A 71,265-nucleotide genomic window follows, 5' to 3' on the forward strand; every position below is an offset into this window, starting at 1 on the left:
ACAGAAAAGTCATGATTCAGAGTTTGGCCCGGTTAAAAGGGACATTAGATCTCCGTGTCAAATCCATTAGTGCGGCTAAAATTCTCACTCCCATCAAGTTTGTTTGATGAAGAAAAAAAATAATTGCACCATAAATAAAGACTGAAATACCACCATGTAGAAATGTAGAAAAGCCAAATTATGTTTTCTTATTTAACAAAATAATTTCAGAATATCTGGGAACTCCCGATTGCGGAGTTAAAGCAAAGGCGATAAGGCGTGCGCTCTGTCCCGGCCATGTCAAACTCTTCCCTCCTTATTCAAAACAATTCAACCAACGTGTACAGCCGGTTGGGTTTTTATCTAAGGTGACGGGACTATTATCCATAGACCTTTTTAGTGGTTGTTATGGTCTGTACGATTAACGTTTTGTCGTTCTGTAACAATGTATATTGATTTTATTCTTCTTCAAAACAAATTCACCGTCCTTACTGTATATATGAACTACATGTCTCATACTAAGGCTGCAGTACGTATATATATATATATATGCAGTACTGATATAAGATCACCATTTAAAAACAGTCTTTTATAATAGCGTTTGGTGCAAAGATAGCGAATCACAACCAAGTTGTTACTTTGCTGCCGAATTGCATTTGGGTGGATGTAAAATTTAATAAACAAAAAGGAGCAACAACCTGTTGGAATCTAATTCAGAAGGGGTCTCCTGGGGAGAAAGGCGACACGTGACACACATTGGAATCTTTTCAGATGTTTTTCCCTCTCTAGTAGCTACTCCTAAAATGTATTCTTTAAGACGATTACAGTATGACCTTTCTGCGTTTACAAACAAGACAAACGTCAAAACATTGCGTGCAGGCCTGAAACCCTCTTCAAAAATAGGTTTACACGAAAAACTTTCTTAAAAGTTGAGTAAAGAGTTATTCTTCCTGAGTGAAACCATTAAAAAACCATTAAACCCCGAAAAGGTTCTAACGTAAATGTAAAACATGTAAAAATGTTTCCATGTTATTACATGTTCTATTATTTTATGTTTGTGCTTCCCAATCCTGGTCCTACGGACCTACGGTGTATGCTGGTTTTCATTCCAGTTTAGCTCTCACTTAGTTAGTTTTGTTAACTTACCTAGTTACAACTAACTCACTTAGCTCTTAAGCGACAACTCTTTATTTGGATATAAAACATTCAAAAGCCTAATTTCTGTACTTAGTCTCTTGAAGCATGCCACTACAGATGTTTTCCATACTAATGCAAAACAGGAAATCTGTTTGCTAAACATATTTTTATGAATATCTTCTGCTCAACCAACATGGGCACAGATGTCCTAATTGAGTATAATTAGCTACTCGATTTCTTGCTCTAGGCTTCATTGAACAATTAATTCTTTTTCAGGTAAATACTTTATATTTGTATTTTTCTTTCTCTACTTTCTACTTTTTTCTATTTTTCTTTCTATTTTTGTATTATAACTTGCAGGAAATGTATCACATGTATACTTCTGTCACAGCAAACATATACACTACCAACCCATACCTGTAACAGAGAGGTGAAAGCAGATGTTTAAGGGAAATCAAACAGAGACCAGTGCTTCAGGACCATCAAGTGCTCTCAGTTCTTTATCTGCTCAATCAAACAGAATGGAATGAAAACCAGAGAACACAGGTGGTCTCTAGGGAAGCAGTACTTTAAGTGGTTTGTGCTGTGTAATGGAGGTCATTCTGACACCATTCAGTCATGTTCATTCAATTACATGACCCACAATAGCCCAGATCAGTGATAGAATATATTAGTAGACCTTGGTCTTAGAGCAAATTAGCACCTCACAATGACCTCTCATTATCTGAACGGATTGAAGTGAAGCTGGGACTAGGCCTGTGTCATATTTAATTAATTTGCAATAAAGCACATGTAATGGAACAACGGAGCTGTGTGTGTGTGTGTGTGTGTGTGTGTGTGTGTGTGTGTGTGTGTGTGTGTAAGCACTAAAAACATATAAGGACAAAGTACATTGCAATTAAATTGAATGCAAGACACTGCCTATCAAAACTTGTATTCTCATGAATGCATCATTGTATATGTTTTTAATATATCAGTCACATGTTTGCTGAAGTAAGGCATGGAGAGTGGTGGGGTGACAACATGTTTGTCATCTGCATTTTCTTGGCTGCCCTGATTGTGACCTGGAACAGTGAAACTGTAAACTCATTGGATCCACAGGGAGACAAACTGACCAGCCCCTGAAGCATTGCTCCCCACCTGTACCCTGGGGTGACAATCTCCCCTGCAGTGCCCCTCTCTTTTTGGAAGGTTGTTGTGGTGGTGGTGGGGGGGCAATATTACTTCTTGGCCCGTTAGAGATTAACTAATTACAGAGAGGATTCTGGCTGAAGTTGCTTTTAGTCCCCTGCTTTTAATTTAAAACTAGAGGGAGGTCTACCTTAGGGCACCCTGTGCCTTTGTTACCTGGTGTGTGTTAATGTTACTACAGACAGTGACTATAACTAGGGCCTTCAATTTTCTGTGACTTAATTCTGCGGCCTGTATTTCATTTGTCCAATGCAAAGTCATCCCCATTAAACCACATGGTACACAGGAATTCAATTGTGATAATTTAATGATGTCAGTTAGTCATTTAATTGCAGTTAATGGAGAAAAAGGTCTATAGACACACGTACAAGTACATACGGTCTTCCATTTCCTCTTTTCTCTCACTACTCTGGCTCTTGTCACCCTGTCAGATTAAGCAGTTCATTCTTCTCTGGTGGCCATATGTCATCTTAATTGAAGGTGACATTTCATTTCCAGGATTGAGGATATCCAGCGCATAAGATGCAGGCATGTGAATCAGGTTCCTTAGGCCCACAATCAGAACCAGAACCAGCCCTAGCAGACTAGAGTCAGCCCAAGCCCACTGCCACTGGACCATGCTGTGTGGGTTTTATACTGAGACCACAGAATAGCCACATCACCACTAGAGCTGCAGTTTCCATCTGAACTGGAAATTCTATGCAATGGTATCCTATGCTCTATTCCATATCCAACTTTCCTCTGGAAAAAGCTTTTTTTGCCCCATATTCAGCTTTAAACTTTCCCTTCCTTGCATGTCAAACATCATTAAATCAGGAGCAGCTTTATCATCTTTTGACAATTGATGGGGGATTCTGATATTAGCTGAAATACACCTCTGGATAATACCAACAACACAGTAGCTGGACAATACACACAACCTGACCATGATTCTGTACATTTGTCATAATAGGACACAACAGTGGGGTCTTTTCATGTTATTAATAATACATTTTATTGGTATGGCACTTTTATGATACCCAGAGATGCTTTATAACGTAGATGAAACAATAGAAAAGCAACCAAAAATACGAAGAAACAAAGTAAAAAGGCTAATTTAAATAACAATGATCAAAGACTAAAACAACCGTTGGGAAATGGATAAGACATTACACATCAAATGTGAGTTTGCAAAGATGAGTTTTAAGGGTCTTTATGAATGTTTTGAGGGTGTTGCTGTCCCTGGTGTGTCTGGGAAGGGTGTTTCAGAGGGATGCAGTGCTTGGTCCTGATGACGGGTCTCCGAAGTTTGGCATCAGCTGACTTTGAGCTGTAGGCAGGTGTATAACAACAGAGGAGCAAGTGTTGCTTTTATGATTATTCAGGACAATTGTGCAGATGATAAATCATCACGCGGGGGTACAGAGAATCTCTAAGGATTTGGGAAAATGGTTCCAGGATGAATTCCAGATGAATTAACTTGTCACTGTCAAAAATGAATGGAACGCTTCCATTAATTGTAGGACATATGGGTGATTAAAGCTCATTAGCTATGAACAGTGACACGATATGCACATGATTGTTTTTAGCGAATTAAAAATGACATCGCAGTGTGATTTCCACTGCAAAAAGTATGACCATGTTTGAGTGACCTCTGCTACTCTGTAACAGATGTGAATAACAGTATATAAAAATGCAGAAAATCCTGAAATCTTCAGGAGGTCTGGTTTTTGGTGATCCTTTGACCCTTCAAGTTTGGCTCCTTCGACCAGAATATATAATAATAATTAAAATTATCAGGAAATGAACTAAATGAAATAAATGTCTAATGTTTATGTAGCACCATGGTTGATTTTACCTATAACCCAGTTAAATTAAGAAAATTAAAGCGAATAAAAGGTTTGAGTTGGAATGAAAGATAAATCATTCTTTGGTCTTACATTGACTCCACAATAATGGGTAAGTATATTTAGTCACCACCAGGGGGCACCCATGTGACAATGCAGTGTTATATGAGGAACTTCGAGGGCCCAATGAGGAAGGGGCGGCCTGGAGATATTTTGCTTAAAACACATGAGATGCATGGCGCATGGACCATGCTATACAGTCCACGCATTTAATTTATTGAGTTGACTGTTGTGGTATCAATCTTACTGAATGAGCAAGTTTCTGTAGAGTGTTACTTCAAAATATTCGTCCTGACAGAACTCTAACTCTAAGGCAATATCGTGATCGTGATCATCAGCAGCAGCAGCTACAGCATCAACCACACACATACGTACGTAAATTGATTATGGACTGTGAAGCGCGAGGACAGCAATTTTCGACTTTTCTTTATTATAGAAACACACGTGTAAACATCACAAGCTTAACCATTCAGTATGCACCCAAAACAACAGAGTTTTGATAATGCACTTTCTTGCCTTTGCCGAAAAAAAAAACTTAAAACGAAGTATACAGCAAGTGTCTAAATCAGACGTAGCATACTCCAAGGTACCCATGTGCATGGCGGCAGCTGAACCTGTAGTTTACAGCACCTAATTTTCAAAGTTTCCCTCTGCTTTCTTCGAGTTTATCGTTTATCATTTTTGATTTACCACAGTCTAGGCTGTCGTTTGAAAAATATGTAGGCTAGTTCAATGCGCCGCACAATATAGTCAGAATATTCGCTCTGTGGCAGAGGTTCACTTAAGTATTATAGTATTTTAGGAGTTTTTGGACATGATTGTTTTTACAGGGTTTGTGGATGATAGCGTTTCCTGCTGTCAAGAACTGAGATTCTGACGTGTTGGCTAAGCACCCCTTCGGAATGCAGTGCTATCCATAGCCCCGAATTGTCTTGGGGCAAAAAGAGGGACCCAAACCAGGAGAAAACACAGGTATGTTATTTTATAATGTAGCGTTCTGTTTGCCAATTCTCTGTACGTATTGTATTTCAATTGTTGCACTGAATATGAAGCACATTGGTCTACGCAAACATACACGTTTTCATCTGTTCCTTGTAACTGCCCCTATCTACGTCTCAACTGTTCAGCAGTTCAGCATTTATTCCGCTTAAACACTAACAGACGCTATCTGACATTAAATACTCATAGATCTCGGCACCCCTGTATGACAACACAAGCAAATTGAAAGAGTATGCATATATCATGTTTCCTAATGACTGTAAGTGCAAAGATGATACTAAAAATCACATACAGAACCACACATTATATATTCCACACAACTGACGAAAAATATCAAAACGATAAGAATCTATATCTTGAAGTTGTGCATGAATATAAGGCCAATGAACAGAAGCACGATCATGGACAGGAGGCCGAAGATCGCGAATACGCAGCACGTAGTGAGCGCTACCCGCTTGCAATTTTGACAGCTCTCGTAGGGTGCGGAGTCATAGGAAGCCGTGGTAGCAACGGACACAGGGACAGACTGGGTTGCCTGGTTTGGAGACGCTCCTGCTGCCGCTCCGGTCGCTTCTTCGCGGCGGAGGGCAGTTAGTGCCGGGTGAAGCGGCGGAGGGTAGGGGGGCAAGCTGTCCTGGGGAAGGGGGTCCGCTTCAATATAGAGAGGGAACGCCTGTATGACGTTGGTGTTGTTGGGAAGGTTTTGTATCCGGTATTCCGGCACTGGTGTCCGGTGACGACATAGCGGACAGCCTATGCGCCATGGTCGATCCTCCCGGAGGTGGAGAGTATTCAGGCACTCCTCGCAGAATGTGTGCAAGCATTCCAAAATCTTGGGCGCGCGGCGGTCCAGGTCATAATAATTGTAACAAATTTTGCATTCATATTCCTCATAAGGGAAAATAGCTGTCGCCACCCCATCGCCTCCGCGCGCTGCTAAATTCGCCTCTGCCATTTCATTTTCCGCTGCTTGGGCGCTCGCAGATAAGACCTCTACAGTGTAAATCTAACGGTCTCGGTCTGTAGGTTGACGAACGCCCCCGCTGTGCCATCTACATTACTGTAAAATCTCCACTTGTGGTAAAGCGCAGACCGCCGTCTTCTGTCTCCCTTCGACAATGTAATCTTACTGTTAGTAATAAGACGGTAATCCTCGGAATAGAAATATGGCGATGTAATGCCGTTGTTTTTAATGCCAAGTTTATTTTTGTCTTCTTGCGAGAGGATGACGAAGAAAGAGCCTAACTGACAGTTACACGGAGCGGAGAAACAGTCCCGTGCTGTCGTTTCCTCCGCCGAAGCCCCTTTGCTTGCCCGTGGTTGTAGTTTAAAAAACGGGGAAACGAATCCGGAAGCAAAGACGCTCAGACAATGATCTGAGGACAGGGCAGGTCGCGGAGGCGCACGTCTCAGACGCAAGTATAATAAGATTACGACCACCGTGCAACAGGAGATGAAATCTCGGTCAAAAACAACACAATATGACTTTAGGTTCTAGACATTGAAATGTAGAAAATAGCCTTATATGGCACGATTACATTTAAGTTTTTGTCCAGAACTAGTAATACTGTTTCAAATAGAAAATGCCGTCTAAATAGTTTTTAACGGGATTGCATGACTGTACCTACGCAGTCAATTTATCTGAGAATCACAGAATATCTCCGGCAGCAGCCTGGCTTGTGGTAGATGAGAAGAAGACCCACACCCAGTTGAAACTTTGTATCATAGCGTCAAGCTCTGAAATTATTCTCACCTCTGCGAAAACATTCCTCTGTTTAAACAGCTTTCTGCTCTTTCGTTAATGCAAATTTTTCCCGTTCGAGATTATGGGCGCTGTCCGGCCACAGCGGTGCTGAAATCTGAGAGACGAGACAACTAGAGTATTTTCCGGATGAATGAACGTTTCTCGCACACGATCACGAAACAGTGACTCCCATCAGACCGAATGATTCCGTGGTTTTTATTAGACGTCAACGTAATGTGTCTAAAATTTGTGGTTTGTTTTAAAAGCTGGAACTAAACAGAATCTGAATTATATGCATCTGGTTAGAAAGCGGAATTTGTCTAGAGTTAGAAAAAAGCGCGTTGTTAGTAATAGAATTGGGACACGGCCAACGCTTTATACACTTTACTTGTTACGATGTAACACGATCTCATACATTGTATTTCCATGTACCACACGAAAGATAGCAAAAGTTCTGTGGATTGGCTTGCTAGCTCAGTGTAAAACTGTACAACACAAAATACTTTACCCGCTTTCAGTATTTCTATTGTTCATGTTCGCTCACTTACAGTAAGTAAGTACATTGTTTTCACTCAATTCATCAGCTAAACTGTTAGTCTGTCGAACACTTGCAAGCTAACTTTGGCTGACGGGATTCAAGGTTTAAATACATTATACAAATGCATCAAATACATACATGGGGCAGCGGTGTGGTGTAGGGGTTACGAGCAGCGTTAGCAACTGAAAGGTTGCTGGTATGATTCCCTGTTGGGGAACTGCTGTACCCTTGGGAAACTAACAAATGCCTCAGTAGGTATACTGCTGTATGAATGGATAAAATTATAACCTATGTAAGTCACTCTGGATGACAGCACCTGCTCTATGACAGTAATGTAATAATGTAGGTCACAAAGGCTGGTTAGCCGGTTACATCACTTACAGTTGTAATCCAACAAAACACAAATCATGAGGCAGTCCTGAAAATGCCAGAATGATTACTTTCTAGCTTGAAATATGAAAGAAGGCTGCGTTTTAGATCAGATGGCAGATATGGTCAGCCTTTGCCTAGTTTCTTTTTAAATGCAGGGAAGCACACAGATCCAGTACAACAGTACATCATAAGCAATAAGTCCCAAAACATTTAGGATATTGTGATGTTTTATAGCAGGGAGTTGCAGGTTTGTATCCTGGGTCATACCCTTAGATATTATTCTTAATTGTATCACTCCAGTAAAAATAATAATAGTAATAATGAATTAACTTATAGTAGCTTGTATGATGTTTGTTTACCTGTGTAACAGTGCCTCCTGTATTCTTTGAAATGCTCTCTGATGTCAGGCACGTGAGAATGAGAGGAAGGCACATGATACAATATTATCCTGGCTAGGATGCATACCACCTATCATTCCCTCAATGAAAAATTCTGAGGAACTGTGTTCTCATTCTCTCCTTGAAATAAATCAAGGCGAGGTCAAGGCCTGGTCATTTGTATTTTCTCCTATTCAGTTTTACTACATACTACAAAAAGTCAAGTCACCCCATCTCAAGGCACATTTGAAAGCATCTCCTGGATTTTCTTAGATGTCACATGACATGAAAGAAGTAACATTATTTGATCTGAGGGCTTTTCCTTTTTATCACACAGATCAAACCCTCTAAGGCGAAACGTACTAAATGCATTTTTTCCAGTAGTTAGAGCCCACTGGCCATCAATGAGATGAGAGAGAAAAGGTTTTTTTGTCTTTGCTGTCAAATCTATCTGAAGTTGTAAAAATGTATAGGCCTCTCCCCACCAAATGATGCGCAGTTAATTTTTTTGTTTAACTTGGTGTGTTGCCCGCTTGGCCTCTGGTGTTAAAGGGTTAAAGGTCATAAGTATAACAATATGAACTCTGTCCTTTTCTGTTGTCTCTGAGTCACTGCCCTTGTCAGTACACTGTCACTATTCATGCAGGGCCCACAATGCAAGTATACTGCATCTTGTCCCCAAATGAGAGCTGTAATCCCGCACTCACAGAGTGTCCTGTCCATGCTGGTGACTCTTATTGACCTGAGCTCACTACGTCAGCCAGTACTTTTACTGTAAAGATCAGCAAACTGAATTTGCATTCAGAGCAACACAAGCACCTTCCCAGATGGGACTCCTGTGTAAGCCACCTCAGCTTACTGCTGCTGTGAAATGTTACAAAAAGCCCAAATGACAATGGTCATCACCATTATCCTCTACAGTTTCCTCTTGCTGCATCTATGAATCTAAGTGACAATCTGCAATTTAGCCACAATCTTCTGCTCTTTTCAATAACACCAATGAAGAGGGACTGAGGGTGACATCAGCACTCCTGCCCACCCCCACAGTAGGCATTAATTAAATATACCCTCCAAGCTTAAAATACCTCCTTGAAAGCTCTGGGGTTCTGGTTCACAGAGAGGCCCCAGAGAAGCTGCATGCTCAGAGACAGGTTGCAGGGCTGTAGAGGGAGAGGGATCACAGTGCAGCCTCTCTCTATGCTTATGCAACATACCTGAAGACTCTAGTTTGATGGTGACAAATATACATCTTTTGGGCCTGGCAGTGGGGCAAAAGAACTGTTTATAGGTCAGTTGTTTGAATCCTTGCTGTCAGAGCCACCGAGCGAAATACATATTTGCCCAAGTAAATAACCAGCTTTATAAAATCATAAGCTGTCAATGTCAAACAAGGTGTATGCAAAGCAAGTGAATTATTGAAGTGATGGCATATTTACAGTGCATATTGCAGAATGTGTCTTGAAAAAAAAAGGTGAATGGCATGTTACACGGTCCTTTTCCTTGCTCTGCCCCAGAGGGCGTGACACACAATCCAGCTGATAAGGAACACATTGAGGTTGCAACACTCATTGAAGTTCTCAGGTGATATGAGCACAAACATCCTCCCGCTTTCCATAGACAGTGAGAAATACCCAGTTACCTGCCGTAGTGGCACAGATAAGTGGTGATAAAAAAAAACACTTATGCTATAAAAATGGCATTAAGCTCTTAAGCGAGGTTATATTAGTGAGCCAAGAAAATGACAGAATTGTTAACACTTTGGACTGGCAGTGCACACAGGCAGACAGTTAAACATACCTGCCATACAGAGAGAGGGGAACTGAGCAGGTTTCAACACCTCTGTCTGCTTTGACTTGCCAGTCAGTTGCTGTGGATGAAGTTATGATTGACTCCCACAATGCTAAGATACTGTGTGGCACTGGTCCTGCTCTTTGTGTCTGGTGTAATACGCCACAGGGACCAGTCAAGGTCCTCCTCTTCTGTCTCTGTGGCAACTCTGTTCAGAGGCAAGGAGCGGGAGCAGGTGCAAAAGGAATCACCAGCTTAAAGGTCATATTCCTCTTAACAAGGAGGATTAATATCATTCAGTCCTCTGAACTCAATAACTTTTCACTCAGCTTTCACGCTCAACTTAATTCTCTGTGTGTCTGTTTGTTGCCTTCTGCTGTGTATAGAGTAATAAGGTCTGAACCTCTTTGTTTTTAATAAAAGACATTGCAGCTGAGACTATAATGTGGAGTACTGCTTACAGAGAATGGTTTTTAAACTGGGAGACTGCAGGTTAAAATCCTGTTTAAATCATTGCCAGTGTGCAATTGAGCCAGGTTCTCATGTAAGTGGAGCTTCATAGCTTCATACGTGGATAAGGACATCTGCTATACAAAAAAAAAAAAAAATCAAACTCTACATGATTCTGCATCTCCAGCTGTAGTAAGACTGAGAGTGTTTCATTGGTTACATGTCATGAGATGAGTGAAAATGACCATAACAGCTAAGTAGTGTATAGAGGTAGTAGTTGTGAACCTGAGAACCAGGCACTAAAGTATGGTGGTAATGGAATATTTTCCCACAAATCCATTACTTCTTGCGTTCAGTCAGAAGCTGTTCATTGCCACAGTGAAATATTCTCCTCCATGATGATGTCTTGTTCACCCATTGACCCCAGCTGCACAGAGGCTTCTGGGAATGCTGTATTTCCTGCTGAGGATCAGGTGGAGACAAACACTTACCAGAAATGGGTGTCTCTCAATAATTAACAAGCTAGTAGGGATGCATTTAATTAGACATGTATAACAAAGAGCCGTCAAAGTCAGTCTATCATGCATCATTACAAGTCAGTGATTCTGTAGTGATTTATCAGTAATTGCAGGTTGATGATGTTTTAAATGGTGCTGCATCAATATATATTTCAGGTCATCTACTCAGCAATTCATATAAGGGGTTCACAGGGTGTATCCTTTCTAAGTGTTTATTATTGATCTGAAGCCTGCCACAGAGTGCTCTATAAATATAACCTCATATAATATATTTTGCAAGGGGGAAGACTCTTGAATTTAAATTCCCAGCTGGACATTTCTGTTGTATCTTGAAGAAGGTGTAGTAACTCAATTATTTGTCAGAAACAGTAAATAGATTAGATGTGTTAGGTAGTTATATATGAAAAATTCTACATAAGGTAATATTGTTATGTGACCTGTATTTTCATTTTTTTATTGCAAAAGCATGTGTCTCTGTATTTGTTTCTGTCTGTATGTTTAGGTAATCGAGGTCATTCTTCATAATCTAATTATGTGAGAGAACAGCTAATAATGTACCTACAATGGAGGGGTTTCCTGTCCTAGAGACAGGGATTGTCAAGACGGTTGCCATGACGATACACTGCAAGGTAAACAAATTCACTGACATACGCAAGGATTTAGCAAAAACTACAGGGGACTGCAGTGAGTTCTCTAAAATGTATTTCTTTCATTGATTTTAATTTTACTTAGATGATTAGTTTCAGTAAACACTGACTATTAGACATAAAATAAATTTAAAGTTACATGTTCTATATATCCCATTTATATTTATATTCAATTATGTCGAACAGACTTTTCCATTCCATTATCAGCAGTCAGCAGTAGTTGGTTCTGTTGGATTTCTGTGGCAGTTGTGCTCATCTGAACATTGGACTGTGGTACTGGTCCACGTTGGACCAGCATGTAGGAACAGACAGGGCCAAAACAAACATGTGACAGAGGGCTATCACACAGGAAGAGCCCGATGTCATTAATCAAGTACAGAGCAGAGCAGTCCATGCTTCAACACTTTATTGGTCAGACTAAATCATTGAATCATTCCATCTGAAGATTCCACACAGTGAATCACCTCTTTGCTACTGTTTGTTCTGTGGCCCACTTCAGCATGGAAAGAGCAAGCCCAGGGAGTTAAAGCTGCCCCCATTCAAAAGATGGAGGGGACCAATCCCCCCCCCCCCCCCCCCGCCTCCGTCCCCCCTCGCAGGCGAACGCCCTCACTCGGTCACCACGGCAATAAATAAGGCCACTAAACGCCACCGCTACCGAACCAGAAACAAAGGACAAAGAGAGCGGACAGACTCCTGTGGCAGGGCAGAGACAAGGTGTCTGGAGCAGGGTTTTCATTTCAGTGGGACCGCAGGGCTTAAAGTTAAAGATTACCTTTGAAATCTGCACCCCCCTTCCCACCCCACTTCACCCGAAACAGAAAAACCTGCCGCCGCGCCACAGATGAGAAGAGGATTCTCTTTGATGACAGAGAAGGATCCTATTGTTTCCTAATCCACTCAACAGCCCCCCCCCCCCTTTTTAACACATTTCAAGCCCAACTGCACTCCAAAGCAGCCCTGTTAGAGCACATCGCTAGGCATTAGCTATCATGAGGCATTTGTTTTTCCTGTTTTTTACCTCATGTTAAGCAAAAAGGTGAATGAGCAAGACAAGATATTGTAACAGCCGAGTGTACGTTCACATGCTTCTTCATGTCACATCTATGTATGTGTCTGTGTGGTTAATTGTGTTTGTGTCTGTCCATCTACATGTTTTTGTGTGCCAGTGTATATGCTGTCTATACCTGTGTGTGTGTGTGTGTGTGTGTGTATGTGTGTGAGAGAGAGGGAATGCATCTGTGTACACATGTATTTGTGTATGCATGTGCATGTGTGTGCATGTGTGCATATCTGATTGTGGGTGCTTGTGTGGGTCCACATTTCTCCATTTATTCTTGAAAGAACATTCAGCCCTCAAACAGGGTTAAGACTCACAGCTTCCACTGAGCCCCCCAACCACTCCCACACCCCCAACCCCCAATCCTAAACCCTCATTATCATGCATTCCTAGAGGATGCGTTGCAGGAGGATTCCTGCAAGAGAATCCTTTTACTAAAGAAATCATTTCTCCAATCTTCTAAAGCTGGCCGTGGTTACCACAGCGGTACAAAAACAACGAAAGGCAAACGCCTCCTCAGGGTTGGCGCATTGCCAAAATGCTGCTCAATGCTTCATATATTTAGCCTATTTCAGAGCCAAGAGCGGCCATTATGCAATATGACTATTCAAGGCCACTGTTTGATTTGCACGGGTCACTTTGAAAAATCGCCCTCAAATGGGATTGAAACAGCTTGAGCATGCTCCCTATAATTACTGGATTGGACATAGATATTACCGCTGAGATGAAAGTGCCTCTGTCTCTCACACTGCCTGCCCCCTCAGAGACCCTGCGTCTCACAGAGATGACCCTCCTCTGAGGACGAGCCCTGAGCACCACGGGCTCACAGATTAGCGTGACCGTGTGACCACATGACCACATGAATGCAAACCAATTTCCAGTCTCCTCTCCAAATCTGCTTCCTCATCCGGTCGCTGAAAGTCAGGGTGAACTAATAGGAGAGAGGAACATGACTTTGTGCATGGACTTTGTGATGAGGTGAGGTTTGGGGGGGGGGGGTTCAAACAGGTGGGTCGGCAGAGGCCTGAGGGGTGAGATCTCTGGGGATGTGTGGGGCAGAGGCAGCTGGTCCAGTTCTGTCAGACACATGGCCCCCTTCAAAAAGCGTGCAGGCTCCCTTCTCACTGAGAGCTCTGCCGACATAATCAGGGGCTCTGGGGTCACAGCCAACGTTTTCTCTTTTGCCGCCCTGTCATTTTAGTCTTAGGTCCTCCTACACACGTGCACTCACACAAAACACACACACCCTGAGCTATGCGAGGAGTCAGCTGATGAAAGCACTGGACCTGTGCATACACACAAAACAGACATACACACGCACACATTCCTGAGGTGTGAGAAAAGGCTTCAGATGAAAGCACTGAACATGTGCATATACACAAAACACATGCACAAAACACACATACACTAACACACACACACAGAGCTGTGTGAGGAGGCCATAGATAATAACACTGAACATGTTCTGACTACCGCCCTCAGTGTGTCTGGTAGCAGTACCCATGCTGAGCCTACTGCATCCTCACTTCTATTTTGAGCTGACTGGCTGCAAAAGACATGACTCACCAACACAATCATCACCTTCCCATTACCAGCATCAGGACCAGGGTAACACTGTGCCCATGGCAACACTGTCCCCATGGCACCCTTCCAAAGAGCTGCACTGTGCTGTGGGTATCACTTTCTCTCCTCTCTCTCACACACATGTTGTCACCCCTCTCTATTTCTGCCCATAACCTTGTCTGCTCCTTTCCTTCCCCCGCCTTTTCTCCCTGTCTCCCCTTCACCTCCTTATACTCTACCTTGTTGATCCCATTTTGTTTGTTTCACTTCTCTCGTTCTGTTTCTCTAATGTCTCCTTTTCTCTCTCCTTCTCTCTCTCTCTCTCTCTCTCTCTCTCTCTCTCTGTCACACACACACACAATTATTTTCATTTTCAATTTGCTTTATTGGCAAGGCAAACACAGGCACATTTCTTTTGTAAAAGCACACACTTGTCAAACAAAGGAAAATATATATTAGCACAATATCAAAGGAAGCTAAATATCACTGGTAACTCTTGCTCCCTATCTCCATCTCCTTCTCTTCTTTCTCTCGTTCTGTTCTCTCCTCTCTCTTTCTCCCTCTCTCTCTCTCTGAGAGACACTCACTGCGGGCTCTTACTCTGCGAGAGGGGTATGCTGAGGGGAAACTCCAGCTCCTTCAGGGAATGCAGGCTCATCGATCGACCTCACTGATGAATCTGTAGCCCCAGAATCCTGCAGCTGTTTGTCCTCTCTGTGACCTTGCAGCGATTTGCCATCACACTGCAGCAGATCTGCTCTCTCCGTTACGCTCTTGGCCTGTCCTGTCAAAAGGAGCTGATCAATAGCTTGCCCGCATAGTTTTTTTTTGACATCCTCACTCTTTTACGAAGCCCAAATGAAGCTGTTGCACTGTAGGTCAAATTGTGTTTAGAATATCACACTCCACACTAATATAATATAATATAATCATAAAACAAGGCAGTGCCTTTTCAGCCATCCAAAACAATCTAATATAAATAATACAGACAACATGAGGCAACAAGCAGAACAGTTCATTACAGATTTGTTATTGTGTTCTTCTAAGTTCTAAATCCCTCCCCATCACCACCCCACTCATACCCACATATATATACAAAAATAGATGTTTACAGAAATGAACATATATGCCATAGATACATATATAAATATACACATACATTAGCATAGCCACTCACCCATATATGTCCATGTACAGTATATGCACAACCATACATCTATCTACATCCAAACAGATTTTAAAAAGGCAACTAAAGAAGCACAGCAAACAAATACAATTTCCTAAATGGCAAAATACCCCCGAAAAAGGGACAGAAAGGGGGAGAATGAGAGAGAAGGAGGGGAGGTGTACTCTCCACCCATTTTTTTCTGTTTCCTCAGGTCTATGTTGTAGTTCTATTCTAAGGCACGTCTTCCTTTCAGTACAATTTCCACCATGTCTGTCGGTAGGTAATGTAGTATGGGGGTACACATCTTTACAAAGAGACTGTCATTGGCATGCAGGAAGCTGTTAACCTTTCGAATGGCAAAATTTTAAGACCTCTTTTTACCACTGTGTGTGAGTGGGAAGCCTGTCTAATATGAATTCTTTCAATGTACATCCCCCAACCAGGAGTAGTAATTTGTCAGATAGTTTGGCTTGTGCTCTGCTCATAGTCACCTCCTTAGGGAGCGGGTTTGATATGAAAAGCCCTAGGTCTTTATCGATTTTAACACTGAAGATGCTACTCAGCTCCTGTGCTATTTTACTCCACAATCTTGAAATCAAAGGGCACTGCCGAAAACAGTGGTTGTAGGTCCCAGTATCCCCCTGGCTTTTAGTACGTAATGGTGAAGTCTGCTTAGTCATTTTATGAAGAGCAAAGGGGTTATGTGTAATCTATGCAATATTGTATGCTGACATCTCTATTCTGTTACATGTGATGTGCTATACTTCTTGGCATTGTAATCCAGTGGTCTCAGGTATGGTCCTGCAAAACCACTGTGTGTGCTGGTTTTCATTCCAGTCAACCTCTCCATGTATTAATTTTTTTTAGCTGTTAAATGAGCCCTGATCCCCAACTCTACATGAATATCTGCTGTCAGATTTGCTGCCACAGATATGGCGTTATTGGAAATACATTTGCTGTAACAGAAGTATACGTTATTTATTTTCATTTGAGTCTCGTAAACAAATTAGTAATGCAAACATATATTCACCTTACAAATAATTAGCTGCTCAATAAGCCTATGGCAAGAAATTCAACAATTAATTCTATTTAATTGGAACGGGTGTACCAGATTTGTTCAAGGGCTAGACATCGACAAAAATAAGTTGAACAAACAAGTTTCCTTTTTTCATTTTTGTACAATCCCTTGTGTGACAGCATATCTGGTTCGCAAAGAATATATGTGAGACTAAAGATATGAATATACGTATTTATTCAAATAAAGAGCAGTGTTAAGGTAAGAGGTCAATCAAACCAAAATAAATTAGAGCGCTGGCATAATCTGCTTTGGAGAAGGGTCGTGTCCTCCACCTAGTGGGGAAAGAAGGGAAGACACGCTAAATGCTTCAGTGCACACAGAGTTTTTCATTCATAAAGACGAAGGCCGCCCTCTAGGGGAGAAATCCAATACCAAAGCAATAAATTTTGTATGGGGAGAGATTTAGACGTCACTGACTTCACATGACCAGACGAAGTAAGTCGAGTCTAGTTCGATTGCACGGCCCATCGTGTCAAAATCCACTAGGCTGTACTTCAAACGTAGTTATAACCATAGTACATGACACTAAAGGGACTAGCACCACGACTGAATCAACTGAATCGAACTGGATACAGAGTCCTGACAAATAGTGTTTTGTTGTTTCATTTTGTTTATTTTACTTGGTTGTGTTATAATTATAGCAACCCCTTTTTTTCGTTGAGTGCTACAGTAATTAAATGGGGTTCGTGTGGAGGGGGACGAGAAAAAGCAGTGCGCCGCCCGGGAATCGAACCCGGGTCGCAAGAATGGGAATCTTGCATGATACCACTACACCAGCGGCGCAGTTGTTCAGTAGGGTAGATAATCCCTCATCTAACCGTTCTAACAACCACTGATTGAGGGTGGATTATTTTGCGTTGGTTGTTTTGTGTTCGTTATCTAATATCTGTCTGTTTGATCTGCTGCATGTGTGATTTTTTTTTTCGTACATAAAAAATAAGCAGAAATTGACGTCATTGAAGATGTCTGTTCATGTAGCTGCAAGATAACACGTGCACTTCCGCTAATGTATTTTAGAGTAGTACGAACCTGCCATTTGGCATCATATACGTTTTCTTTAGGTGAGATGCAACGACCTTCAAGCCATGTAAAGGTAGCAGTATGAGATGTCATCTTTTCATTTAAAGAGCAGAGGTGGAAAACTCGGTGTGTAGAAAGTGGAGGTAGCCCTGCTTCCAGTATTTGTTCCACTTACTTTGATTTTCAACACCTTTTCAGCCAGAAGGGGAAGTAATTAGTGAAATCATATGGTTCACTGCATGGGTGGAACAAATACAGTGGAGTTTTCCACCTTTGCAAATGAGACATGCCAATTGTTTTATATAATCATTTTCTTTTTGGATTCATGTCAGTTGTCAAATTAGACAGTCAACTCGTTAACAGGCACCCCAAAAGTGCACTGCAGCGTTTCCACCAATTTTTTATTGAAATTCCTACCAGCCCTACAAATAAACTGGAATCCCTGTTAGCAATTTGTTGTAGCAACTGCTCATGAATGCGATTCACATCTGAGCTGTTTTGTGGTGGAATCTCTTGTAAGCTTGGGTAGAACCTTCTGGTGACCCTTAACTGGGGTCCGTCAAAAGTTCTTTCCAGCATTAAAGATGTTCTGTTCGACACATCTGACGGTTTGCCATTGGGCTACTCTTGCCGATTCTGTGTGAAAATACCAAATCTCGCTTATTAAATCGAACGGGTCACGGTCCGGCTCGAAGAGAAGTTCGAGATCCAGTAGAGACGGTGCAAAGATGTGAATGCCTCTTATGAGTTCCTTTTTCCTTAGTCGGCGTATGTCATTCAGAACGCTTGCAGTGCGGCGGGTAGTGAAGCATTGTAAGAAAATAGGTCACAGCTCTCATCATATATCGCTGATAGTTATTGCTTTTACAAGTATGATTCGGTGGAGATCTTGCCAGGCACCACACCTACATTCTCAAACACTGCACTCCAGTTGTTTCCCACAGTCTGCCGGGTTACTACGGGTACTTAACACGTCTTCGCACAGCCTTGCCTTTGCATTGTGGTAGCCTAGTTTACGTGGTGAAAACATCGCCGACGTGCGCTGTTTTTTTCCCGCATGTAAGAAAAGGATCTGAGAATGATTTGAGAAGGAACCGGAAAGGAAAGATCGACGGGGATGTCTCTGCATTCTCTGTCATGTGACTCTTATGGTCTAGCCCTACAGTATGTGGCAATGATTGCTGCTAAAATTGTCGCACGGAAAGAGAACCGTTTTGTGTCTTAGAATATTAGCCTACATTCGATATATTTTTTAGTTTTGTTCTGTTCTGTTAGGTTCCTGTCGTGTTTCTGAATGAACAGTCAAGTTACAGGGTTTCCTGTTTTTGTAGGACGGGATGCATTTTGTGAGACTTTTGTGGGAATGGTTATGGCAGACTGGCATGGTGATGTTTGTGGTGTGGTCACGGTCACATGAAACATTCTGTCTGTGGTGACATCAACCACCTGGCACTGCCTCTACGCACAAATCTGCATTACACTCTCTCTCTGTACTTTTTAAAGCAACATTTCTTCTTTGTATTTCTAACCTGATTACGTCCCTAATAAGTAAATTGTTGAATGTGAATACAATACATTTTCATGATGCATGTGTTTTTCTCTTTATCGATATATTTAATTTCTGTTCCAAAGAAATACCTGGCGTTTAACCCACAGTGGTGCTGCCAGCATCAGTGCAACCTCGTGCACAACTAGCAGCGTAACTGCACGCAATTTCTCCGCCCTTTCCCATTCTTTCACCTCTAACTGAATTCTTCACGGTCCCCAAAGCACACCTGTTGTTAAATACCATCAGCTACCACCTACAACCTCCCAACAATTTTAAGAACACTAGCCTACTGCAAGCTCGGCTTTGACCGCGAGTAACCCCGCACTTCCACTCCGTGACATCAGTGACCAGCCCTCAGCACGCGCCACCTCGAGGAGCCCAATCACAGGCCGAAGAACCGCCCCGTTTCGATGGTGTTCCCCAGTCACTTCCGGGCTCCTAGCGATGGGTAGTATTATCAGACCAATAAGAAGACTGGAATTTTAATGCAATAGATATGTAGCGAGTTAGCTTCATTTTTAAGTTGATTTTTAAACGTACCGATAATCAGCGAGCTGCCTCTGTTTTATTTTGTATGTACATTGAAGCTGCCATTGTACGGGAGTAGCTTTACAGCAAGGTGAGTGTGCATTTTCCTGTTCTTTGCATTTGCTTGCGGTAACGTTAGCCAGTGCAGTGGTGGTCATGCAGATGTGCCGCGATGTTGTTATGGAGGCATCTTGCTTGCTGTAGTGCTACTAGCTAATTTAATTAAGATAATGGATGAGGGAGCATGCCTGCTACTATCTGTAAAGGCCCTTTATCGATGAAGTGTCTCCTTCTTATCTCGGCCATCGGCCGTACCTTTGGCAGACAATTACAACTTTGCGTTCTTACCCTCCTTTATTCTCGAGTGATAACATATTCCGATAACAATGTAGCAAGTCAGCAAACCCGGTCAGTACTGCCGTCGTCTGATTATATCGTTGACACACTGCCACATTCCCTCGGTGTAGTGTATAGCCCGCTGCCGTTTGGTGTGTTTCTTACTGCTAGCAAGGTATGAGAAAGTGTGTGGCCTATGGAGAAATATCTCGTTTTTTCCCCCTCGATGAATATAACTGCACATTGAACCGGCTAACCGCACGACCCATAAATATGCAAAGTAAATAGATTGTTAGCTATGTGCTATACAGAAATGTCAGTGACATCGGTGAGGTACTTAAGACGAACGATCAGCGTAGTGGAGTCGTGCGCATGTGTTATATATAATTTAGGAAAGAGATCGAAAGCGCCACTGCTGAGTGCTAGTGAAAGGGGGGGGGGGTCTTCTCCCCTCTTCGGTTTGATGTATGTCATCTCGGATAGTGACCAAAGTCCATGAGCATCATTATCCACAACTTGAAGTTGTGTGCGTAACAACACATTATTTCTACTGTACATCGAATATTAATGTCAAAAAAAATTCACATGCTGTGGTGTTGGTACGTAGGAGATACTATCTATAAATATATCGCGTTTTTAATTAAGCATGTGTAGGTTATCTATATACTAAATCTTAGACAGGTTGTTGTTGGTAGCCCGAACTATCAGGCACAAAATCCAGATTTTTCACTTTGTATCTTCCCTTAGCCTCTTGAAGTGGTCAAGCATTGGCAGTCTCATAAACACAGGTGTGAATTGGTGGACACCATAGAGTGCAATGGTTACAGTACCAGGCCGAGCATTCAAGGGTTTGAGACCCACGTGGCCACATCACTGCCATCCCATACCATTGATCCCCGCACTCGACAGTGTGCGGTAGACCTGAAGCTTTCTTCATTAACGGATGCACATGGTCCTCTGAGAAGGAAGCAGTGATACCTTGTGACTCACATCGTTCTCATTCAATAGGTATTTTTGGCGCCAGACTTACAGTAGGCATGCTGGTTTGACAGGTACGCCTCCCAGTTTTGGCACGGATTCAAACCCCCAATCCTGCTCGGCTGGAGTTGAAACTGTCGGGCCGGGCCAAAGCGCACTCTTTCCGGCCGAATTCCCACAGGCCTGGCAGCTCCTCGAGGAGAAGGCCTCACTGTACGGGATGCCTTTGCTCTGCTGCAATTGCTTCCCTCGTGTCAGTTTTGAATCAGCCAGCGTGTCGGCGTCTTTATTTTCTGCACTTCTTCACTTCAGTTTACTCCTGCCCTAGGGGTCAGGCCCGGGCTTCCAGAGGAGCACGCTGCCAGTCGTGTCATGAGTTCAAAGGGCAGGCCGCATAGTTTGCATACCGGGGCATGTCTGCTGTGTGCCTGGGTTCTCTAAGGTGACAGTCAATGGCAAGGAGGAAGAGTTTGTCATGTTCACTTTGGGTTAGCTTCAGACAGAGTTAGAGGCAGCAGTGGGAACTATTGTGTTACAGAAGGTATTAAGAGCTGTGAGTGTTGCAAGCTGCCTCTTAAGGACACCCACAGTAAATAAAAGTGCCGGACGTTGTGAAACATATTCTTCTCGACACAGGCCTCTCGCTGCTCTACTCTAAACAGCTTGCGTTTCCCTGGGAAATAAGAGCAGAGCCTCAAAGTCAGACAGACCCCTCAGGCATTTGAGTTTGCCCACACAGGGCTGACCTGGAGCTTTTTATCCAATGAAGAGGGCATGTCTGGGGGTGTGCACCCCGACGATGCAGATACAGATACACAAATGCAGATTTTGGCAGCTGTCTGTTCATCTTAAAATGTCTTAATCATGAAAAAAGCAAGGATTTTTTGTTGTTGTTCTCTCTCAGTGTTTAGAATGTGATGGCAGCTGGCCAAACATTCCTTTTCATTAGCCTCTGTTTTCGTCTTTGCCGTAAAAAACCACTAAACTTAACCTTTAACCTTAGACTTCAAGAAAGATCGATCTGTAACTCGTAATGTTGCATGTAAAATTGTAAGCTGTCTGTGAGGCCCTGGGGTGTCTGCTTAGCAATGCTAAAATTACTTGGATGAGTTATGGAGTTTCTCTCTTTCAGTGTATCAGAATATGCCATGATGCTGCTGTTTCTATGTCCTGTAATAATGCAGATTCAAAAATTAGTTAAATTAATTTCAGTCGCAGAGTTTCAGGTCTGTTGAAACGGTTTTGTGGCCCAACCTGTTCCACAGATCCCTGCAGCATGTTGAGCAGCAAACCGCCACACCTTTTTGCGCTGGTTTTTTATTTCCTCCACATGATTATCGGCCATGTGTTTGTTTAACTCACAAAAGAACGGCGTTAGCCATTAAGGTGTGTGTCTGGCGCAGCGCCAGGAACGACCGGTGTGTGTGGGGTGGAGGCTGAGTGAGTAACACTGGGGGAGACAGGCGGAGGGCTGGCCATGTCATTCCAATGGGGGGGTTAGAGGGAGCAAAGGTGATGACAGGGCAAAAATGCAGCGTGGAACAACAGGACACTGGGAAAGGAATGGAGGCCTTGTTTCCCTTGAGGATGGTCTGGTTTTCTTGCTGTGGCAGGGTCCTTTCTCAGGGTCCTTGGGTGATAAAATAGCCCTACACATCCCTTTGGCAGCGTGCAGTTACACGATCTGGGGGCTTTGGCTTCCCTTTTGCTGGTCCTGATACAATTCTGTCTCTTTAAATGCGTTGTCCTCCTTTATGCAACCCTGTGGTTTGTAGCTAGCGGTCGGTTATTAGGTTTGTGTCACCGCGACATCCTCTGCAGGAGCGCTGAAGCGAGACAGTTGCAATCCTCCGATACTCTCGCGTGCCTGCAGCAGCTGTTTTTCACGCCGCGGGTCACGCGGGGCATCGCCGTGAAATAGGCAGCAGTTGGAGGATAGGCGCCACTCAGCTGACGCCATCTGAGCGGCTCGCAGGTGCCTGACGAATTGCAGGGTGCCTGAGGGCAGTGAGAGGAGGAAACCCTGGCTGGCCGACCTCCCCGCCCCAGCACCGATAATGGCCGCAGGGGTCGGCCTGCACGAGGGCCTCGGCGACCGCATCGAGCACCTGAGCTGAGGATCTGTGGCCAGAGGGAAAGGGAGAAGCTGCAGGCCGGTCGGCGCAGTCACCTCTCCCACCGCGGCAGCACGCCACACAGGTCATGCAGCAGAGGAGCCAGCAATCCCTGAATCGCCTCATTCACGGAGCCCACCTCAGCCGGTCCACACTCACATCAGAGGATCGGTGGCAGCATGATGCCTTCAAGCATGGCTGAGCAGCTTGTGGGGGAAAGGGAAGGAGCTGGAAAAGGGACTGGCAAGCTGCCATCTCCACCCCTGCCTCGTCCAACATGGCCGCCGGAGCTGGCGGCTGACACAGCTGTAGGGTTTATTAATGGCTGCCGGGAGGGCGGAAATGGAAACGGACAGTTATAATTGATGCGGCTGGTCATATAGCACACCCTTTGGCTTGCAGTGTGGGTGACGAGGTTATGAGTGATCATGCAGAGCTTACTATAGTGTTGTGCAGTTCTAATGAAGGTGTGCAGCTCTAATGTTGCACAGTTCTCAGAAAGCATTGTCGGGCTAAAACTGTAAGCTGGTTAAGCGGCCCTGGCACAGTCAGGGTCCTCTGCTAAGTACAGATAAAGTGCTTGGTTGTGTGAAGGAATCTCTTCAGAGGTGCTCTGGCTTATCTCCATTAGCTCAGCTGCAGCTCCTCAACTCAGCAAATCGATCAAATCAACTCGGCAAGAATGGGTGTGTGTGTAAATATGTGCGTATGTTTGAGTGGTGTGAGTGAGTATGTGACGGTGTTTGTGTGCGGAAACGTGGAGAGAGGGAGTGCAGTAGTTGTAGTTGCAGGGGTGTTAGACTTCCTCATACGGGGCACCAGTTATGTAGGGAATATTGCTGTCCCCACAGAGGCACTGGTCATTTGGCGACGATAGTTAACATTTCTCAATGAATATAAAAATTAATAAAATGATTTCTTTTAAGCCTGTTAGAGCCTGGTTTGTTGATACAAAATGCAGACGGAGGTGATGATGTAATTAATAAGACAAGTTTATCAACACAGCGCAGACAAACACTGATAAAATGAAATAAACTAGAATAGCTAGTCAAACAGACAATGATGAACAAGAAATGAAGTAATGAATAAATGATGGAAAAGGTAATTGAAGAACAAGAATGGGGGGACTTCAGGATACATCGGTGGTCATTTCAGGATGCATCGGTGGTTGAGGAGTCTTCTCCTCCCAGAGCTAGCTGAGTAAAAAATTAGGTGGAGTAGTCCTTTAGCAGTGTAGGTGAGGTGTAAGGCCATCAGGTAAGCTATGAGGAACCAGGGAACATTGTTCTTGCCACAGTTACGTAAAGTTTGTTCACAGGTAGAAGACTCATGCATCCCAACTGCCGCACGATCTAAGTGGACAAAGAGAGCCCATGTACATGCTGTGTGACAAAGACCAGAGAATCTCCAGCAGACTCCGGCTGACCCCTGTTGGAGCTGTCCTTTGGAGCACGAGGCACCTCAGAGGGGTTGCCTACCACACATGCAGGGCTGCACCAGGATGTTTGTGTTTGTCTTAAATTGTTTTAAATCAAGAACAGAGTCACAAAGTCCATTTACAAAAGGGCACAGTGTTGTTTTATGGCCTGATAAGGGTGAGGAGTCGTGCAGAGCATAATCCTCTCCTTACCAGGTGGCCAGGGCTATATACATTTACGAGATGTTTGTTACAATTAAGCATTGTACTAAATTTGGTTTTGGTTGCAACTTATATGTCCATATCCCCTACATAGTGTTGACCGGAGATGGTCTACACCGGATCCATTCCCTGGATTTCCTCAGTAGTCTCACTTATATTTTTACTCATTACTCATTTGGTCATTGCAAGTCATCGCTGCGCCTTTGCCCTGCACTGCTGGCTCTGGGTGACGTGTTTGAAGCGCGTGTCACCCGACAGAGCCGGGGACCGTTTCATCCATCCGCACGCATCGTCTTGCACCTGCTAACGACAGTTGCAGCAGGTCCCTTTTTAATGCAAGCACATGATGTTATCTGACTCCGGCTCCAGAGCGGGAGGTGACGGACTGCTCCCTTTGGGGAAATCAGTTCCTTCCATTTGGAATGGACACCCCAGCCCTGATGGATGAAGAAAATGTCTGCTGACTCATTTTATTTGGATTGGAAATGTCTATTATAATGCAGGACACCAGAATCATGTGCTCTTTGCAGCCCCATCAGCCTGTAGAGCATAACAGAATCCTTGGAGCCCTGCTGTTGATCACACATCATTTATTGATGGAGTGATAGAGAATCAGAATCAGACATTATTAGCCAAGCATGCTTCTACACTTACAAGGAATTTGTGTGTCTTTCATACAACATCAGCAACAAATGCCAAACAACAGTAGTGTAGACCCCATACATGGAATAAGGATGGAATGAATGAGGTACATATGAGCAGCTATTGCACAGTGAATATGAGTTAAAGTGTACATGAGTGCAGGCTGTGGATCTGTACAGCTATTAGTTATATACAACTATTGCACTGTGTTATATACAGCTATTGCACAATGAGCATGAGATAAAGTCTACCTCAGTGCAGGCCATGACTATATGCACCTATTAGTTATGCAGCTGTTGCACTGTGGACAAGCAATACAGACATACAGAGGCTGGCATGAGGTGGGTGAGTTGGTTGGGGTTCAAATGTCCTGTCCCCGTTTGATAGCAGCGAGTTTGGTCAGCAGCTCTTCCTCTCGCTCCTCCCTGCCACTTACAGCGGGGCCCGGCGGGGTCAGCAGCGCACCCCTCTCACATGCTCCCTGCCGGTGACGGAGGCATTCCGCAGGAGAGAGGGCTCTGACACACGCCTGTGAACTTCACTGCGGCGGTGCTGCTTCAGCCTCAAACGGAGCTGAGGAATTTATCACTCAGGATCATTGAGTGTAAATATTCAGAAAGAAAAAAAATGCACAGACAAAACAGGCACTGTTAACATTATATGGCTTTTTGCTTGTGTTGTACTCTGCCTCACTTGCTAAGTTGCTTTGGATATAAGTGTCTGCCAGATGAATAAATGTAAATGTGAATGTAACATTAGCAACGCTGTGGCAGCCTATTCTACTGCCTCTAGTGGTGAAATGCTGTTACTGCAGGAGATATTCAGTCAGTCAGTAAGTGGGTGATTCATCAGCAGACAATTACATTTCTGCTTCTTGCAGTCAAACGGCGTGAAGAAAAGGTGTCGGCTGGCGGCAAGCCTGAAAAAGGCCTAGCCATTGTCAGCTGTTAATGTGAGAACGAGTCTGCAGGTGCCACTGTTTCATCTTCACACGGTGCGGTCTGAAACTCGAACTCCCCGGCCCTCCGGATCAACCTCTGTGCGTGTCGACCTTCAGCCAAGACGGGGTCTCCAGAAATAGCCGTGAGTGAGAAGAAGCGTATCGGAGCAGATCTAGCTGTAATCTGACATGCCTCCATTGTGAGGCAGGAATCAGTGGGGTGGACTGTTTTCAGTAACCCGACTCCTACCGGTGCGGCCGGGCTGGTGCAGTCACGCACGCCGGCACCCGCGTGAGACTCAGGTGCAGCAGCTGGTTCTGCCTGGTGTTATTTCTTGCAAGTTGATAGTTTTGTCCTTTAAAGTTGAGTTTGCAATTAAATTCCTTTTCCATGAATGAGAAACGGTTGACTGGGGTCTCTGTGGTTCAGATATGATGTAAGTGAAGGATTTCATTCCTTGTGGTCTACTTAAGTGGGTGTGGGGTGTAACTTTATTGTTGTGTGCATTTGTCTTGCCATATTGTGTATTGGCACTTAACGTGTGTATGTGTGTGTTTGGGTTGTGCTGTTTGGAGTATCAGAATGTGTGTGTGCACTCTTTGTATTTGTAAAATTTTTATTCTACTGTACATTATGTAATAGGCAATTAGCAGATGCTCTTATCCAGAGCAGCTTACATAGATTACAGTTTTTACATGTTATTCCTTTTTACAGCTGCATATTTACTGAGGCACCTGAGGCCTTGCCCGACGATACAGCAGAAATGCCCCAGTAGGAAATTGAACCAGCAACCTTTCAGTTATGAGTCCTGCTTTTTACCACTGTGCTACACTGCAGCCCCATTCAGTCACATGTCCATGTATGTGACTTGGGCGCATTTACGTATACAACACGTTTGTGATCAGTTGCATGCATGTGCATGGACGTGCGTGTTTCTGTGTCTCCTTTGCGAGCAGGTGGTGCGTGTGTGTGTGTCTGTCCTTCGTGTGTAAATCGCCATTGACGCTGACTCTTGAGAAGGGCGTGCAGAGTGCACAGGAGAGGTTGCGCCGGGAGCGATGTCTTCACGCATGGCTCTAGGACGCAGGTGCGGCAGCAGCAGCAGCGGTATCCTATCAGCAGCCTCACAGCCTGTGGAACGGGCATCTGCCCGGGCTGGAGGCGCCTGGGCAGAGCGCATGCCCGTGTGGTCGGGGAAACGTCATTCACTGAGCATTAAAGCCTTGATTCCGTCAGCGGATTAAAATACACTTTCATTCGTCCAGCTACACTCTAAATAATTATGATTTTCGTTGCTACCGATTCAAATAAAATGAACTGGAATTCAGGTTTGGCAGAAGAAGTCAACAGAAGCTACATTCCCAACAAAAGAATGCAAAAAATGCAAGGATATACACAATCAGTAATATCCATTGGTGGACTGTGAGTGTATCAGGGGATTGAATTTGCCTAGCTTCAGCACTCCTGCAGATGTTATCCTGGTGGAATGAGCCTAATATTCAATTGGCCATTCTAAACAGGTTTCTGAGGAGGGAAAGAATTAAGAAACCCCCACACGTGAAAGCGCAGTGACCTTGTACAGTGACTGTGCCGTTGGCACCGCACTGCAGCGGTGAGCGGGGGTGTGGACGGGGTGACGATCAGCACTACGGACAGCTCTGCTCCTCCCACCCAGCTGCGTTACTGCACAGGGAGCGTGGGCGTGGCCGTCACCCACTGACCCTACTGCTTGTGGTTCCTGGACGTGGTGACCTCAACCAATAGCAGCCATCCATATTGGAGACCGCAGAGCTGAGACCGAGATGCGGTCACCATGACCACAGTCATTCCACGCTGAGGAATGCTTTATGGTGCGATTAAAAATTAAACCCGGATCCCATCTTAATTAAGGTGTCTTCCACACCACCCCTGCTGCTGCTGTTGCTGCCGGGCAGGCCAGATTTTTGTTGCTTCGCTTGGCATTTCTATGCTAATATGGCTGGTGTCCAACTGCCGAGGAGCTGCCAAGAGAAGATTTGTACTGGATCTTGTGGTATTACAAGTAATATTGTGGTAATAGGTTTTGTTCACCAAAACCTCTCCTTCAGAATGTGAAGATCACTATCATCAGCAAGTTTCTAAAAGAACAGTATGTATCAGCTCCGCTGTCTGTGCTTAGAGGATGTTGTCTGTTTCGTGTGAGTTAACACTGATTCTGTCTGTCTGTCTGTCTGTCTGTCTGTTTGTCAGTCTGTATGTATGTATGTTCTTCTCTGTAAAACCATGTCTGATGTTCTGTCTTTCCCTTGTAGGAGCACCAAATTACTGTGGGCCCAATGGAGTCTGCATGAAACAGACAGATTGACTGAACTAGAGTGGGACTGAGGATTCTGGGAGAGGAACAAGGCAGGGAGCTAGAAGGCAGACATTTCCCCCTCTGCTCTGACTGTGAGAATAAAGAAACAGACAGAGAACAGAGACAGACACTAGCGGAAGGAAAGAGTGGTCGCAGTCGTCTCTCCCCTGCCCCGCCCCGCCCCGCCCCGCCCTTAGGATGAGGCTGAAGGAGGACATCAACCCCCTGCTGCTGCAGGTCCTCCGCTCCGTCGTCTGGCTCTACTCCCTGCTCACCTTCCTGCCCTGGTTCCTGCTGTCGGGCGCCAGCGCCAGGCTGCAGCGGGCCAAGCGGGTCAAGGCCCGGCCGGTGAGCGGCCAGCCGGCGGGGCCGTACCGCGCCGTCAACAGCGCCGAGCGGCTGGCGTCCACGCTCCAACCGGCCTGCGACACGCTGGACAAGGTGTTCCAGTACGCCGCGCGGCGGTTCCCCCGCCGGGACTGCCTGGGGACAAGAGAGGTCCTCAGCGAAGAGGACGAGCCGCAGCCCAATGGGAAGGTGTTTAAGAAGGTGGGCACGAGGGCCTGTTTAACACTGACAGGAAAGGGGGGCTGGGAGGGATATTTTTAAGAAGAAGAAGACTGGAGGTGTGTTTAGCACTGAGGGGGAAGGGGGTCTAGGAGAAATATTTTTAAGGAGGTTGGATTGGAGCTGGGCTTCGGACAGTAGGAACTGGTGGTAATACTGTTAAGAAAGGGGAGAGAGGGTGTGTTTAGCGCTGAGAGTAAAGGGAAGATGAAAGTGTTTGTTACTGAGGACTGGGGCAGGTTATTATTGATATCAGAACAAGGTGTTACACAGGTAACAGATGATGTGATTTGTTTCACTGAAATTGACAGGCAGGACCCTGCTTGTATAACAGGGTACATAAATGTTCCTATGATAGAGAAACATAAAAGTGTTGCCTTGATTTGTAACTGAAGCATCTTAAACTGTCTGAGCTTGGCTGCAGGAACCCTGAAAGACAGCTAGAGGGCACTGACACACAGGTCCTGGTTCCAAACTGTGAGGAGAAAGTGAGGGAGAAGTACAGGGAACGGAGGAAGTGAAATTAGTCAGCATTCACAGCAAACATTCTGGAAAATGATGGCAGTCTGGAAGGGGACCCTGCAGACTGCTCTTTGTCTCTGTCAGTCCAGTTTTCAGATTGCAAATGCTTTCTTGATGTGACATACGCAAATCCACAGTAATGCTAAAGGTTTTGCAATAACATAAATATCAACTGTATTCTCCTCTCTCTCTGTAACTGAAGATTTCCCCACAGCTCCCTCACCAGGTGATTGACTCCCTGCTCTCTGTCTCCCTCTGCAGGTGATCCTGGGGGATTACCGCTGGCTGTCATATGAGGAGGCGTACCAGGCCGCAGTGCGGTTTGGCAGTGGGCTAGCAGCCCTGGGACAAAAGCCCCAGTACAACATCGCCATCTTCTGCGAGACGCGTGCGGAATGGATCATCTCCGCACAAGCCTGCTTCATGAACAACTTCCCACGTGAGTCATCTTTATACACTCACAACAAAATGTTAATACACACACTACTGTGCTATACCCACTTAATATATTCACTGTATTTACACAGGCACACATGCTGTAACACACACACACTAAAATACTCTCAATACTAATATCCTGCTGTGTCCACACACACATATTGATATTCTCTCCCACAAGCTCATTGTACATACTCACAAACACACATAGGCACATACACACATGCCTGTACATATGCATATTTACAAACACACGCATTCACGTACCGTATTCTTGCACTCACATGCATAGATACAATCGCACACACCCTCCCTGCTATGTCGGCACTCTCTGCCGTGTGTTTGTAGCTGTGGTTGGTTGTATGCCTACTGGCTTTGCAAATCACTGATGTGATTTGGCTCATGGAGGAGAAACTGTCCACTCAGGGCACACTGATTCCACTATACATCACATTACATTATTGGCATTTAGCAGACGGTCTTATCCAGAGAGACTTACATAGGTTACAATTTTTACATGTTATCCATTTGTATTGCTGGATATTTACTGAGGCAATTTGGGTTAAGTACTTCCCCCAAGGGAAGTGCCCCAGCAGGGAAACAAACCAGCAACGTTTCTTATAGCACCACTGCCGCCCCAGTTATTTATACTATGATTTGTACAACAGAGACACAACCTGAGCTGTTCAGCTCCTCTTCCCAGAGCTCCTCCTCTACCTCCTCACTGTGAGGCAACAGGGTACAGAGGCAGCAGCAGGAGAGCCTATGAATACCACACTTTCTTTCCCAAGGGAAAATCTTCTGTACAGTGGCAGTGGCATTTTACATTTCTTTCTTTAGCGGTGTTAGCAAGGGACGGGTGTTTAGCCATTCCCGGCATGGTGGGGGTTGTGTAAAGGTCACGGCTCTGTGACCTGGAAGGTTTGGGAGAGGGGGAGCACTGCGGCGTCACTGTCCTCAGTCAGGCTTCCCAGGAAAGGCCCCCGGATTTGGCTGTGGAAGTCGTGTCAGACAGTAGCGTCAGAGCTGGTTCTGGTTAAATTCCCCAGCCGTGGAGAATGTGGGGGAGGGGAGGGGGGGGCTGTGAGAATTTTTGCCATATGGCTGTGAAGTCAGACAGTAGGGCTCCTGCTCTAATTCATTCTGAAATTCTAGGCCTCCTTGACGAGCTGAAGGTATCCCATCATCCTCTGCAGGAGAGATAATTTTGTTTAAGGCTTTTTCGCTTTTCTCTTACCACTATGCCACACTGCTGTCTACAGTCAGTCACATGTCCGTGCATGCAGCTTGGGTACATTGATATGTAATTCACATATAAACAGGGCAGCAGTGTGGTGTAGTGGTAAGGAACAGGGCTTGTAACCAGAAGGTTGCTGGTTACAATCCAGATGCATAAATGGATAAAATGGATAAAATGGTAACCTACTGTATTGACAGTAAATGACAATAACGTGATGTAATGTAATGTAAGAAGGTGCTGCTGGTAAAGGAGGGCCAGTGACTGTGCTTATCACCCAGTACTGTGGTATTACCACTCGTACGTGTTACATTGCACGTACATGCAGCGAAGCAGAATCACAGGGAATCGCTGCAGGCCACACCCCCTGTCCCTGTGTGACCGTGATGCCTCATTTGGCCACTCTGGAGTGAGAACACAGGAGAAAAGTCTTTCTGCCCAGAGAGGGAAAGCCCTGGGATAGCATGGCACACATGCAGTGCTGAGATTAGATGAGAATGTTTAGTCTGTGCAGTGATGACGTTAGATGAGAATGCTCAGTCCGGGAATGTCTGTCAGATTAGATAAGAATGTTTACTCTGGATACTAGTTTAAAGTGATGTGTACATGCATTATGTCACTGACACACACTCACAGGACAACACATACACACACACTGTGTGCTCCTGTTCAGTCTGGGTTGTTTCATCATGTCACAGTCGTCACCCTGTACTCCACGCTGGGAGGCCCGGCCATTGCCCACGGCCTGAACGAGACGGAGGTCACCCACATCATCACCAGTAAAGACCTGCTGCAGACGCGGCTCCAGGTGGGCTATGCCGAGCCATGCTGAGCCATATGCTACTGCACTGAAATACAGTGTCACTTTTTCAAATATCCTCAGTTACACTGTGGAATACAGTATAGCTACAAATGCTTAATAAAACATTAATGACTGCATTATGTAATTGAAAATGCATTGCTGGTGTTTGGTCTAACATTACTACTGTAATGTAATGTAATAAAATGAATGTTATGTACTAAATGTTAACAAGCATGTTATTCAGAATGAGGGAAATTTTGCCAGACTGAGAAAATTCTTTTTTCATTTTCCTATGTACTGTTGCAGTGTTGTAGATGACCAGTTCAACAGAGCGCACTGTAGCCTTGTGTAAAATTTCCTCTAATAGCATATTTCCATTTGCAGACAATCGCAAAAAATATTTACTACTAGACAAAACATCAACATTATGTTTGTGTACTTTATGAAGCTTTTATAACTGCGCTGTATTCTAACATTATGTATGGCTGTATTGTTCTTGTTAAAGGATAAATCTGAACAAAAGCACTTATTTTTATTGGCAGACCAATCTTTGCAAGTGTTTCTAATGATTTATAGAGAATACATACATGGGAGTAAGTTGGTTTTGTAGCTGAACTGTATGTGGAGATCATTTATTTTGTTTGTATGTTATGGGTTAGAATTATATGAATTGATGTGGTAGAACAGAGGTGAATGGTAAAATGCTGTTTACCAGTCAGGGTGTATAGTCATGGTCTAGTCACCTCATAGTCTATAAATTGTCCATTTGTGCATATCTTTGCAGGCTAGGTGAGCTTCCTCTGTGTCAGTTTCAATTCCAAGCGCTCTTAGCATGTATTTCCAAATATTAACAATTAATAACTAGCAGTCATCAGAGGCTGAAAATAAGGATTTAATCAATACAGTAATAATAATGATGAAAAACAGGAATAATAATATTTGCTGCAGTAGTATTACCAACAGCAGGAGTATTATTGAATATATTGTCTCTCTTCCTCTCCTCCTCTGTGTGGTTTCCCAGGCGATCTTGGTGGAGGTGCCCAGACTTCAGCACATCATAGTTGTGGACACTAAGGTCACCACATGGCCTGGCTGCCCCAGGGGCATCATGGTACACAACATGGCGTCTGTGCAGGAGCTGGGAGCCAAGGCCGAGAACAGTAAGGGGCACGCCCTGTAGTCTGTGTGTGTGTGTGTGTGTGTGTGTGTGTGTGTCTGTATACACCAGCTGGGAGCCAAGGATGAGAACAGTAAGGAGTGCAGCCTGTACTTACTGTGTGTTTGTGTGCATGTGTGTGTCTGTGTGCAGAACTCCATCCTGTACATGTGGTAGTTTGTTAGTGAGTGAGAGAGCGTCTGATTCTGACAGCCGGGGAAGGAGATGGAGCGTGTTCGTAGGCGTCTCCGCTGTCCTCTTTGCGGTTCTGATGAATGACAGATGTCCCGATTCTGCCCCGCAGTGTCCAGGCCCCGCATTCAGCCTGCCCCCTCGGACATCGCCGTCATCATGTACACCAGCGGCTCCACGGGCATCCCCAAGGGCGTGATGATCTCCCATAGCAACCTCATCGCCGGCATCACGGGAATGGCGGAGAGGATCCCCAACCTCGAGTACGACGCCTTGTCTGTCTCTGTCTCCCTGTCAGTCTCTGTTTGTCATTGTGTGCTGGAGCTGACGTGCCTCATGGTAAAGACTTTCAGAAGAGATGGACCTGTTTATTACCCACAGCTTCATATAAGCCTTTGGTCTGTGGAAAACTGATCATATTGCACCTTAATAAGTAAATGGCCCACTTATGTTAGGGGAATCAGAGAGGTAGTTTATACATAGACATAGATAGATAGACATAGATAGACATGTATAGATATAGACGTAGGTTATAGCCATAGTTTATACATCAGTTTTAAAAACTCAGCTCTAAGGTGTCTCAGGAGTGCTGTTGCTGTGGGCTGTTTGTGTCAGTGGAGTGACGTGCTACGCTCTCTGCTCTGCTGTGACAGCGAGACGGACACCTACATAGGCTACCTGCCGCTGGCACACGTGCTGGAGCTGAGCGCCGAGCTGGTGTGCGTGTCCCACGGCTGCCGCATCGGCTACTCCTCCCCGCAGACGCTGGCCGACCAGGTGAGGGCGCCTCTCCGGCCTTCCCTACCTCAGCTGTGGCAGACGCTTTGCAGCCGTGCCCTGAAGCCTGTGCCTGGCTCACGCTTATCCCTGCCCTTTCCCACATCCTTGTTTGCTGTGCCTGTTGAGCAAATAAACATTATACTACAGTCATTTAGCAGCTGCTCTTATCCAGAGCGCCTTGCGCAAGTTATGATTTCACATGTCGTCCATTTATATAGCTGGATAGTTACTGAGGAAATCGTGGGTTAAGTACCATGCCCAAGGGTACAGCAGCAGTGTCCCAGTGGGAAATCGAACCAGCAACCTTTCAGTTACGAGCCCTGCTACCTTACCACTATTCGACGCTGCCAGTCTATTACTGGATGATTTCTGATGGAATCTGTCACCAGTGAAGTTTACCGAGTTTTAAATTAAAGTTTCTGTTGCAGTTTTAACAACTCTCATATGAGCCGGAAGTTTTTTATTCTTGTGTTCTCCTATTTTCTTGCAAATCTCTTTGCGTGATAACCTGCCTCAGATAGGTCGACAGACATGGTCTGCACGGCTGGAATTGACAGTTGATGTGTTTCACTTTTTGTTTCTGTACAGTCCACGAAAATCAAGAAGGGCAGTAAAGGAGACACCACGGTGCTGAAGCCCACGCTGATGGCCGCAGTACCGGTAAGGCAGCCGAGATGGGGAACACACACAGCTGTGAATCACACAGGCAGGGAGCGGACGATGTGAAACTGAACCCACAATGCACTCTGCTCTTCAGCTCTAAAGCGGTGGTCTCCGTTCAAGAACGCAATCGGATGGCATTCGATATTGTGGTCTTCTGATACCAATTAGTACCAGCTTTGAGACAAACCCACTTCCCACACGGAATCATTTCAATGTGACGAAAGAGGACTTCAGCTCCTAACTATTATTTACTGATTGCATTACACTTTTAGAGACTATAAACACAAACGTAAAATGCAAAGCCTTGGCTCTCTTGGGTGTAGTCATTTCTGATAAGTCTGGGCTCAGACGTGCGGCCTCTACTCCTGGTGACTCTCCGTGGGTGGAAGAGGAGCCCTCTGTTTCCCATGATAAGCTCCTCTCCGGAGCCTCCTGTCATTTGGCCTGCCCCTCGGCACGAACTTGTTTACAGGACATGTCCGCAGGGGGCTTCCTCTTGCCAAAAGACTCGCTATGCTCCTCTGGTGTCTCACTAGCCCCTCAGAGCCAGCAGTGGACAGCAGACACTCCGCCTTTTCCTCTCTTGTTTGTGATTTTTGTTTTCACGCGAATTTGGCTGCAGTCAGTAACCCTGGCAGTAAACTCTAAGCACAAAGACCTAACAGCACATCCCAAGTAGGAATAGCTGTGTGTGTGTGTGTGTGTGTGTGTGTGTGTGTGTGTGTGTGTGAGAGAGAGAATTTTTTCCATGCCCAAATAGAGTTACATTTATTTCCCTATGGCATCCTATCTTTATCTCAGTCCAGCTGTTCTTTATTTTTATGCATTTTTTCCCTTTTATCCAACCCTGTTTGGAACTGCCATCTGCACACCAGGCTTGTCTCACCGTGACACCCTTTGCAGTTATGCAGTTATGTAGGAGCTCTGAAGCGAGACCAGGGCAGTCCTCTGATACACTTGTGCTGAGCCTGCACTCCAAAGAGTACCTTACTAGTGCAGCTGTTATTCGTACCTATTTATGTACATTTATTTGTGACCTAATCATCTGCAGATGCATTTTGTGTCCGCAGATTTCCATTAGAGAAAATTTCCATTAGAGAAATAATGCAGCCTGTTTGAGTGAAGCTACCTGATTATATAAATGTAGAATACCTATATGAATGGACTGGATCTTAGTGCTGGAATGGATGAGGAGGCTGTGTGTTTAACATGCTGTCTACTCTTTGAGTGCTCTCGATCTGTGTTATTTTGTGTTTTATTGTGTGTAGTATGTCGTGCCTTAATGTAGTTTTATGGTATGTTTTTGGAGGTGTTTTATCTGGAACGAAAGTCTGTTGGCCAGGTCATCATTGTAAATGAGAACTGGCTCTCAGCTGACCGTACCTGGTAAAATAAAGGTTGCAGTTCAGAGTGGAACCGTTGTCTCCTCTCTCCCCCATCCTGCAGGAGATCATGGACCGCATCTACAAGAACGTGATGACCAAGGTGGAAGAGATGAGCCGGCTGCAGCGGACCCTCTTCGTCCTGGCCTACAACTACAAGATGGAGCAGATCTCCAAGGGCTACAGCACGCCGCTGTGCGACAGGTACCGCCAGGGGGCGCGGGAGGACGCACTCACTAACACATGCAGCCACTGCACGCATACACACAAACACAGACATACGCTTACACGCACAAACGGAAGTATGCGCATACAGGCAGAGAGACAGACATTCACAATTCTACAGGGTGTAATCTGTTTCAGGCCCAAACCTTGCATTGTAAAGCAAGTAAAGTCCTCAGTGTCGAGTTGAATACAGCAATATCAAAAGATAATTTTGTCCACCATAACATGGACTAATTTATCTTTCTTTGTCTGTGCTTCTGGGTGTGTGTGTTACTGTTCACGGGAATCTGTCTGTGTGTGTGTGTGTGTGTGTGTGTGTGTGTTTTTTGCATGTGCACTCATTTGTCTGCTGTTCTGCCCATTCCCGCTAGCCTGGTGTTCCGGAAGGTGCGCTCCCTGCTGGGAGGAAGGACCCGGGTGCTGCTGTCGGGCGGGGCGCCACTGTCAGCCGCCACGCAGCGCTTCATGAACATCTGCTTCTGCTGCCCGGTGGGGCAGGGCTACGGCCTGACCGAGACCTGCGGGGCGGGCACCATCAGCGAGAGTGAGTGAATAACCAGCCGCTCGCTGGCTCAGGAACATGCATTACATTACATTATTGTCATTTAGCAGAAGCTCTTATCCAGAGCAACTTACGATTTTTTTTTTACATGTTATCCATTTATACAGCTGGATATTTACTAAGGCAATTCTGGGTTAGGTACCTTGCTCGAGGGTATAGCAGCAGTGGGGAATCAAACCAGCAAGTTTTTGGTTACGAGCTCCCTGCTCCTCACCACTATACTTCACTGCTGCTCCAGAGAGAGACATGCTTTACAGCTGTCTATCTGTCTGTGGAGAGGTGCTCCAATCACCCAGAGTTAGGAGATGACGAGAGTGTTGTCTGGTGTGTTTCAGTGTGGGACTACAGCACGGGACGGGTGGGGGCACCCCTGGTGTGCTCCGAAATCACCCTGAAGGACTGGGAGGAGGGTGAGTGTGTTCAGACCGGTGCAAAAGTACAGTATAGTAGGCTCCACAGGTAGTAAGAAGGTATATTACACATTACACTGTATCTGTGTATAGTTTCTCCCCCTCACTGTAAGTGATACCTCTACTATTATGGGGTTTCAAATCCTCAACGCTGTGCCTTTTCCTCCTCTCCAGGGGGTTACTACAGCACAGACAAGCCCCACCCCCGCGGGGAGATCCTGATCGGGGGCCCAAACGTGACCATGGGCTACTACAAGAACGAGACCAAGAACCGGGAGGACTTCTACGTGGACGAGAAGGGCCAGCGCTGGTTCTGCACGGGGGATATCGGAGAGTTCCACCCCGACGGCTGTCTGAAGATCATCGGTGAGAAGGGGCTTGCTTCTCCCCGAGATCGCTGTCAAACTGAGATCCAGAAGGTGCAGTTGAGGAAGTCTGAGGTCTTGGATTGCTGCATTGCTTCCGTATTACCATGTCTCTATATTACGTTACATTGTCGTCATTTAGCAGATGCTCTCATCCAGAGTGACTTGACATGTTATCCGTTTATACAGCTGGATATTTACTGAGGCAATTGTGGGTTAAGTACCTTGCCCAAGAGCACAATGGCAGTGACCCAGTGGGGAATCGAACCAGCAGCCTTTCAGTTATGAGCCCTGCTCCTTACCCGCTGTTCTACACTACCACCCAGCATTATGGTTATTTCAGTGACGGTCTCTGTGCCTGCAGTCATTACTCTGGGTTTGCTGGGTTTGTGTGGAGTGTAGTGCCCTCCATCCTGCCTGTGGCCTGTAGACCCAGAGGTTTAGACTGACGGCATGCCCTGTCCCCACAGACCGGAAGAAGGACCTGGTGAAGCTGCAGGCTGGGGAGTACGTGTCTCTGGGCAAGGTGGAGGCCGTGCTGAAGAACTGCCCCCTGATCGACAACATCTGCGCCTACGCCAACAGGTGGGTCACCCCGCCACCCGCAGACCGCCCCCTCAGGCCTCACTCGACAGCCATGTCTTTCAGGCTGCGTCATCAACCTGTGACCGCCGTGCTTAAAACGGAGATAATATATTCGCGAAGACTGACCAATTAAAAGCAGCGGGTGATTCACCTGCTCTTCAGCGTGCAGTAGGTGTTTGTCATCATAGTGAGAAGTGGATAACATGCAGTTCTCCGCCGAGCTTTTAATATAGTGCAAAGTGCCATGGCGGTTGCACTGAATACCGCAGTCTGTCTTGCACCCTCTCCCTCTGTGCTACTGTCTGGGACAAATGCCAGACAGGATGAACTCCGCTCTTGGACAACAGCTTCTGCTTAGTGTCAGATGTTTGACTCAGACAGATGACCAGGCTAGTCCAGGAACAGCAGGCAGGAAAAAAAGGAAAAACATTATTTGGAAAAAGTCATTTCGTCACTGGTGATGTTGGACCTGCGTGGATTCGTCTCCAGGCTCTAGTTTTACTGTAAGAGCGTGTATGCAGCAATGCTGTCATCGCGCTATGAAATATGGAGATTTCATCATAATGCAGGGGGTGATTTTTTTAGAGTGGCCTGCAGAACTTGCCAGATGTTGTGTCTGATTTTGATTTTTTGTCTTTCTCTACAGCGGTTCAGTGGAAGTGTGTGTGTATGTGTGTGTGTGTACAGTACCAGTCAAAAGTTTGGACACACCTGATTAAGATAAAGGGAAGCATGCATTCAAAGACATTTTGATCTAAAGACCTATGCTTAAATGCTTGAAATTTGTTTCAAGTTGATGCCTATGCATATTTTTTTCCCAAAAAATCTTTAATTAAAAATATATATATATATTTTTTGGCTATTTTGAATAAACTAAAATATAAGATGTGGTTAACACTTTTTTGGTCATTTGTGTTATTTCATAGTTTTGGCTTTACTATTATTCTGTTCTATTCTATTATTCTATAATATATATAAATAAAGAAAAACTGTAGGTGTGTCCAGACATTTGACTGGTGTATACATATATATGTTAAATATATAAAATGTCACTGTTTTGAATTCCACTAAACCCATGTTTCTTGCTCCTCCCACTCTCTGTCTGCAGTGATCAGTCCTATGTGATCAGCTTCATCGTGCCCAATCAGAAGCAGCTGCTGGCCCTGGCCGAGCAGAGAGGCGTGAGAGGCTCCTGGGAGGAGATCTGTAACAACTCCGACATGGAGAAGGAGGTTCTGCGGATCATCACCGAGGCTGCCGTGGGAGGTGAGTGACTGCCCTCTCACAGGGTACCAGCCCCGGAGGAGACTTTAATCAGCTTTAAGGCCGCTAAGCTTTTGCTGTCGTACCTGCTTATCCCCACATGGTGTTCCAGACAGTTTACAAATGATCCACATACACACCTGGAAGCAGTGGAGATGAAGTGCCTGTACTCACACCTAAGATGCAGTCCTCAAATGTCGATGCCTAACCACATCACACTTCTGCTCTACCACTCAGAATCACTCATGACACCAGCTGGCGCTGTCCTGCTATTTTTTTATATTAATCTCTTCCTGGATATGACTGGATTCATTTTATGGCTGCGATTTCCTGTTCCGGCTGTGATGTGTTTCTGCCTCTAACTGTAACGTATTACCTGTTCTTGCTGTAATGCATTTCCACTTCTGACTGTGATGTATTAAACAGCTCTGGCTGTGATGCGTTTCCTGTTCTCGCCGTGATGCGTATCCTGTCCTGGCCTGTGATGCGATCACTCACCCGTTGTCCTTCCGCAGCCAAGCTGGAGCGGTTCGAGATCCCCAGGAAGATTCGTCTGAGCTCGGAGCCCTGGACTCCGGAGACGGGCCTGGTCACCGACGCCTTCAAGCTGAAGAGGAAGGAGCTGAAAACGCACTATCAGGACGACATCGAGAGGATGTACGGGGGAAAGTAGGCAGACGGGACGGCACACCCACTTCCCCCTCCTCCTCCTCCTCCTCCTCTTCCTCCTCCTCCTCCTCTTCCCCCACCTGGATACACCAAGCTTCTGTTAAAATGGGGAAATACTTGAACCTGCTTCTTACACACGAGACCAAAATGAAATCTAGCAAAGAAGAGACATGTTGAAAAAGAGGTCACTTTTCAGTGTGCCTTGCAGTGTGACCGGCCGCATAGCGCGTGCCCTCTCCTGACTGGTCAAACAATGTATCGTCACCTGATTGGCTGCGTATCCCTTTTAACCAATCAGCAACGTCGAAGGGGTTCTCCATGCAGGGACACACGTAAGAGGAGATGTCATGGAATCCCTGTCCCTTTCCTTGCCCGTCATCCAGGCATGGGGTCCGAAATGACACCTGTGACCTAGATTAGTGGAATCTTAAGTCTGTGTCCAAATTTCAGGTTATACAGGGATACACTGTAAACTTGGTTGGTTCCTTATTTGTGTCCATTTGTTGGACGACCCTTTATGTCCTTTTCAAGCCATGCTATATTGAACACCAATATTTTCTTATTATTTCTGTTATTGTGTTTGTTTTTGTTTAGGAAAAAAACTGACAAGGTGTTTTTTGTTTGTATTTATCTGAGGTTTTTGTGTGGCTCTCTTTCCCCCCCCCCTTTACTATGTTTTAATGGTCCTCACTAGGTGTGACAGTTTAGTATCCAAGGAGACAAAGTAGAGATATTTTGTACCCATGCATGGAAGGCTTTTGTGTGCCTGCTGTGACTGTTGAATGAACTGGACGTGCATTCAGGTTATGGACGGTAGCTTAACCACTCCACTGTGTTACATAGGAACAATATGAAATCAGTAGTGACGGGTTCGCATAAATCCTTCCTCATTTCCAGGTGTGTTACTGTATTATTAAAAAAAAAGAACCAAGCTGAGAAACTGTGCACACATATCTGTGTAAGCAATGTCAGGGCCTTGCAGGGTCCTGGGGCTTCATCAAAATCAAGGTGTGTCTTCACTGGCTGATTCATTATCCTTTTACTGTATGAGCAGGTGTTGTGACTGTGACCTTTCCTACCAATACCCAATGGACCAGATCTCTGAAAGGTACCTGGAAGGGTTTTTCTTTTTTGTAATGTTGAAAACGCATAGTATCAGCCTGGTTTCATCTACCATGTGGCTCTGGCATTAGGAAAAAAATACGATCACTCCCATTTCGGTCTGCAGTGCAATGAACTCTGTTAACCGCTCAGCTGGACTCCGTGTTCCAAATGGATGAAGCCCGTCTCAGCTGTACAGCGTGCATTTGTAACGCGATGACCAGTGTAACGTAAATGTTTGTGAGGGAGCGAAGGACAGTTAGCTGAATGACGTGTTTGCCTTGTGTTAAAAAGTCCGAAGGTACTTATATTTGTGTTTTACGAGCAGCCTTTAGTGAACTGGCAGAGCGCGTCGTCAGTACGCTTTACTGTTGTTATTGTTCTTAATCACATGATCTGGTCCTTAAAAGAACAGAATGTGCAATATAGCCTACTCTGACGATTCTTCTCAGACACCAAAATGAACACAGACCGTTCCCCCCGGGGGAACGAGCGACTGTTTAGTGGGTTTTGAGGAAGAAAATGCCAAACTAACTAGAAAAGGACAGCTTTGATTGCGGAACAGTTTATTGCCGCTGTTTCCATAGTTCTTAATAACGACAACAGTGGTGTGAAATAAAATGTATATTCTGTATATTGATAATGGTTTGTAAAAAAAAACTGTTTTGCATGATTTATAAAGGACAACAACTGAAGAACACAAATAGCGCTTCAGATCAATATTTATGGAACTGAGCATTTTTTGTGGCTGTTTGGTTTGTTTTCTTTCATTGTAAATATTCTTCTCTCGTCAGTCTGCGTGTTTAGAGTCCGCCACGGCTATGACACGAAGGTTGCGTGCCCTATTAATACGCGAAATAGTTGTGAACAGATTTTAGAGGTTTTATTTCTTACATCACTTTAAAAACTCGGGTGTTGCGACATGCCAAGTGATATTAGCCGGGTACTTTTACCCTGGAAGTGTGCAAAAGCCCATCAAATAGAGAGGTATAAAGCGACGTTTTAAATCCGCAGTGAGTTTTGTGAGTTGTTAAAAATAGCAGTGAAAGTGTCCATGAATGCCCCACTAAAGAGCTTTATTCTAACCCTAGTTGAGCTGTCCTGTTTAAATCACTTTTCTCTTTCCGTGCCGTCTCTTCTAACAGCCATTCTCTCTCGAGTTACATTTGAAATCGGCCATTTTTACCATTTCAGCAGCGTGTGTTTATGTCTGCAACAGAAAGACCTTGGGAGAAAAAAAACGTCCTCAAAATGAAAAGATCTGCACCAAACAGCGCTTTCCCAAACCGTGTGAAAATATGCAAAACGTGTCTTTATACTGCTAGAGAAATTTGGATGCCTTGTTATATTGATTTAAATGGTTCATACACATATTGTACATTTGTGAGAAATTTTGTTTTTGTTTTCCAAATGCAGTGAGGGAATGAAGTGTTGTACAGGTATTTCAAAGTAGTAATATTTTTAGCTGCTGAACAAGGTCTGGCAAAATGGATTAAAAAGGCATTGATAATGTCACTCCTCATTTTCTTATTGGGGTGATCACGGTGATCAAATTCATAGGCGTTTAAATGAGATACCTTATCTCATCTCAACTTTTATTTTTTTAATTTCTGTTAAATTGACCAGATTATGGGGTTTCATCTTTGCCTTGTATCATATTGCAGGTCATTACCAGTGAGTCCTACTTTATTTATCTGTGATTTGGCCTCGGAAGTGATGTCATAAGAATAAAAGTGTTTGCTTGTTCTAAACGTTTTCTATCCTGTGTGTATGATGTTATGGTGACATCAGTAATTCTATGAAATGTAAGGTAGGGCGCCTCAGGGAAGTTTGCAAGCCTAAACAGTGGCGTTCCAGACCTACTGAATGACGGATCCGTTTTCACACGGGTGGAGGATAGGTTTGTCGACGCATACTCCCACACACAGTTAAGTATTTAAAGGAGTTACAGCGGGATACTTGGCCAGATGCGAGACAGTTGCGCAGTTAAAACGACTGCTCCAGAGACCCTGCTTTTCGTTAACCACGCTTCAGCGCCAGGGAGTAACGTTCCAGTAAGTAAACCCTTATTTGTCCTGGACTTCATACAGTAAAATGTTTAGCTGAGGCCTGTGTATTTATGAGTATTAAATGCTTCGCAGATTTCCACCATAAACTTCATGTTTCATAAAACTGTTTCTTTACTTATTTTATTAATTGGTGTGTTATTTTGAGTTTAGGTCTGCCGGGGATGGAGAGAGGGAGTGGCACCACATCGCCGGACCTGCTTGCTCTACTCAAGCTCAATACTGCCTCCCCGCCTATCAAAGGCAGCAACGAATATCTGTACATTTCGACAGTTATATTCATCTACGGCGTTTTCTTGTTCGGGATTAGTTTGGGCTACGCGCACTGCAGGAGGAAAGAGAAAAAGTGGGATGCGTTCGTGCAACTTGTGCATTTAAAGGAACTGCGGGAGCGGGAAGTGAACTGCCCGGGGCCTTCAACCTTCAGCTGCGGTCAGAGGCCCGTCGAGGTGTCGCTCCCCCTCCGTGGGGCAGTCCACTACTGCAAGGTCCAAGCGCCCCTCATTTGCGGCCTGACTGCAACTGAGCAGACCAGTCTCGGCTCGCCCCGCTCTATCTCCTACGAGCAAATCGCTATGGAGGAATTAGCCACCCGCACCACCCGAGCCCACCAAAACGATCTAATGGGAAGCACGAAGAACAAAAGCGTCTCCTTAGCAGACAGCTTGAAAGAAAACCCATGATGATGGGAAAAGTGGCACTTGACTTGTTATAGTGGGGAAAAAGCAACTCCGTCTAGTTCATGTTGGATTTTTGTATTTACTTGGAACTCGACTGTTTAAAACGTATTTGCATAATGTTGGATTGTCTTAAAAGACTAATGAACTCTTGATCGTTCCCCTTTGGGGAAAAAACTCCATTAACGTGGTTAACATTTTATGGTAAAAATGGGGAGAGGTGTGCCAGTAAAGTGCATACACTATTAGTTCTGTCATCCTTTACATAATAATGTGTGCTCTGTTCAGATGTTAATTCATTAAACGAAAACTTTTCCCTACTGTTTCTTTTTTTACAGCTAAAGTTCTGCCACTGACTACAGAACCAGTCATGTAGTACGTCGTTTATCGGTACACCATGTTCTTCACCCCTACGGTGTTTTCCCCAGTAGGGGGCAATCTTGTTGTAATATGCACAAGCAGTCTTTAACACGGATGACAGGTGATGCACTTTAGCGTATCAATGCGAAAAAATAAAATAAAACATGGGCTCTTTTCGTTGGGAAACAAAGCTATAATAGACGAATGAGACAGAAAAAAGCTTGAGGAATATTATTGTTTTCCTTTAATTTTATCTCAAGGATCGAGAACAATATTCTCGTCTCATAGATTATTTCAATAGCATCGGTACTGTAAAATGTATTGGAGTTCTGAATTCTGTTCAGACATGTAATAACTCTTTAGTCATAACCTCTTTCCATGTTTTTATTACCGATCGGCTTCTTAATTGGCCTCTGCTCGGTTTAGCTAATTCCTAGAGTAACAGCGGAGATTCAATTAGTGGATTAGCGGTGTATTTACAACCACAACCCTGTAATCCATGTAATCCTATAGAACGACAAACGTCTCGTAAAGAACGGCTCCCTACGTAAATCACATAAGTATGGCAGCAAAGTAATTGCATTACATGATGTTCACGTTTAAGTGTTTAATTATCTGTAAGTATTCTTTAAAAGGGCAGAAAATTGGGTAATTGCTGTTGCATTTGCGTAAGTGTTTTCTTGATGGTAAATGTTGTTTTGCAGCCTGTGGCACTATTTTCAGTAAAGGGTCATAAGGACTCATGGCCGCGATGTTACTGTAATGCCTCATTCCTGCGGCATATTTAACAGTAATATCATTAGAATATCCCTACGCCTTCAGTGCAAAATATAAAATACCCGAAAATAAAGGGGAAACCGAGCAACTTAGTCCCAAAAAGCACGTACTGTGCTGGCGCGAACCAACGTGCATGCGTGCATGCCTTCCACAAGGTACAAGGTGTTCCAGTTCAAGGTTGAGTCCGTCTTTGCTCAAAATTTTTCTTGTCAACGTTTCTATGACGACGGAAGCCACGAGAAGCAGCCGTCATGTGTCTTTGCTGGCTGAGAAGGCACGTGAGGAGGGGGTGATGACAAAAAGTCGGGGAAACACGGTCTCCGACAGGTCTGCCGCGGGCGGAGCCTTAATATAGTCATATATTCTCATCACCTTTGTTTTGGAATTCGACAGTAAAGAGTAGGCCTACAAAAGCAAGGAATTCATCTTAAAGGGGAAAATGACTTGCCACAAGCCACCAAAGATAACTTTGTCACAGGTCCACAAATATCAAACAAATGTTGCCAGAAACACAATCATCAGATCTTATAATAAATACACATTACAGAGATGAAAATCAACAAATACCTCTGCAACTTCAAGGACTTGTGTCCTGTTCTGTGTGCAGGGCCGTGATGGGAAAATTCACACTGAGGTCACGGTTACACCTAGGGGAATCCTGGAGGTTTTTTCCTTCCTGTCAGTATCAGCTAATTACAGAGCTCCGTCCCAATAAAGGAAATATTATTTTTCAATAAAAATAGGTTGCTCGGCTCTTTCACCGCGTCAAGCCAAGTCAAGCATGCATTCCTTGCCTATGCATTAGAGAGAGGGGAATGACACATGACACATTTTGATCGTGGACATTAATAAAACATTTCTCTGCTGTGACAATATGTATACCTACTAAGTTGTAAATTAAAGAACAATGTAACGCGTTTTAGTCCACAGCACCCCTTTAAGAGCCAGATTAGGTATACGTTTTTGGGTTTGGTCGAACCCAAAAGCACACAGTACGATCCAACGACCTGGCATCTGCTTCCCGACATGGGAGAGCAGCGGCCGGAAGTTCCGATTTGGAGTCCAGCTGCACAGGACCCGCTGTGGGATTACATTCTGAAGCTCACCAGAGCCATCGGGAGATTAATGACGGAGTCTGTTACCGAGGGACATGATCACATCGTCAGGTGTAGGAGTCTCTGCCTTCAGATGCTCGGCTTCTATTTATTACCAGCTTTCACTGGATTCAGACCAAAAAGCACAGTCGCAAACAAAACAATACTGGATGACAGTTCAGTCACTCAATCACAACTCTTTTCCTTGCCAACATAAGAAGAGGTCAGTTGCATCTTTATGAGGTATACTTATAGCATATTAGTACTGTCACGGACTGAACGCCTTGCCATTTGTGGAAGACGCCATCGATTCCGTTTCACAACACTAAAGACATTTTTGTGAACTTGTAAATTCCCGGTGCCGGCGGAACATCAGCGGGATGGGCGAGTTTAAAAATAAAGATGTCTAGCTGTAGGTCAATGGTGGTAAAGAGTAGTTGAAAAGGTGGTAGTTATGCTTTAAAAAAAACGAGGGGGGGGTAGAAACGAACTTTAAAAGTTGAAATGCTAATTAAGGTAACTACAGCGTAGAGACGCCGAGGAGTCCTGCCGGCAAATCAAACAGTTAAAAAAAACTCCATAAAATTGAAAGGGAAAGTGTGTGGAAAGCATTTTGTTTATTTTTAAATGTTTCACAGGTGGGAGAAGTAATCAATGATTCCTAATGGTAATTGTAATTGGTAAATGAGGGAAGTACTTACGCACCGGTTCGCCTTGGTGTGGCTGTAAAAGGGGGGGGAGGCGGGTGAAACCATGCACTTTAAAAGAGGTGGGTTTCTCCCGGGGCGAACCAAACAGTAAACAGCAGAGGGGGGGGGGGGGGTATATGTGAACACACAGCTTCTACGATGGTTGTAAGTGTATTACAGTACCCCTTATTGTATGCTGCTACTAGTGCTACTCTTGAATAGCAGTTGTCTTTCCTTATGTGAAGTATGTGTTGGAGTGTTTGTTGTATCCCAGGGGGAGGGGCTTCAGGTTTATAAAGCCTGGGTCGAGCACCCTCGGGTGTCTTTAGAACGCTAACTCTCCTGGGGTGTGCTATAGGGCCCAGTTGGGGCATAGCCTACTAGTACCAGTAAATTCAGGGTAATCTCATTCTTTTCTTTCTTTTGCTTTGCCAAGTTGTGTTGTTTGTTAGTATCATGTAGCTGTTGCACTGTAAATACCTCACATTAGAATTCGGGCACCTGTAAATAAACCACTGGGTTTGGAACTTCCTCGTCCCTCTGACGTTTTTATTACGCCAACTGTTGGCATCCCAACAAGTACTTACTAATTGACTAAAATCCAAGGATTTGTTCTAACTGGCTTCAGTCCTGAAGGACTGTATATAGTATATGTGTATACTTCTAAAACTGTGAGACAGCACACAAACATAATTTTTACCTTCAGAACAGTGAGGAGACACTTTTTGGGGAGTTTATTGCATTTATTGTGTTTGTATGAATCTATTATGGTCTGAGATTTCAGAGGAAATCACAATAATATCCCAAGGATCATCGTGTATAATACATCTGAGCTTTCTGTTCCAAACTTTACAGGGAGGTCAAGCACTCCCAAGAGGCCTTTCTACTTCTGTATAACACAGAACAGAATTTAGATAAGAACTTTTTCACTTTTCCAAAGAAAGAACTTCTCTAAAGAGAGTGAGAACTACTTGCTAGGACAATTTCATTATTTTCAGCATAAACATAGTGTTTGATCTGTAGATATTCAAAAAGTACTTTCATGGCAGGTGATGCTGTATCCTAAATCCTTGTCAAATTTAGTGCCTAATTAATTCTTAATTGATGCCTTTGTGATTTCAGGAGTAGGAGCATTAGAACATAGAAGTAAAAAAGATCTGACCCACCCTTTCCCTGAGGAGCATATTTATGTTCCAAATCCATTAAGAAAATCTGTTGTAAAAGAAAAAATTGAACTTCATCTCTTTTTAAAATATTAGGATATTATAATATTCTTCCTTTTGGTTACATTATTAACACTCTTCCAACTCCAAGTGCAGGTCTTCATATTAGCACTACTATAATTGTGCATTTTAAGAAAACTAAATGAAAATTGAATGAACAATAAATATTAATGCAATGGCCATTGCAGTGATATCCTGTGCAAAATTAACAAAATGTAAACAGGTGACCCTCCACACACAGAGAACATGTTCTCATCAAAGGGAGAAAATATAAAAAAAAGACATCCTGAATAACAGCTAAGTAATGTTTTAGAGGATAAAGCCACCATAATCCCTGCTGACAGACACACAGGCAAAGGGGAGAAAAACATCCTCAGGTAAAAGACTACAAGACAAAAGCAAAACATTTCTGGTAACCTCGCAGATCTTCCAATATTCATATTTTCTGAGAACAGGTGGGCCAACAGTAGGTATAGAGGTGACATACGATAACTGCAGAGAATAGATATCACCATACCTGCTAAAATCAAGAGGAGTCTGGCTCAACCTCAACCAATCCTGCCACCCCCTCATCGGACATCAACCATGTATGTTACAGTCATCAATAGTAAAAAATAGTGGAACAGTCCAATAGTGGAACAGTCCATTTATTAAAAAAAAACAGATAATATAATCAAATAAAGTCAGTCTTAGTTAGATGGCTTCCATATTAATGGTATTCATCTATTGCTAGCTAGCTGCCTGAAATGAATGCCTACAATATAAATATAATTGACCAGTGGGACCAAGTCACCAAGAGGATTAACATTGAAACTGCTGGAATAGACTACATTGTAATGTTGTATTTAATCACAGATGCTAAAGTACAATACAGTCCCAGTTTGACTTTATTGAATTGGTAGCTAGTAATGTAATTTTTCTCAAAATTATGTTGCAGTGAGGGGAAAACATTCCCATGGCATCAAGGCAAAGTTGTCCCAGTGTCACCCGTAGTCTATGGACGTGGAGCTGAAACATCTAATACAATCCCAGTCGTAATGCTAACTGAGTTTGTAAAGACTATAGAACGACATCGTATCTATGCGTGGAGTGGCTTTGATGAGGCTCCTTTTGAGGACAGATCCGTTTAGCATCTGCAGCTGGTTACTGCTGCCCGTGCAGCGTTTGACTGGATGTGCTAATGGAGGCGTTACTGCTCAGGATTGAGAGCCATGGGTTTCATTTCACTGCACCAAGAGTTGGGAGTTTGGCACACATTGCTCTTTAATTACCTGCAAACCCTCCTGGACCTGTTGCTATGGCAACCATATTGAACACAAACACAAGCGCGCACACAAACACACACACAAAAGCACTTACACACAATTCTCTTGGTCTCTCTCCACAAAAAAAAAAAAAAAAACACACACACAAAGACAAACAAAGTCTCACACTCAGACTCTTTCGCAAATGTCACACAGATTTAATTTTACATTTACATTTATTCATTTAGCAGACGCTTTTTATCCAAAGCAACTTACATAGGTTACAGTTCTTTACAATGTTATCCATTTATACAGCTGGATATTTTTACTGAGGCAATTGTGGGTTAAGTACCTTGCCCAAGGGTACAGCAGCAGTGTCCCAGCGGGGATCGAACCGGCAACCTTTCAGTTACGAGTCCTGCTCCACTATGCTACACTGCCACCCGCTAATGGATGCCTTTCTTTGCTCTTTGCACACACACAAATGCGTCTTTGTTGTTTGTGTGATTAATGCTTTTTGACTGGTCATGGAGTTCTGTCTACTCACAGCAGGGACTCCCCAAATGGCAGATCGATGAGTCGCTCGACACCGCAGAGCGACGGAGAGGAGGAGGGAACTGTGATAACTCCCCCGGTCCCCAGACGCTTGTCACACACAGTCACCAAGTTATTCACCTTTTCAGGAAGTACATATAAGGTATGTAAGATATATAAGGTGCATATAAGGTAACTGTCATAATCACAGGGATTACCAGGTGCTTGCGGTGTGTGCTCCATGCCATAGTGCCCCCTGCAGGTGACCCAGTGGAATTGTCAAGTGGCAAATCTGGACTGATGACCTATGGGAAGAGTCTACTAAATTGTTGTAGGTAGGATGGTGGAGGTTCCATGGAAGAGTTTCAGTCAATCACGGGAAGGGCTTTGCATGAGGTAGAGAAGAATGTTTACTGGAGGTCTGAATGAAAGCCCTTGTATGGACCGATAATCCGTTCAGGGTGCATTTTCAGACATTAAGCACAGGAAAACACAAAACGCCTCATAAATAATTAATGTAATTCTGGCTCATACCCCCTGTATAGAAGTACTGGGCAATGAAAGTATCCACACACATACAATTTCATGCATACGCTTACTCATCCACATGTACATATACACACGATCACACACAAAAACAAGCTTGCGTACACATATGCACACACAAACACACTCTCTCTGTCATGAACGCATACATGCACACTTGCACATTCTCCGAGTCCCTTTTTTTCATTCTATCGTTGTCTTTCTCACATAGCAAGGGAAGGACGAGGAGTCAGAGAAAGAGAGCAGCTCCTCACACGCAGGGTAAAGTCCCCTACACAATCTACAGCGTTCGATCGAAATCCGGAAAATTTATGATGCATTTGATCATTTGATGAGGGGAAGGCGGGAGGTGGCAGTGAGGGATGAGACTCGGCAAGAGCGTGATTGATACCGCCGGGCTCTGACTCATCCACAGAGAGTATTTATAGCATCAGAGTGAAGCTCCCGATGAAATGACTTTTAGAAAGTAGCGCAAGCCATCGCAGCCCCCTTGACAAACCGGCATGGAGTAAATCACTAGAGGCTTCTTCCCGATCACTCCCCGATTCTCCACTCCAGACTGCCCGTGAGGTACAGGGAAGGAGTGTGAGGGAATAAATGTGTCTCGGTGTGTTTGTGTTTGTGTGAGACAGGCGGTCGCCGGGTGTTTGATCTGCAGTGTGGGCAAACTCTCGGTGTTGATAACACCATTTAGCCGTGTGCCGACAGAGTGTGGAAGAACACTGAGAACCTGAAACGTATTACTTCAGTCACCCTGGCAACCGGCCGCGGCACCCACAGGAGGCAGGCAGCAGCAGGGCCGAGGAGACCAGGAGGAGGAGAGAGGGAACATGGGAGAACAGGAGGAGGAGAGAGGGAACATGGGAGAACAGGAGGAGGAGGAGAGGGAACATGGGAGACCAGGAGGAGGAGAGAGGGAACATGGGAGACCAGGAGGAGAGAGAGGGAACATGGGAGAACAAGAAGGAGGAGAGAAAGGGAACAGAAAATAATGGGGGAGGAGAAAAGGAACAGAAAAGAATGGAGGAGGAGGGAGGGAGGCATGAGGCGGAAGAGATGGGGAATAGAGTCAAACAGGGTGATGGGTTGGGGTGAACAGAGGAGTGAAGGGGAGGGCTGGAACAAGCCTCCTGCTCATTTTAGTGATCATCTGAAGCCTCCCGCACAGACAGGCATGCCAGGGAGGCTTTCATCAGCAGATTGCTTTTATCCTTCATTAATTTAATAAGACACACTGAGGGGTGGAGGGGAAGCACTGAATTTATTCCTACATAATGAAGTCACAGATATTACTCTTATTTATCAAACACACTGAATCACTGAATATATTAGTCACATTTTATAGAATGTATGTGTGGCTGAGGTAACAGGCATTACCAAACAACAGCTTCTAATTTTGTTGACTCCTTATGTGGCTTTTTGCTCATGTTGTACTCTGCCTCACTTGTAAGGTCCTTTGGATCAAAACGTCTGCCAAATGAACAAATGTAAATATAGATGTAAACTTACTTTTTAACATGTGTGGGTGCATGTATGCAGATATACACACACACTCAGACATTCTCAGTCGCAGACGCACACCCTCATACATTCTTAGTCACTCACTTTGGTGATCATTTTCAAATGCAGATGAAGATAATATCATCTGTTAGACAGAAGTCAGCGCCATGGCATCGCATTGAGGTGACAGAACACTGCAGACTGTCTCATGCGCATGCTTCTTTCATAAATCATATTAAGCTAAAATTAAGGTAATGCAATTGAATCTGTTCATCATTTCCTGGCAAAGGAGTCTTTTTTTTCTGCTGATAGTAGGACGCAATCCTTTGACGGCGTACACAGTCGTTACAAAGTGTAACATGGTAGCCGTTATTGTGGGATGGCATCATCTTGTCTGCTGTATAGTCTCTTATCATGGCTGCTGGCATTGGGACAACTCCCATGCTATCTGACAGATCAACTCTCAGCCTCCTTCTGATTCATGTCAGAGACAGCATTTGTTTCAGAGCCATTTGAGCAGTGTATCAGAATGACAACTATAAATAAGCTATGCCTCTTTCACAGAGTATGGTTCGCTTTTCACCGCACTCCTTCAGAAGTATCTGTTGAACTTGCTGTCTTATTTTATCTCTGCATCTCCTTCTGTCCGTTTCTCTCAGAAACTATAGACGCTGTAGCCTCGTGGCTGAATGAGTAGCATTACAGTGCATCACTCTGAAGGATATTGACACTGCACATCACACGCTTTTCAGAATGCGTGCGGTTATGTCCTGAGTGCAGTCTTTACAGACACAAACACAAACAGCGGCAGAATAATTACACTGGTAAGTATTCTGCTCGCCACGGTCTGCGCTATAGGCGATGAGTTGCTGTTATTGCTGCAGACAATGGGTTCCTGGAGGAAGCAGCTAATGGTGTGGGCTACAGACCGTCCCCCCCCCCCCTCTCCCCACTCTCCCTCTCTCTCTCCCTCTCTCTCTCCTCTGCTGAGTGAGACAGTTAAATGTACAGAATAATTACCAGGACTCTACCTCTAATTGGCTCGGCATCCTCATTAGGAGTCTATTCCAGCCAGCTGTGAAACAAAGCTCACCTGTAGGACTCACACCCACCCTTCCTCCGAGAATGAGAGAGAGAGAAAGAGAGAGAGAGAGAAAGAGAGAGAGATCCATCACCATGGATACAGTGGCTTCTAGAAGATACAGGAAAAGAAAAAAACAGCCCGCTCCGTCCCGCCCTCTGCCCACCACGCCTTGCTCCTGAGCTCCAGTGAGTCAGCACTGGCCCAGGGGTAGGTGGTAGGGGCAGCAGGCTATGAGCTAATGAGCACAGCGCTGATGGAAAACTGTTTGTTAACGAGAGCAGTGGCTCTTTGATAACCATGAGGACCACAAAGGTCACTCTCTCTCTCTCTCTCTTTCCCTCATTTGACACATGGCTCAGCCCTACAAAGTCACTCACACTGAGCAGCAGAGATGAGATGGACAGAAAAGAGGAGGAGAGAGAAAAAAGGAAAAGTTCAGCCATCTGACTTTCTTAGTCTGAATATTTCCTTAAAGCCGGCTAATGGCCCTCTGAGTGCTGGAACCTTGAGCTCATCAATTATTTACTCTTTGCGCCATTCTCACTTGGTACAAGCCAGACGCAGAGACAACATCCACACACACACACACACACACACACACACACACACACACACAGAGCAATAGCTGTGTGGCGGATTTATGTCTCCTGAGGGAAGACTGGTTCGACTGAGAAGCCATGAGAAGAGCCTCGTACGGCTGCACAGCCAGAGTGGCTCGTTGTGCACTCACAGCCAAACGCTTATCATGGCCCGACTGACTGCCCTGCCGGTAAACCCCTTTCCTCCTCAGGTTTCTCCAGCAGCTGTACAGATACGGCCACAGAGAGAGGGAAGGGAGAGAGGGAGAGGAGCCAAAGAGCTCTTCACATAATCACCTCCTTCTCCTTTCACCCACGGTGCTGACGCTTTGGACGAGTTGGTATTCTCCATCACACAGCAATTACAAACAGGGCTCAGAGTCAGCCAGGGAGATCCGTCGTAACTAACCGAATCCCTTAAACAAGCTTGTGCCTTCCTAACGGAGCCAGTCCTGACAAGAGGGAGGGAGAGTAAATCAACTCAAATTCCATGCTGTGCACCCTTTACAGACTCTCTGTTGGATAAGAAGTGTTCAACAGCCTCAGATTACTGCAGCACTTCACCGCAAGCTCCTCAGGTGTCCAATCAGACAGGGCCTGCTGGTCAAACAAGTGACCAATCCCTGACATTTGCTCCATGTGTTCGGGTGAATTGGGGACGTGAAGCCTTATTTTGGGTGACGTGGTACAGTGGTGTTAGAAGTCGATGTGTGGGCACACCTCAGCAGCACAGTGACGTGTTTCCAGCCCAAACAGGGGGTCATGGCTTCGAGTCGCGGGCGTGGCACGGCATGTCCAATGTGCTTGACGTCATTTGCCCCGATATAAATAACGAAGAGGTTGTGCTCATTACAGGCGGTGTGCATGTAAAAACTGTAAGCCACCATCGATACGGCTGTCTGGCAAGCGAAACTCCAGCGTAACAGTTATGGGTGTCAATAACTGGTTCCACTGTCTGCGATAGAAACATCGGGGCTCATTTGCACCCACGGCCGGGGATCGTAACTGCGTTGGCACCGTCTGTCTGACGCACTCAGCTGTGCCTACGCACTCCCTAACGGGCAGCTATTGATACGGACACACGGCTGAATTGTAATGTGGGAGAAAGGGCAGCAGGAAGAGCATCGATTCCTGTCTCTAAATGCCAAAGCCCCGGGGCCACGGGGCTTATTGGGAATGCTGACATCCACCTGAGCGGCGTTTGTGTCCGACACCTGTCTGCGCCGGCTCCTGCTGAGTCACAGTGGGCCAGAGGGGGGTCTCAGAGTGTGTGTGCGGGTGCAACAGCATCACCCTTTGTGGCTCTCTCTCTGTGGGGCATTATCTCTGATGCTGACTCTCTCTGTCTCCGATTTACTGGTATTATACTGTGTTGCCAAAGCAACAGCATGGCTTTTGTCTAAAGCCAATTCAGAATAAGTCTCAGTGATGTGATGAGTGAAAACGAGTATTCCAGAGCTGGGCGCTAAAAAGTGAATGATATCAAGGGGAAAGTAATGTTGCTATTCGTTTCTCTCCCATTGTGCCATTGTATCTGCTCTCTGTCATTCTTTCTCTATAACACACACACACACACACACACACACACACACACACACACATAAACACCCTCATCAACAGAGTCTGTGATCCCTGATGGGTTCACACTGTAATAGGAAAGATATGTGCCCAGCAAAGAGGTCTGAATGTGGACGGGCCACATTCATGGCTAATATTGACATCATCCTTCCTCCCCGTCTGTGTCATTCACAGTGTATATTGCAGGTATGCTGTTATTTGTTTTTAATAGCGAGTGGAGGTGCAGGTCCTCAATATGAGCTGTGGTTTCAGAGGAAGCAAAGACTCACTGCTGAGAGAGTACCCTGCAGCCATCTCTGCAGCGGAGGCCCACCCTCTGCTGGAAAAGAACCAAGTAGGTTTTAAAAACCCAAGTCCATGTTACTAGAAAGGCAGAGAATTCTATGTTCTCATCATGCACCAGAATCAGAAATCATCTATGTGGCTTTGCGGATACAGACTGGCCAAAGGTTAAAACCATGGAACCCATGGCCTCTCTTTTCAGTGCCTATCATTATGGTGGTGGATTGGGGGTAATGATCCGCTGGTACACTGGGTACCTCTCCCAGAGGTGCACTAATGCACCAGGTAAATGTAGGAAATGGATATACTCCAACCCCCTGATGAATCATGGGTCAGAAAGGGCTTCCAGCAGATTTGTTTATACTTGCTACATGATGCTAGAAAATGGGTGGAGCAAATGTAGGATCATTCTCATTTCTCATTGGTGATTCTTTCCCTTGCTGGGTGAGAGCACTCTCACAGACATTTAGCATGTTGCGAGATATGATGGAGCTAAGATAAGATAAGATAAGATAAGATATGATGGCATCCATCACGGCAAGACCACCAGCTTCCTCAAAACAGCCTTATGTGCTTCCTTGGCATGCAGTACAGAACCAGACCACTAATGACTTGGATGACCTGATAGTTGTCAGAATGCAACTTGTGTTAACATGCTCTTCGACGCAAACGGCTGAATAAAGCATTGCGCCCGTGTCAGTTGTTTATTTACATATTTAGCTATTAAAGCAATTAAAATGATAATGTTGACTGGGGAGAAAATCCCCAGCAGACTTCCAGACAGCTTCTGGAACAGTACATCTTTCAGAGTTCACCAACGGATCACAACAACTCTGAAAAGATGTCCCTAAGGGTGTGGTATTTTTAGCCGAGCGCACTACTGAAGACAGCAAACGAGGCATTTTCAGCGCTCGCCAGAGAAGCTCGACCCACAGGCTGGGCACAAAAAAGAGCCCAATTCCCCACAGGATGGAGGAATGAGATAATGAACATACATCCGGCATTGACTGGCAGAGATGTGACGTAGTGACGTGCGAAGGCTCCGATATTCCAGGAAGCTGTTTAATCAAAAAGGAAAAAAAATCCCTCCTGCCTGAATGTGTAATATGACAAAAGAGATTTATGGCAGGGTACTGAGCTAACTTGGGTACGAAAATAAAGGTAATTTGCCCAAAGAATCTAACTGAAAAAAATGAACAATGAAACACAAGACATGAATATGTTGTAGAGGACAATACGCTCAAATTCAACAGCTTGACTAAATTGTAGTGTGTCCATTTGCCATTTCAGCTGATAGAACACATGGATACTGGGAGAAAAAAAGAGTAGAGATGACTTTACCTCTCCCCCATCTTAATTGTCTTCCCTTGACAACCTGGGACTGGCTTTTTTATGAATGAAACAAGGCTCTGACGTAGGAGCTGCAGTGCAGGCGGACTGCTCTCTATTTATAGACTCTTCTGCTCCTCCAGAACACCCTCCCTCTCAACACACACACACACACACACCCAGGTACACACACAGAGCTCCTCCTGACGTCAACCCCTCTGCCAGAGCGCACTTCTCTCGCCCCCAGCTCTCTCCCCAGGGTCCCGTGAACTGATATGGGGTTGAAGTGAATGGGACTTAACAAGCTTCAGCCAGCATCTTAATACATCAGTGGAGCCAACAGCAGTCTTGAGCACGTACCCCATGTTAAAGGTGAAGGGAAAAAAAGAGAAATATCTTGGATGTAGGCTTAGCCACACCAATAGAGTGAAGTAACTTTGAAAAGAATTACACGTCTTGGTTTGGTTGGCATCTAATCTGAAGTGTAAATTAAATTCTGAATTCAGTGTTAGAGATCTCCTCAAGTAGCATCTGAGAATGAATTCCAAGAAACACGGCCTAAACATTAGCATAAATCATATTATTTTAATAATACAAATATTATCTGTGTGTGTGTAGAATCGGTTGCTTTTGATTAATTGCAGCTCAGGGAAAGTTTTTAAATTGCATAAAAATAAAACCAAGCATGTCAAGCATGTGTCAAACTGTCTAGTATTAATTAGAGTTTGTGGCACAATTGGAGACACGGTCTGATCCTCACACAGAAACCAGTGTCCTTCTGGTGAAAAAAGCACTGTGTGCTGTGAAGGATGAAGTGATGAGAGCACTATGAAGTGCTAAGGGCTCTGCTGAAGCATTTAGCACACTTGGTGAGACAGTTAAGGGGACAACTATCCCAGTGATGAAGGGGGTGCTGAAGTGATTAGGGCACTACTGAAATGGTAGTGGCCTTAAAATGGATTTTCACCTGACTTGCTCCTTAATTCCAAAAATAATATCTATTCTACCTTTGTGGACAGAAGTACCAGATGAATGATTAAGTTTACAGTAAAATCCATTCCATTAGCCCACCAACTTGATTGTGGGAAAGCAATGTGCGTAGAAGAAAGGCTATCATCTATTCAGATTAGGCAGAGGTTCGTACGGACTGATTTTATTATTACTTGATTACTTACTTATTATCACCGTGCTTTTATTGGGTATACGGTCTCCCTTCATTTATATACCACAATAAATTATTTAAAGCGGATGGTAGTGGTTTCTCTGTCAAACAGGTGCGAAACACTGAAGGGCTGTGTCTAGCTCTGAAAGAGGAATAAAGAAAGGAATTCGACCACAAAATTTGACCTAAAACCAGACGCATTACTTTTCCAATTTACTGTGACAGAATGCTGATTGAAATCGATAAGTGTGCGGATATCTCCCGCGACGTCTGCCACCGCGCCGGTGCTGGATTCACGCCCGCTTTAACCTGCCCTCGACAAAATCTGACGGGCGTCCTAATTAATGTCCATAATGCAAGAGGAGAAGCACCCGACTTCCTGCGTTAGTGACATCCAGCTCACTGCAGCGGAGATAGCTTATCTGTCGCAGCGAATCGGTCCCTCGGTATTTGAGGGTTTAGCGAGTGAGTCATCACAGACGGATTTAACCCCCTCGGCCAGAGGGAGATATCAAGCCGACAGCCCCGATTTGGCTACATGTTTATTCACCCCCTTGTTATGGTAGTGACGGCAATGCAAGGCCTCGGGTTATTGAGGGAATGTTGACTCTTATGGTTTGGGCATAGTCGTTTTCATCGTCATATGTGGATTGTTTCATTCGTTAATACCAAACATGCATGACTGACACAGTCAGCTCAAACGATGTCAAATTTATACCTATACCAGAACTCCAAGATCCCAAAGAAGCAGAAAACAGACATAGTCCTAGGACAATTATCCTAAAAGGGTCAGTTGTTAAATGCCTGCAGTCATCTGGCTTGGGTGGAGCCCCTATTGTGTTGGTAACTAACGGAATAGACACAAACAGCCCCCTAACCACCGCCAAGAGAGTCACTGCCACCGCCCACTTGATGTACCACAGACTATGACGGTGTCATGAACACGAAAACAGAACTGAATGAATGTATGCATCACTGAGAGTGACTCATTTGCAGTTCGTCGTACTGCGTTCTGATTTGACTTTAAGACATTACTGTGATTACGTTATGATAATTCCTTTTATTCAATATTGATTTATAAAAATGTAAAATATATATATGTTTAAATTAAGCTCTGTTGTTAATAAACATTGAAGTGTAGTTGTGGTTGCTTGTTGATATAGCTACTACACGTCTCACCCCGTTAAAGGTTTACGCTCAAAATGGCTTACAAATCCAACATACACTGAATGAAAACAGATACAGAAAGGTACGGCTAGTGAAACATTGATTAATCTGAACTATATTCTGTAACTGTTCTGTAATCTACACTATTATTTAACAGGATTAAAACATACTGCACATTGGATTTTCGTCCCATAGATATTCATACAGCCACAGTATTGCGTATGTACGAGTGACGCAGGAGTCAGGTGGCTCCTCATATAACTGGAGGAGCTGTCCGGGTGCTGAAACAACACAAACAGTGATCGAGCTGAGAGCAGGAGATGCTATACAAACTCACGATTCTCGTCTGAGCTTTTTGCAAAGGTAAGGACGTTTTCTCTTGCCTCCTCTTTGTGACCACATTCGCGTTGCCATTAAACGTATTATACGGGAGCGTGAAAACAGCCGCGTTTTGAGTGGAATTTGGTCGGTCGCTTCATCTTGCAGTATTTTATTGCCAACCTGATGCATGTTCTGCCCTGCCTCTCCATCACGCGAGTTATGGTTTGCATCCTTGTTTAAATGATGCGCGATCTTACTACCATAGCTGTATAATAACCGTAAGCGCATAGGCTACATTAAAATATGTTTTCTGTTTATCATATATGCCGCTGCTAAATACTAATTATGTCAATATCCCTTTTCTGAGTGGAAAATAAACCGCGTGCCCGACGACTGTATCAGTCGAGCATTTTTTCTTTAATCTTATTGTATGTCCCTTTAAAGGCTGGTGAATCGTGATCTGTCTTGGGTATAGAAGTGCTGCAACGGCAGGGTTACCTTGACAACCAGCAGTGACTCATTCGGTGCATCAGTTAATTAAAAGCTAATGATGATAGAGCTACACTCAATGCTACTCCACAAACGCCCTTTTTGAGCATCTCATTTATTTTTCATTTGGGCAAGGTGCAGGTGCCATTAATACCGTACAACAGCATGTTCATTCTTGGCCAAAAATTACAGCGTAAATACACTTAACACTGATTCGACTGTATGCGCGTTTCCAGTGGAAGTTAAGTGATCGTTAACATAACACTTCACTTCCAAAGCATAAAGCCATCTCGCGCTGTTGAAGATTGCTTATCTTGTTTATTCGTTTATTTATAGAGTAAGTAACGATAATTGTGTAAATGAAAATGCGTTAGGCTATCATTTCTGAAAGCATTTTCTGTAATAATAATAATAAAAAAACACTAAATACTTCTGTGGGGGGATAAAATGCATAAGAGCATAGAGAAAGTAATTTTTCAGGCCGTTAATAGTCTTGTTGCTGTTGTCATTTGCAGGCGATACGATGCTTTCACTTCCCCAGCTCGCGGTGGCGGGTGCGGCGCTCCTGCTCATCACTCTCTTTCATGCGCGGGGCTCGCAGGGCGCCTCCGTGCGGCAGCACCGGCTGCGGGGCGACGAGGCGGAGGGCAGAGCGGCGAGCCCCTTCTACGCGCCCAGCTACGACATGGTCAAAGCTCTGGAGTACATCGAGAGCCTCCGGCAGCAGACGGGCGAGGAAGAGGAGCCAGCTCAGGACTACGACGACGTGGAGAGGTTCCGCTCGCTGTCTCGGCTCGCACAGCTCCGCAACCAGAACCAGGGGCGAGGCGAAGCGGCGGCGGAATGGCAAGACCAAAAGGCCCAGCAGTGGCTGATGGCGCTGCTGAGAACGCTGCAGCAACAGGAGGGGAGTGAACCCAAAGAGGCGCCTTCGCTGCCGAACTCGCGCTACGCCCAGAAAAACAGGCAGTATGTGGAAGAGGAAGACAGCCCGGCCGACGAGATCAGCGATTACGGGGGCAATCCTAAACCGCACAAGAAGTATCCGCTGATGTTCGAGGACGAAACCTCTCAGGAGAGCCAGCACAAGCGCGCCAACGAGCACGCAGAGGAGCAGTACACCCCCCAGAGCTTGGCCACTCTGCAAACCGTCTTCGAGGAGCTCGGGAAACTATCTGCTTCCAAGAACCAGAAGCGCGACAACCCGGACGAGGAGTCGAACTTCTACAGAGGGGATGACGACGACATGTACAACGTCAGAAGTCTGGCCTACGAGGATGTGACGGGGGGCGAGGACTGGACCCCCATGGAGGAGGTCGAGACCGAGGAAGAGGTCAAAGACAGCCGGGAGGAGTCTGACAGGGGTCTGGACGACTACAACACCAAGCGGTCGAGCCCGCCCATGTACGGAGACAAAGAGGACCCGGACGACATCAACAAACTCGTGGATTATTACCTGCTGAAGATCCTGGAAAAGACTGAGCGAACGGAGGAGAAAAGGGAACGAGAGGAGGAACAGAAAGCAAAAAAGAGACTGGCTCGAGTAAGCTACAGTGTCGACCCCTTGGCTTTTTATCAACTGATTGAAATCTCGCGTAAACTGCAAATTCCCCCCGAGGACCTCATAGAGATGCTGAAAAACGGGGAGATCGAAAAACAAGACCGAATGCCGGAGGCTGAGGTGGAGGCCGAGGGGGCGGAGGAACTGGACCAAGATGAAGTGGAACTTCCACGGATCGCCTCTTACAATAGAGGCAGTAGCCCCGCTTCCAAATTCTCCGGCAGACGGCTGCCCGACAGGTTAGCAAACAACATTCCAGACGAAATAAATACAGAGGACATTCTGAATATACTTGGGCTGGGAAGCTTGAGCAATCAAAACGCAAATTATTTACTGAAGCAAGGCCAACCCAAGATTACACCCTCGAGATATTCACCAGTCACCAGCGGCAGGCGGGGAAACTACATTCTGTCTGAGCCAAAAGTTTCCAGCAAAAGGCAAGAGGACTATGACAACACCGTGGACGAGGATGAGCTGGCGACATTCCTTGCCGCGAAGATGTTATCGCAGTATCCCGACGTGATGAATAAAGTGGACCAAAGGCGCTCCTCTCTCGCTGGCGGTTCGCTTTCGTATGAAACACCAGAGCAGGTAATTAAGGACTACATTGACCAACTGGATAGCGAAAAGAGCTCTGCGACAAAAAGACAATTAGTGACAGAAGAGGCTGACAATACGAACACGACACAAACGCAGCGAGTGGATGACGTCACCTTGCCTGAAATGACGACCCTCCAGAAACCAGAGGCGGAGAAAAAGGAAGAGAAGGAACCAAACAGCATAGCAGTAGGGGGAATGTAGAATATGGAGGAAAAAACATCGACAGTACGTTTTAATGAATAAGAAAACATAGTAAAATATTTTTTTGGGAAAAGGTACTTTATCTCAATGTAATTTGTATATGACACACTAGTCGGAGGTAGTACGGAGGATATTATATTTCTCGTGGTTTTTGGATTTGTGGTATTTTACATGTTTAACTCGTTATAATTGGCTTTGGAAAGTGCAACCCCAAAATTAAATATATGACAGGTCCTCAGTGTCATACACCTTGACGCACAGAGCTCAAGACAGATCAGTGTTGAATACTTACACTCCTGTTGTGTTTTTCTTAAGACCATATTTCTTACGTGTTCGAGAATGTGTAAAGTATCTGGAAAAAAATAAAGCATTTACTGGTATAATTTTCCTTCTTACTGTTTAGTGTTGTCTTATTTGAAATGTAAAAAAAGATGAGAAAAAATCTTGTTCTCGAAAATGATATATATTACTTAAAAGAAAGGTATCTATAGCTTTTGTTTGACATTATCAATTTATCCAAGCGGGTGCTTGCAGTGAAAATTCAGATCAAGTGTCTTACCTACAATAATCACCTCAGTTATTCCCTAATTAGCATTATAGCCGCTTAATTCAATTTGAACCAGTGCTGGAATATCATCACATCTGATGTGTTTGTGAAATTATTTGACATGAATGACTTTTGTATTGCACCAACATTTGACTAACAATAATTTTACCTGTGGTTTCTCGTCACCATTACACTAATGCACAGACAGATGTAAAGAGTGTTGTATATATTAAATTGAGTGTCAATTCACATGGCCTATAAATATGTAGGACTACCATTTACACTGCTGATTATGTTAATGGAAAAGCTACACCAGCAGTATAAAGAAAATATATTTTGCTATGTGAAACATCCAGAAGAAAATATACTAATATATGGTGGATATGAGAATAATCCAGTTGGACTGGAGTATATAATATATCAATATATCCTGTATCTGCTCCAAAGCTAAATGTAGTGACCAATGCATCTGAAGATTTTTAAATCAGACAATTCCCATACCAGGACAGGTATCATTCATGTGGTTTTGGATATAACAGCATTAATATGAAAAAAAAGTGCTTTAACAGGACAGATGCAAGTAGTTGGGCAAATTTACAGTCTGCACAAAATCTGAGCAGTCAGATATGATTAGCGCGTTTTTCCTGAAGACGGGATTGCTGCTAGCTAAAAATGTTCCATCGTCTGCACGTACGCGGTTCAGAAAATGCAGAGACGGATTTATGAAAAAATACAGCCTTTATGACAAAAATCTCAAAACAGACATTATATGTTAGGACAAAATCCTCACATTGTAACAGCACTTACAAAATCTTTTCTCTCACACCAAGAAGGCACATGTTGCATATTTCCACCTGAACTGGATGGATGCAAAACAAAGTGACGTGATTCTATGGAAAATAAAGGTTGATTTAAAAGGCAAAAACGTGTCTAGTGGTAACTCTCAGAGATCGTTAGTCGACGGCGATTACAGTCATGACAGTCGGGTGTGATTATTAATATTCAGACTGAATAACCACACCGATTGCTCTGGTAGTCGTCTGGACGCTGAGCCCTGCAGAAGATGGTGCCTCTATGTGACACCTCTTCATTTATCTGACACAAAGCAGCAGGGGGGAAAAGGACGAAGGAAGGAAAATAACATCCAACATTTCTCAAAAGACTTGCTTCACTCTCCAGGGCCAGAATGTTCCTCTTTACAGGAAAAAAAAATGAAGCCAAACGTCAAGTAGGTAGGTAGAAAGTTCATGTTAACAGTATTCCCTTGTGCACTGCAAAGCAGACAGACATGAGACTTCCCTTTCAGAGATGTTTTTGTTTTTTAGAAGGTGCTCGTAATCCACAATTTTCCAGTCTGCTGGGTAGCTCCTCAACAGTGACGTGCTTCCCTCTCTCTGTTTTCAAAAGGCTGGTTTGCTCATGTATTCCTCCATTGTCTGACAGTGAGAAAACATTGAAAAAAAAATGTTGAAAATATTTAGATGCATCATGGTGCACTGCACTCATGGCCAACTGAGCATGTTCACAATAGACACAACAGTGCTACATACAAAAGGATAAAAAGTAGAGAGCACAAAAATGAATTTCCTTAATTTGTTGCATGAGCCCAGAACCAAGTGGGCAATCTGGGTATAAGCTGTCAACCTTTTAGCTTCCCAGTCTCATTACAGAGTCTTGAGAACACACCGGATATACCGTTATCAGAGCTCCATGTGAGCGAATCACATTGCTAGACTACAGAGCATTACCAGACCTGCCTACTGATGCTTTAATACAACTGAACTATCTTCTCTCATCAAAAACAAGCATGTAAGGTGGCCTGCACTTCTCCCCTAAGAGACTCAAACCATCCCACCCAAAATAAGACCACAAAGAAAGAAAAAGCCACAGTATCATGCAGGAAACATCTTATCAAGGTCTAGAATGTTCACTACACCACCTGTGTGTGGTGTAAGGCATGCAATCTGCATTTTTAGTAAGTCGCCTCTGTAAACTCTGCTCAGCGAGAGAAGTACACACACTCAGACTTAAATACACCGGTTCCTATTGAGCTTATTGCACTGTTTTACTACTTCTGACACTCACATCGCTAATGGAAACTGCAATTGAGCTCACATCTTCGAAAAACCTCAATCTCTGTTACAGGCAGTAAAAACCCAGCAGAAAAATGAGGTGAGGTAGTTATGAAGGCGGCGAGATGGTTGCCATAATGACCAAACCCACACACCTGTGTTTTGCTTGAACGTGGCGACGCCAGTGCACATATCTGCGCTCGCTTGCACAGGTCTGCCTGTTAACTACGCTGGCCAGCGTCTGTGTGCGATTGGCCCTGTCTGCGCGCATCTCGCTCACCTCCTGCAGCATGTCAGACGCCTCGATGGACCGTGCCACCGACTGCTTGGAGGTCTCCTGCACCTCCCCACCCATGAGGAACTCGTCCAGGATGAAGTAGGCTTTCTCAAAGTTAAAAATGATGTCCAGCTCACACACCTGCCAGGGGCACACAATTACAGGAGTGTAACTATATAGCACATTTAAACAGAGCGCAAAGCTGTTCTTATGTTTGATTGGTTTACAATTTTTCCTGCCTCCTGGCACAGAATGTACAGAGAAAACCTTTCTGTAATTTCCAAGAATAACTTTTTTTTTAATCCACAACTACAACCCTGAAGCAACACAATGTAGTTAGCCATGTGAATAATTATTAGAGGGCAAATGGGTTCAACCCCGGCAAAGACAGAGCAAATGGCATTTGCTTCGGTACTAGCAAAGGAGAAATCATTCCGCCCTTTAACTGAACTGAAAAGCTGGTGAAGATGTGAAACACCAAGCTGTCCTGAGGCTATGCAAGAGGCACATGGCCTTGGTTGTCATGGCACTGTGCAAGGCGGGCAAGGCCTTTGCGGCAAGGAGGTTTTGTAAGGGAGGCGTGGCTCTTACATTGCCAAAGTACTTGTCCAGCAGCTCTACGTAACGGTGTAGGATTTCCAGGGCCATCAGCTCATTGTCCTCGCTTTCCAGGGCAGTGAGGAAGTAGAGGCTAGCATACCTGCAGAGAAGACTGGGGCTTAGTACAAGCTGGAACGTGGCAGGAAAATACAGCACTTGGTACAGGCTGGAATAATAATGGGAAATACAGTTTACTACAGGCTAGAATGCTGCAGTGAGTACAGATCTTAGTACAACATTGAATAGTGCGGGAAATTAGAGATCTTAGTACAGGCTGCAATACTACATGGAAGACTTGGGCTTGCAGGGAGATGCGGAGGTTAATACAGGTAGAAATACTGGGAGGGAAGGCAGGGAGAAGTGGGTAGGGCAAATGCGGTAACAAGAAGGGTTGTGGCTTCATATCCTGGGCGATGACACACTTGCAAAATCACCTCGGCGTTGCATCACGGCTCCAGCAATACAACACCAAACAAACCAGACAAAACAGGAGTAGCTGTGCAGACGATCAGCGTGTGGTCTGTCAGCATTTAAAGACGCTCTCAATTAAAAGGCATGGTAAGGGAATGCAATACAAAGGTGTGACCAAACTTCACACCACTGTTCAGTGCATTATAAGACTGGGGCAGATTTAATCTACTTGTCATTGACAAGCAAAGTTACCTCTGAATAATGATAGTGTAATCAAACAGGAGCTAACAAAACCCTAGGATTAGCAAAGAGGATAGGGAGAAGAGAGGGCAGGAGAAATATGCTGCCCACAGACACCCACGGCTTGACTTTCCTCACCTCTTATAGACGATCTTAAGGTCCTTCCAGTGCAGGAAGTTGCAGGAGCGGGGCTTGCGGGCCAGCACCATGGAGGTCATCTCGCGGACGATCTTCTTCCTCTCCCGCTCGGGCAGGGGGATGAACCACTTCTGCAGCCTCAGCTTCCCCTGACGACTGAACAGGAGCAAGAAGCGCATCTGCGGGGCGGGTTGGGACGACACACACAGACACGTGCAGAGAGATGGCGCGTTGGGCGGGGAGCTACCCGCGGCACACTGACCTGCTCTAAAGAATTGGAATGGCTCAAACTGCTATACATTAGGACTTCCATTTCCATGTAGTGCATGCTATTCCAGTCCTGAACCACCATCCCACACAAACAAGGTGTGTTTTATAGTGCTAGCTCCTTGCATTCACCAAGAAGGGTGAGCACAGACTGACAAATCCAACAAGTTACCAGCAAGGCACAGAATATTACATTATATCCCATCTTCATAACAGACATCTGTATCCAGGAAACCCTTCCTAGCTCAGATATCCGGGAGCAACTTCACCCTGCGAGGATGGTGAAGGGGTACTATTCTGTAAAGGTCCTAAATGGAAGCGGTGGTACTACTGTTTTGCTGGGAAGCGTTAGAAAGGCGTTATCTCTGAAGTGTAGCCACTGCTTCCTTGCTTTGTTTCACATTAATACACAACACGTCTGATCAGTGCACGCTATGCTGCCTCTGCAACCGTATGCCACTAACGGTCTCTTCCTCCCATTGTCGGGCTGAGGAACTTCAGAAGTTGAACGAACAAAAATATCTTGGCACAGTTATTCACTCCGGATGTGGAGTCTTGTTCACCGCTGAGCTCATCTTTAACTCAACCACAAGCTATAGCCTACATTATATGATTAGAGTATATCGTAATTTTAAGGACGTTGCACAGTTCGGTTAGAGTGTTATTTATCGATCTGGGGAGTAATAAATCTAGTTGCTGTCAAACAAAACAATGTTTGAAAATGAGGGAAAATACCATTTTATCATCCATAAATCGTGTAGCCAGATTCGTAAGGAATGTCTGGAGGTAACTGTGCGGGTGGGCGGATTCTCTACCGTCCCAAAATAACACTACTTCAATGCGACTTTCAGTTAAAGCGAAAAGGGCGATTCTAAATTTCTGCTGTTTGGCAAGATCTTTAATGGAAGGTAATTACCGACCAACCAGCATTGCTGACACCAGCTTCATGGAATTAGTGACGAAACCTGTTAAACCGGAAAACCGGTAGAGGAACTACCCTTCTGACTGCGGTCGGTCGAAATGAAATTAACACGATTTTTAAAACCAACCTACCTGTGATCTGCTATGCCCCTCTCGGTAACTAATTGAACTATTTTCAAACGATAACGTAGGTCATTTTATGTTACAGCTAACTGTTTTGATCATTTAAAAATCGCCTACGAAACCTAAACCATCACCTGCTCCGCACAGGTGCAGGAAACCTGTCGGGACCTGTAGATGACAACAGTAAATTAACTCGCAACGAGCGAAAGGGCGAACAAGTGATCCAGGTGTGAATGTGTAAGAGTCACCCACCATTTTGCAAGTTTGTCCGCACTCCCCCGCAGCTCCTTCGTAGCGAAACAATCAGTTTTACGGCAATCTATTTTTCGCTGGGGTCTGATAAATTGTACGAGGGCATACTTGCCCTTCCCAGAATTCTCTGAACAGAAAGTTATGGAACTCCTCCCTCTCTAACAAATCCGCCGTGGAATCGCCCTGCTCACGTCATCGACTTCCAGACCTCAGATTGGTTGTGCACCTGACGAGCAAGGTGTTCCACTTCGCTCCATCCAGCGAATCGTTTAGCTCCTAGTACTCTGCCCCAATAACGGGCTCGAATCCAGTTTTCCCAACCCCAATTCCATAGGGAACCATTGTGTAAAAAGTCTTAAAGTGTGCTATTTAAATTGCATGGTAATTAAACCCTCAGATCTGGACAAGTAAGTTTTGCTAAAGTGCAATGAAGTACGAAGACCCATTATGCAGTGACCTATCTGATAGGGACATCAAAACCAGTAGGCTATTATACATAAATAAACATCAATATTGATAAAATAATGTTGACCTAGACAACTACTGCTACTACAAATACACGCTACGTTGAAACCTCTTCTCCATGATAACACCCATAGGCGGGCCTTTCGCATTTGTATTTTGATTATACCACCTATTTCAACTGTATTCTCAGAGTGACACTTTTTCTTATTTTCATTTTCCTTTTTTGACTTAGCTGGTGGGAATGTATTTATGTGAGGATCTGTTTTTGATTCATTCATTTCTTTCTTCAGCATTTACGCACACACACACACACACACAAACACTCACTCACTCACTCACGACATTGACAGAAAATGGCCATTTCAATGGTTTTTCATCTTTTACCAGTTACCAGAAACTGTTCTTGAAAAAAAAAAAACGGTACATTGCAAAAAGTCAGGACAATGTATTTTATTATGTCAAAAACGTTGGAAAAAGTGTGATTTGTGATGTGAGAAATTTGGCTCTACAATCGAATCGGAACATGGTGGCATTTTATAAACATTTTTGGTTCTATTGTACGGAACAGAAACTTATTTGATAGAAAGCTACACGCACAGGCTCTGGAGTAGGCGTTCTGATTTAGTTTGTACCTTTCGCAATGATGTGGTGCTGTACTTCACATAGACCCTAGATGGCAGCAAGCATATCCACATATAAACTCAAACACGTGACTCGTGTGTTGTAACAAGCAAGCGATTGGAATCAGGAGCGTTTGCAGACTTGCAATGTCACTTTATAGGAACATAATCTGGTTTTTAAAAGGAATTCATGAATACACACGGTAAGATTTTTAACCATATAAAATACAGATTGTTTCCCTCTTCGCTCTGAGCAGTTCTTGTTTTGTTTTGTATATGGGGCAATTTAGGTGACAGCTTTCCTAAACTCGCTAGATACATTGAAAAATCAGTCAGATACAAACCTTAATCTTAAGAATTTATCACATCTTTTCCTCACATAATTTAAAACAGGCAGTACAAATCCGGCAATAGTGAAAATATCTATTTGGATTTTGACATGTGTTGATATAACTCGCAAGAGCGATGTTTGACATATTGGTAATTTGACTGCAGTTATTGCAACTTTGGAAGGACTGCAGCAGAACTCAGTTCCTTATACAACAAATAATAGTTGCAATTTTATCTGAACATTTATATTTGTTATTACAAGCACAAGTGTTAGTCACTTTTCTTCACAACAGATAGGCTTAAATTTTGCATGGTCATACGACTTTAACTATAGAAACGCTGGAGTGCGCTCTCAAAGTTCAAGTCTTAAAGGTAGGTAATTCTGTCCAGCGGCTTTTCACCTTGAACTAAGATTCATACATAACCGTCACCAATCGGACCCCGCTACATAACATCCCAGACTTGCCAAGAATTATCCACCCACGGCTCTTTTCGCACGGCATGGGAAGATTCAGACAATTGATCTATTGAGAGTTCTGCGTATCCCCGATCGCGGTGGCCACAAAGTTCTTTGTGAGGGAAGATTCTGAACAATTCTTTTTTAGTGCAGCTCCCATAATATTACCTAACACGGGGCGCTTAAAATATTTTTCATGGGGGCAGATAAAAAATGGTATTAAAAATCATGTGGAGTACAAATCATCTTTACCATTACTTTGTTCTTCATAGGTGATCCGTTTAAAACAGGAAAGTTAAGCAAATTAGCAATTGATTAAGCAAATAAGGCAATTTTGTGGAAGAAAGAGAGAAAAAACAGGTCAGCAATCAGTAGCAATTTGCCAGGCAAATACATATTGAAGTTTAGAAGGTCAGGACGGCTTGAAAGCCATGTTCATCAATGGGATAACCTCCTAACCAAGGCCTCAGACCTGTCTTTACTGACCCACAGAGAGCACTAAGCTAAAATGGCAGATGTCCTTCCAGAGAGTGCCTATACACACTGTATCCAGTGTGAAATTCTGAAGAAATGCTTACATTCTCACCAGTGTAGTGGAGGAGTAGGAGGATATGAAAGTCAAGAGACTTCTTGCAGGATTTTAGGCTGTTTTCATGCTTGGTCCTTTTTGCTGGTCCAAACTCGAGTGCAATTATCCCCCCCTCCCCCTGCCCCCGCTGGTCTCCTTTCACATTACATTTTTTGGTTGCGAACCCTGGTCCGTTTACGTCATCAACACGTAAGGAACGTGCAGCTTTTATTTACCAATGTCGCTAGGCAACGGCACAAAGGGAGGTTTACTTCCTGGTTTTAGATCGGATAGCTTTCACACCAAATGCGAACTGCACTGGAGTCCCTGTGAACCGTACCCTAGACCCCCGTTTTCTGGAGGACTCGGGTACGGTCCCTTGGTGCGCACCCAAGTTCAGAAAACAGCTTTCACATCAA

General features: G+C 44.5%; 5 protein-coding genes and 1 non-coding gene across 7 annotated transcripts in view; 3 read left to right on the plus strand and 3 right to left on the minus strand.

Moving 5' to 3' along the window:
• Positions 1–5,541: 5,541 nt before the first annotated feature.
• On the minus strand, positions 5,542–23,007 carry LOC118796095 (E3 ubiquitin-protein ligase RNF152-like). Its single transcript, XM_036554926.1, has 2 exons — positions 22,764–23,007; positions 5,542–6,185 (listed from the first exon to the last, which is right to left on the minus strand). Exons 1-2 carry the CDS (start codon positions 23,005–23,007, stop codon positions 5,542–5,544), a joined length of 888 nt encoding a protein of 295 aa, XP_036410819.1.
• trnag-ccc lies at positions 17,208–17,278 on the minus strand. Its single transcript has one exon. It is a non-coding gene; the product is annotated as a tRNA-Gly (tRNA).
• LOC118795559 (long-chain-fatty-acid--CoA ligase 3-like) lies at positions 19,524–40,981 on the plus strand. Of its 2 annotated transcripts, XM_036554130.1 has the most exons (15): positions 19,524–19,683; positions 28,534–29,126; positions 29,928–30,105; positions 32,040–32,149; positions 33,165–33,303; positions 33,604–33,754; positions 34,145–34,268; positions 34,860–34,931; positions 36,381–36,520; positions 36,913–37,085; positions 37,439–37,513; positions 37,688–37,879; positions 38,349–38,463; positions 39,572–39,729; positions 40,242–40,399. In XM_036554130.1, the coding sequence occupies exons 2-15, from the start codon at positions 28,776–28,778 to the stop codon at positions 40,397–40,399; spliced, it is 2,136 nt and encodes a 711-aa protein (XP_036410023.1). In that variant the 5' UTR covers positions 19,524–19,683; positions 28,534–28,775. The 2 variants fall into 2 exon arrangements, with proteins under 2 accessions (XP_036410023.1, XP_036410024.1); XM_036554131.1 differs by lacking the exon at positions 19,524–19,683 and having other exon boundaries at positions 28,776–29,126; positions 40,242–40,981.
• Positions 40,982–59,678: 18,697 nt separating this feature from the next.
• LOC118795796 (secretogranin-2-like) lies at positions 59,679–62,882 on the plus strand. Its single transcript, XM_036554528.1, has 2 exons — positions 59,679–59,749; positions 60,712–62,882. Exon 2 carries the CDS (start codon positions 60,720–60,722, stop codon positions 62,556–62,558), a length of 1,839 nt encoding a protein of 612 aa, XP_036410421.1. The 5' UTR covers positions 59,679–59,749; positions 60,712–60,719; the 3' UTR covers positions 62,559–62,882.
• Positions 62,883–63,613: 731 nt separating this feature from the next.
• ap1s3b (adaptor related protein complex 1 subunit sigma 3b) lies at positions 63,614–68,521 on the minus strand. Its single transcript, XM_036554285.1, has 5 exons — positions 68,407–68,521; positions 66,844–67,022; positions 66,046–66,154; positions 65,458–65,595; positions 63,614–64,541 (listed from the first exon to the last, which is right to left on the minus strand). The coding sequence occupies exons 1-5, from the start codon at positions 68,407–68,409 to the stop codon at positions 64,506–64,508; spliced, it is 465 nt and encodes a 154-aa protein (XP_036410178.1). The 5' UTR covers positions 68,410–68,521; the 3' UTR covers positions 63,614–64,505.
• Positions 68,522–69,617: 1,096 nt separating this feature from the next.
• The window catches only part of LOC118795819 (dehydrogenase/reductase SDR family member 12-like), a 6,989-nt gene continuing 5,341 nt past the window's right edge, over positions 69,618–71,265 (plus strand). The window contains exon 1 of the mRNA XM_036554560.1: positions 69,618–69,694. Coding sequence (XP_036410453.1) covers positions 69,639–69,694 — 56 coding nt within the window. The 5' untranslated portion in view covers positions 69,618–69,638. The remainder of the gene's footprint in view (positions 69,695–71,265) is intronic.

This window comes from Megalops cyprinoides, chromosome 20 (assembly GCF_013368585.1).
Source record: "Megalops cyprinoides isolate fMegCyp1 chromosome 20, fMegCyp1.pri, whole genome shotgun sequence".
Lineage (NCBI taxonomy): Eukaryota > Metazoa > Chordata > Actinopteri > Elopiformes > Megalopidae > Megalops > Megalops cyprinoides.

Coding starts and splice junctions, on each gene's coding strand:
- LOC118796095 (XM_036554926.1), bottom strand. CDS start 23,007: ATGCGGTCGCCGAGGCCCTCGTGCAGGCCGACCCCTGCGGCCATTATC. Junction 6,186..22,763: donor GCTGCTGCAGGCACGCGAGA/GTATCGGAGGAT, acceptor TTTACACTGTAG/AGGTCTTATCTGCGAGCGCC.
- LOC118795559 (XM_036554130.1), top strand. CDS start 28,776: ATGAGGCTGAAGGAGGACATCAACCCCCTGCTGCTGCAGGTCCTCCGC. Junction 37,514..37,687: donor CCTGAAGGACTGGGAGGAGG/GTGAGTGTGTTC, acceptor CCTCCTCTCCAG/GGGGTTACTACAGCACAGAC. Junction 38,464..39,571: donor ATCTGCGCCTACGCCAACAG/GTGGGTCACCCC, acceptor CTCTGTCTGCAG/TGATCAGTCCTATGTGATCA.
- LOC118795796 (XM_036554528.1), top strand. CDS start 60,720: ATGCTTTCACTTCCCCAGCTCGCGGTGGCGGGTGCGGCGCTCCTGCTC.
- ap1s3b (XM_036554285.1), bottom strand. Junction 66,155..66,843: donor CTTAAGATCGTCTATAAGAG/GTGAGGAAAGTC, acceptor TCTTCTCTGCAG/GTATGCTAGCCTCTACTTCC. Junction 64,542..65,457: donor CGTCTGACATGCTGCAGGAG/GTGAGCGAGATG, acceptor TCTCACTGTCAG/ACAATGGAGGAATACATGAG.